At 44.5% G+C, this 61,170-nt stretch overlaps 1 protein-coding gene across 4 annotated transcripts; it reads right to left on the bottom strand.

The window, feature by feature from the left end:
• Positions 1-15,574: 15,574 nt before the first annotated feature.
• On the bottom strand, positions 15,575-60,654 carry TRAF3IP2 (TRAF3 interacting protein 2). Of its 4 annotated transcripts, none has more exons than XM_068985059.1 (9): positions 60,322-60,654; positions 46,837-47,667; positions 35,151-35,343; positions 30,745-30,923; positions 28,497-28,585; positions 24,056-24,124; positions 22,866-22,982; positions 18,602-18,676; positions 15,575-16,086 (listed from the first exon to the last, which is right to left on the bottom strand). In XM_068985059.1, the coding sequence occupies exons 2-9, from the start codon at positions 47,657-47,659 to the stop codon at positions 15,940-15,942; spliced, it is 1,692 nt and encodes a 563-aa protein (XP_068841160.1). In that variant the 5' UTR covers positions 47,660-47,667; positions 60,322-60,654; the 3' UTR covers positions 15,575-15,939. The 4 variants fall into 4 exon arrangements, with proteins under 4 accessions (XP_068841160.1, XP_068841162.1, XP_068841161.1 ...); XM_068985061.1 differs by having other exon boundaries at positions 22,866-22,979; XM_068985060.1 differs by having other exon boundaries at positions 35,157-35,343.
• Positions 60,655-61,170: the final 516 nt, after the last annotated feature.

Raw genomic sequence — 61,170 nt, 5'->3', positions numbered from 1 at the left:
CCAGGAACACTGGTGCACTGTATGCGGCAATAAGAAATGACAACTCAGAATCAGGCAGAGTTCTCTCTTCTGTGATCAGCTTGCTCTGCCCTCAATGAGTCCAGGAGATTTCGCATTTTATAGGTTGAGCTTCCCACTGGCAGCAACTGAAGCAGTTCATTATGCACATCTGTCACGTGACCCACTTCATCACCCAAATGGAACTGGGAGAATAAGTCACCCTAACAAGATCCTTCAGTACACTCTTAAAAACTACTTACAGATGTACTCTTCCTCTGAGGGGATACAATGGGTTTCCTTGTACGGTGCCACACGATACAGGAAATGCATTATCCCTATCCAAATTCAGGCGAACCAGGAGGAAGCCTGAAAAGAAAGCAGCTCACAAAAGCACACACAGCTTTTGCAAAAGTCCTGAGAGGGGCTCATACACCAGTTTATGATAACGGCAGATAAAACCTCAAGCCTGTGAAGCTCAGTTCATTACAAATGCTAATGTCCACACAGGGAAAGGAAACCACGTCAGCACTCAGCATCGACACAAACGCCGCTAATGCTTTTTATTTATGGTTGTCGCTGGGTCCCCTCAGCGGTGTGCCAGATCTCCATTTGTGTGGTAACTTTAACTACTTCATGTGCCTCCACGACTCGCTGTGAAATGTGCCCACAGGCGATTTGTGCTTTCAGACTGTGTCTGGTGAGGCGAGCAGCCACACTGCTAACCTTGAATCAGGAACCATCTTGTTCCCATTCAGATCACGTCAAACGAACACTTCTGTAGACACATCCAGGAATAGTTAACACCTGCCATTGTGAAATCTTCCTGTTTCAGTCGGGGTGATCAATTCATCATTCATTCGGTCAGGCAACAGATATTTATTGAATATCTACCACATGCCAGGCACTGTTTCGGGACCTGGAGATATAATAGTGAACAAAGCCCTACCATCAAAAAGATTACATTCTAGAGGGGGATAGGAAGAGACAGCAAATAAATATGGGATATGTCAGAGTGTTTCAGTCAGGATAGGCTAGTTGTTTTGTGGTTTTAAACAAGCCAAGTTCGATGGCTTAAAAAAAAAGTTTATATCCCTCACTTACACAGTGTGTTCATCACCGACTCAATGGACATGAGTTTGAATAAACTCTAGGAGATAGTGAAGGACAGGAAGCCTGGCATGCTGCAGTCCTGAGGCCACAAAGAGTCAGACACGACTTAGTGACTGAAGAACAACAGGCTTTGTTCACTGCAGGGCAGCTGGGGGCTCAGCTCCGTGCACCTTCACTCTGGGGCCCAGGCTGCCTGGAAAACCACCATGTGGAGCACGGCCGATGTCTGCGGGAGAGAGAGGGGATAGAGCTTTGAATGCCGCACTGGCTTCCTCCTGAAAGCCACACATGTCCCTTCCCCTCACACAGTGCAGGAGGGAGCAGGGAACGTGGCTACACCCAACTTCAACAGGTGAGGAAGAGCAACCACATGATGGGTTTAGGAAAATCAGACACACTCCGTGGTCAGAACTGTCTCAATGATCATGATTGCAAGGAGGGGAAAAAAAGCAAAGTAAAGGAGCAGGTGTCTGGAGAGGTGGTCTCTACTTGATAGAGATGGTCAGAAAAGGTCTGTCTGATGTGGTGACATCTGAAGAAAGACGGAGAGAGAGAGAGAAACAGAGAGAGAGAGGCTGTTCCTGCAGAGGATATAGCAAGGGCACATGGTGCCTGGCGTGTTGGAGGAGCAGCAAGGAAGTCTGGATGTTGAAGTGGAATGAGCAAGGGGCAAGCTGGAGAAAAGTAGGTCAGAGAAGTAAGAGCAAGTTAGTTGTGGGACACAAGCCAGCACCTTGCTGTAAGGGCTGTGGCTAATGTAGGGTGCTGTAAAGATGTGATCTGACTGAGGTTTTGAAAGGATCCTGTGGCCGCTGTGAGGGTTGAAGCAGGGAGGAGTTGAGAGGCTCTTGCAATAAGCCAAATAAGGCTAGAGAGGGGCCAGTGCTCAGGTTCTGCATGCAGTTTGAAGGTAGAACCAACCGAATTTGCCAGTGTATTGCTGGAAGAGAAAGAGAGGATTCGAGGTTGACAAGAAAGGTTTGTTTCTTCTGGTAATCCCTGGATACACATAAGGACTATTCATGTGACTTTTGAGAATCTTTGAATTAGGCAAAATCATGTAACATACATCTCCCTGCAAATGAGTTGAGAGTTGAACAGCCAACTGGAGCTATGGATGCTGGGCAATCAGCTTGATTCATAGACCAGCTGAGGGACTTCTCTCCCTCACTGGCCCAGTATCCAGTCTCTTTTAAGGTTTTGATCTACATTACTTTGTAAAACCAGAGATGTAAGCTTCCTAATTACAAGCAAAATAGGGGCTTATGACTGAGTCACCCCAACCTCATCCCAGCCCTCCATTCCTCTGTGAACCTCAGATATCACTACCAAGAAACTAAGCCATACAACACAAGTTCTATCCTCAATAAACACTGGTATAGTGATGTGTCACCAATTCTCCGAAACATAGGTTGAACAGAAATCTTAATAAATACAATAAACAACACATGGTTTCTGAATAGTGTTTCACCGCTTTCTGCTCACCCTGTCTTCCCGTCATGTGGCTCTCCTCCTCACCACTTAATGGTTAAATGTTAAATGGCCACTAGAGCCCCCTACTACAATCTCTTAGATCTTCTCCAGCTTAGAAGAGCACAAGTTGAATGCCAAGTTTGCCGACTATAATGGAATGAATAAGTAAAAGTGTTTTTTAAAGCAGCAATTTATAATCAGAAGTATTGGTTCATTCAAAAAAGATCTTCCTGAACTCCTGCTATGTGCCACCTCCTCTTCTAAGCACCGGAGGCACAGCTATGTACAGAAGAGGTAAGTAATTTATAGTTGAAAACGAGGAAAGCGTGGAAGAGTATTAAGAAAAGATAAACTTGCCACTAACTCACTGCTGAAACATCTTAGTATGTAACACTGCTAGTAACATCTTGGTGCCTAGTCTTTTTCTAAGCATACATATTATTCCTTCTTGCTTTTTGAATAAAATTTACAACTTTAGACTTATGCAGTACATTTCTTTCTTTAAAATTTTTTCTTCTTATAAAAATAAATCATAGCAGATGCTCAGTAAGTATTTGTGAATGAATGAAAGAATTAATTATAGAAACTTAGTAGAATACAGAAAAGCAAAATATCAAAAATGAATGTCACCAATAATACCACTAGTAGGAGATAATACCACGATTAGTAGTTTGGATTGTTCAGTATGGTTTCAAATAACCAACATTTTTATGACATCACTTCACAATAAATGAATATTTTGTAAATGACAGCTTTCTCTTTTTCACTAATTACAAAAGCAACCGTGCCACTGTAGATATTTTGTAAAATACTGAAAACCACAAAAGGAAAAACTAGTAGTCCCACTGCCCAGAGAATGCTGCTGTTAGCATTCTCCAATCTTTTTGGGAATTTTTTTCCAATCTTTTTTTTTTTTTTTTGAGCAGTACAGTAGATTAGTTAAGAGCCTGGTCAAGTTACTCAGTCTCTCTGAGCCTCAGATTCCTTATCTGTAAAATGACACTAGGAATATCCACTCTGTAAGACTGGTGTGAAATTTAAATGACATAAAATATACAAACTGCTTAGTCCAACATCTTACACATACTAAGTGCTCAATATGGAAACTCTTACCATTTTGCAAGATATTCCTACAGAGTTGGTCAGACTTCACACATGCATTTTTTATCTTTTTTTTTTTTTAAAGAAACAACATTCCTCAATCTCATTTAATTTTAAATTTTGAGACAGTCTCATATTTTCAGAAAAGTTGCAAGTACAAAGACCTTTTGTCCCCTGAAACATATGCAAGAAAGCTATTGATCTGATTCCTCCATCACTCTTGAATATCATAGTGCATGTTGACTCAGAGGCATTTCCCTACAATTCCAGTGCAAACAGCAAAATTAGGAAATTAGCATTGGTACGTTGGGACCTAGTCCTAAAACTCCAGTAGTCAAGTTTCTCCATGGCTGAATGACATACTTTGTAACAAAAGGATTCCAGTTCTGAACCACACCATGCAACTATTCCCCACGTCTCCCTAGTCTCCTTCAGTCTGGACTAGTTCGTTTCTCCATCTTTCCTTGACTTTAATATCTTTGACGCTTTGAAAGAATGTAGGCCAGTTGTTTCATGGAGTGTCCCTCAACTTGTATGTGATGTTTTCTCACAATTATGTCTTTATCAGCAATAACACAGAGAAGTGATGCTATGTTCTCTGCTTATTGTCTCTTACTAGGTAACATACCTGCTTTGTACAACAGCCTGTGCTGGACCACTGGGCCACCTTCCTACACAGATACTCATCTCACCCCACCTGGGCTCTGAAATATCCTCTTCAGCCTGCCTGGATGCCAACATCTTGCACTAGGCCATCCCTTTGCAAGAACACTCCCCTCGCCCCACGTGAGCTCTGAAACCTCCTGCTGGGCTGTCCCTCCCACCCTCATCAATCCTCAGCCCACCCGGGCTATCCCATGCTGGGCCACCCTCTCAGCCTGCTGTGGCTCAGATGCTGAGCTAAGCCGAGCCTCTGTAGGAGTGGCCCTCTGCTCCTGCGTGCTTTTCTGGTGCTCTCATTCTATAAAGATTTATATTATCTGTGAATAATCAAAGTGTTTCCTCAAACTAGAGGTCTGTGTATGTATTACTGATGATCAATCAGTAATAACTTATTTTTATTTCAATGATGATCTAAAAAAGTTACATTATAAACTATAATCGTATCTGGAATGTTCATTTTACAACCACATTTAGTGTCAGTGCTTTGTGTTTAAAATTGTGTTGGTACCACATGATTATTAATGCGGCAATATTTAACTTTTAAAGTGTCAGCAGTCTTCAGATTGGCATTTCTGGCATCAAAATACAAAAACCATCTTGATTTCTGTTTGATAAAAATTATATTGAGTTATCCTACCAATTAAAAAGCTAAAACTGCTCTTTTTCAGAGATGAGATTTGTGTCTTCTTTTATTTAATAAATTAATTTTGACTTTCCATCATAAAAATAACCATGCTACTTTAATTGTCACAGGCTAATGAGAAAAGAACCAGGCTGACTGACTTCATACACAAATGATACGTTATGCAAAGTGAAGGCCAAATGAATCATGGCACCACTTTAAAGGAAGCTTTACAGAAGTTCAAATAAAGGAAAGTGGAGAGAAAATTGGTATTTTGGTATCATAGGTCTTTTGGTATCATAGGTTGAACTCAAAAGAAGCTAGGCAAAATAGCCACTCTATTCAGATTATTGGCAGATGTGTTTGTGTGTGTTGTGTTTATTTATACGATATAACAGCTTGCAAATATTCTCTGTGAAGAACTTTTTTTGGAGCATTAAAAAAATAATTATCAATATTATATTTTGGAGGAAACCATTTTTAGATGGATTCGACCAAGTAAAATAATCAACTGACGGTAACCTGATAGAAGGAAAAATTATAGTAATGATATAGTAATGATAATGAATCAAAGGACCATCCATTCTGCTCAAAATCAAATATTTAAGTCAACAACTGAGACACAAAATGCATAAAAACATCTTATTATACTTTTATAATTATGTGTATAAACTATAATTAAATCCAACATTGACAACTTAGTTTCAGCAAAATTTTACTTTTATACTAAATTAATGTTTTTTAATTTATCTGATGATCTTGTTCATATCTAACTTGTTAAAAAATTTTTGCTTTTGGCAGCACCAAACTGCTTCTGGGATCTTAGTTGGGGGATGGGGGGGTGTTGAACCCATGGCCCCTACAGTGCAAGGGCAGAGTCCTGACCCCTGGACTTCCAGGGAATTCCCTCTAACTTGTTAAATTTGATTTTTTTCCTGGTAGTTTGTTTTAAGTGTGGTTGAAAAGACCCCACATAATACAAAACTTACCATCTTAACCATTTTTAAGTGTACAGCTTGGGAGTGTTGAATGTCCTCATACATTGGGTACTACAAATGTCTAGAACTTTTTCACTCTGTGTTCTTATAGTTTTTAAAGAGATATATGTAAAAAGCATTTATATCTATCTATTGGCACATATTTAAGGAACAATATGTTCCTTACATGAAAATCATTTAAATCAGCATGGGGAAGTTCTCAAGAGAACTTTTTCCTTTTGGAAATAAAAGGAGGAGGTCTAAGAAATGCTAATCAATGGACTGGGAGTCCTGGCGTGCTGCAGTCCATGGGGTCACAAAGAGTGCGACGCACGGCTGAGCTGAGCGACTGGATGAGTCAACACGGTAACTATCTTTCGATCTAAATGTTCGCTGCACGCCACGCCCACTTTGCTCCCTGGCTAGATAGTTCACGGCAGGCTCTGAAGAGAGAAGGTGGTGCTACCTCATTTCTTAGAAAAGCAGAGCCAGAGGAAAGCATAACAGTTGTCCCAATCCAAATTCAAAACTTCCTTTTTTAAGTAATAGGTATAATGTGAACACAAAGCTGTCTTTCAGATTACTTTTTAAAATAGTTTCAAATCCATTATCCTATTTTTGAGGCCCCATTATGAATCTCTAAAGTCAGTTTCCTTTCACGTCAAACCTCATTGCCAAGTCTGACATGTTATACCTCTCATCATCCAAGCCAGTGCTGCTGGCGCCCTGCTCCCTAGCAAGATGCTGGAGGAAAGAGATCTGTCTCCAGATGCCGTGGTTGTTCTGGGTCTGCTGTGACTTCTTGCAGGTCTTATTAAAACAAACTGTGCTGGTGAGCTTCTCTGAAAACCTAGATGGAAGGATATTGCCTGGCGGTCTAGTGGTCACTGAGGGTTGGGGGGGAGGCTGACTTTGATCCCTGCTCAAGGAACTAGATCCCGTGTGTGTGTGTGTGTGTGTGTGTGTGTTAGTTGCTCACTTGTGTCTGACTCTCTGAGACCCCATGGACTGTAACCCACCAGGCTCCTCTGTCCATGGAATTCCCCAGGCAAGAATACTGGAGTGGGTAGCCTTTCCCTTCTCCAGGGGATCTTCCCAACCCAGGTATTGAACCCAGGTTTCCTGTATTGCAGGCAGATTCTTTACTGTCTGAGCCACCAGGAAAGCCCAGATCCCACATGCCACAGCTAAAAGTCCCACATGCTGCAGCTAAAGATCCCGTGTACCACAGCTAAGACCTGGCCCAGTCAAATAAACAAATAAATCTAAATGGAAGTTTTCAGCTTAGAAGCTCATAAGCTGACTTCTCCTGAGGCTTCATTTTTAAACTGAAAGTTTGTTGTTAGGATTTGCCATTTGACTTTTTAAAAATAAGAAAAGATTCAAAGTTCCCATAAGTAATCATTCATTATGAGGTAGAAAGCAAGAAGGAAAGGGCAAGAAACAAAGGATTGTCATTTACTGCATGCCAGGCACTGTTCTACAATATTTGTATCATCCATCTTCCCTCATCCTGACAACCTCCCTGGAAGTTGTCCTCTTGTCCCCATTACAATGGCTGAGACTCTGAGAGGTAAAATAACTTGTGTCTAAGAACACACAACTTGTAAGCGAGCCGAGATTCAAACTCAGGTGTGTCTGATTACTACTCACTCAAGTACAAAACATGTCAAAACACATCACAGACCAAGCTGGTCAGTGTTTTCTGCCACAGATGTTGTTTGAGCATGTTAGACAATGGCAACCCACTCCAGTAGTCTTGCCTAGAGAATCCCGTGGACAGAGGAGCCTGGTGGGCTACAGTCCACGGGGTTCCAAAGAGTCGGACACGACTGAGCGATTTCACTTTCACTTTCTTTCTTTCAGACAATGCCTATACTCATTCATGGAGAGTCTCTCTGTCCATTCCAGCACGTTATCATTCTCTGCTCTCTGGCTCAGTTACTTGTATATTTAGCTGATAGGATTAGCTTCAAACATTCTCTACAACCTACCCAACAGAGTGCATGAATCCCTTTGCTATCTGTAAGGTGATCCCAGCACCAGCTAGGTCTCTCCCCCAACCCCAGATGTAAGTAGCACTTCCTCACCTTGCCGCTACCTACAGTGTTGCCTGGCCCTCCTTGAGGCATGTGTCTAGGCTGCTCTTTACAGAGGACTGATATATGCCCTGTGGGCTGCACTGTCATTTATTGGCTTAATGTGCACACTGTGATGCATTTTTATGCTTTCCCATTTCTTACATTCTGTCTCCTAACTCAGATCTCATTTACATGGTGATTTATAGGGACTCTGAATATTATAATCTAAAAGGTGTATGTGTTTAGGAGGAGTGAGCACATCTCCTATTAGGAAAAATCTCCAATCTCACACTTCTTTGAAGATCTGACCTTGAAACTGCATAAATGAGAGCTCAGTCCCCGGTCATATGAGGACCAGGGAAAAGGGACCAGCTGGCCCAACAACTTGCTCAGCTTCTACTGTACGCTGCCTTGGGTTTTCTCTTCTCACAGGATGGCCTAGCTCCTCAGTTAGATTTTACATAGTTGGAGGGCAACAGCATGTCTCACCGATCCTTGTGCCAAGCAGAGCCCCCTGCACATAGTAGACAGTTAATAAGTAATTGGAGGTTGGTTGCCGATCTGTGACTGCTGCTTAAACCTCCCCATCCCCCCACCACACCCCTGACCCTTCTGGTTTAGCTTTTGCAGGACAGTTTCTTTAGAAATTGTAACATGATGCATTGGAACTCTCATGCTACCCTGGGTTATCAGAAACTTCCGCTTTGTGTGTCTTTTCAAAGAATAAGTATATGCTAGTATCCAAAGACCTAGTTTAGAATCTTGAATTTCTAAAGTTTGAATGTGGGAAGGCCCTGCCCATCCACTTTGGAATGTCCCCCCCACCCTTAAGCCTACCTCACAGCATGGTTTAGTGCCTGGCCTTGGTGATGCCACTTTGCCTGAGACGGTTTGTGCATGAAATTGTTTCCACACTGACACCATAGCTTAAATCCATTCTTCAGGCCACTTTTTTCTTACCAAGCTTAAAGATCAGGCGATGCATGGAGGGGCAGCCAGGGCGTTGTCTGGGGGGATAGGTCTCTACAGAGGGGCAGGAGCTGATGTGGGTCATCTTATTGGAGGAAAGAAAGAAGCAGGGGGTGCAGTGTGGTGCTGTGGAGCAGTAACTGCTGCCTGAGAGTTTTAGACACAGCTGGTGGCACAATTCTTCTTGGGTTGGATGTGTTTTGCCCAAACCTAGTGTAAAACTGGACTTCCGTGGTGGCTCAGATGGTAAAGAATCTGCCTGCAATGCAGAAGACCCAGGTTCTATCCCTGGGTTGGGAAGATCTCCTGGAGAAGGGAATGACAACCCACTCCAGTATCCTTGCCTGGAGAATTCCATGGACAGAGGAACCTGGTGGGCTACAGTCCATGGGGTCACAAAGAATCAGACATGATTGAGCAACTACTTTACTTTCAGAATAGAATTGTCCCTGTCCTAAGAGCCTGTTATGAAACTCTTGAGCATCTTGTTTGAAACTCAAACAACAGCATCTTGTTTTGAAACTCAATTTGAAGCCAGAATGGAAGTTTTCCTTTAGTCACAAAGTGAGAGCAATGAAAATAGGACCATCCTGCTGTGTTGGTTTTGGCCTTGGAACAATAGAGTGTCAACTTTTCTTTCTGATTTAGGAGGGTTTTACAAAATCTCCATATTTTGTGTACATTTTGGACATGAGAATCTGTCACCTCAGACCCCATCTCAGATGGATTTAAAGCTCAGAGAAACAGCAGCTCTCTGCAAGTTTCTGAGTAACTGAACTTTGTTATAGCAACAGACTGGGAGATAGAATCAGTTAATCCCTGAACCCAAGGAACCCTTGGCCCATATCCCAGATAATGCAAGATACTTAAAACGGGTTGGGTCCCAGACCCACCTAAACACATTTCTCCTCTCCCTGGAAGATTGCAGCTTTTGACCACCACCAGCATGAGAGCCCCACCTCCCCATCACACCGTTGAACGCGTGAACAGGCGGATTTCTGGGCCAGGCATCACCTGGAAGGTGGCAAAGGCCAGACAGGTACCTGTAGCCCAGCTGCTGCTCAGCGATGAGGCTGGCAGCCAAGCCGAGTGCCAGCTTTTCAAAAACAGCCCTTTTGATAACACTGATTACATTTCCCTCACCAGAGCCTTGGGCTGATTGAGCAACAGCCAGCTTCTCCCGGTAACAAAGAGGAGGGGGAAAGTAATCCAAACACAGGTTTTATTATAAAAACCTGGGAGTGAGAGAAGTCTGTTTATTCTGTAAGATAACACACCTGCTCAGGGCCCCGGAGGCTCATTTCCATCAGTTGCCATGGCAAACTCGTTATACTTCAAGGCCATGTGGCTTTGTTTCCTTTTGCGATCTGGTCCTTGTCCTACCTTTCCTAACAACTCCAGCACAATGACCTGAGGCCTGCGACAGCATAATTGATTTCTCCTTCCCTCTATCAACGGTTCACATTTGCTGGGCACAGGACTGAGCCTGCCTCCTCCTTTGAACTCCTAGCTCACCATGAAGGCGTGCTTCAGAGAGCCGTCCTCATTAACATTCCAGCTCCCCCTTCCCTGTCAGCGATAAACAAGCCCCGCATCAATGGCCTCCTTCCTTCCAGCTTTACAAACGAGTGGCTCAGTTCCCTGTCTCGCTGCCGATCCAGGTGCCCAGGCTTACAATGCGGGGCTGAGAAGCACGCGGGAGGGACTAAAAATAGAACAGCAGTTTTGGCCGCATACCAGAGCAGCTACTTCATCTCAACTTGCTTTGCACACTAAGCCTAATGGGATCCATCAGGCATGAGTTCTCTCGCCCTCCCTCTCTCTCTCCCCCGCTGCCATCTACCATCAGCACCTTCCTGATGAAGGGAACCAAGGGAGGTCAGGCAAAGGGCAAGAAGCCCGCGCCCTCCTGGTCTTAGTTCACAGGTCCTGAGAGACACAGGGGCTGCAATTACGCCTTCCATACAAGTGTTTCTGGAAAAGAGCAGGAAGGTCCAGACCATGGTCAGCTTTGCCCAGGTACATGCCGATCCAAGACTTCCATTGTTTACCAAAGTCTCAAATATCACTTCCTAAACATCTGTGTAAGTGTGACTGAGCCCCAGACTCAGATAGTCCTTGGGAGATTCAATAGAGATCTGAACTACACTGAGCATCCCCCTTGCAGGTCCCACCTGCTTGGCTTGAGGCTAAAGATTTGTGAGGAAAAGCATGGCACAGATGGAGGGGCTGTGGCACACGTGGGTGGGTTGGCAGCACGTGACTGCCCAGGGTCTTTGAAAGCCTCCCACCAGCATCTCATGATTCAATCTGAAAGCCTTTTGCAATAGAAAATGAAACAAATCAGTATGACGTTAGGAACATGCTGTCCTGCCTGGGCACCAGGCCTTCCCAAATGCCAGCTGTATTGAATGAGCCGGGCTCCTTTATGTTGTTGACGTTCATCTCTTCCCAAAGCCTCCCCGCTACCCACAGGAGAGGTAGCCAGACCCATCCATTTCTCATTGCTTCATCTGAAAGGTAGTGCAGGTGTTCCAAACAGTTATATATCACTCCAACCACGGTCACTTTTATAGAATCAGAAGAGGGGAGAGGACAAAAGAAAAAAGGAGGGAGGGCAAGATGACCATCACAGTATTAAAAAGTAAAAACCTTTGCTTTGTTGTTTTGGAAATTGACAAATACAACAAAAAGAAACCAATCCCCTAGCAGGTTTTGTCTGTAGGCTTCTGGAAGGTGTCAAGGTCTTTTCAACTGTGCCTCAGTTTCCTGGACGAGCAGGATAAAATAAATATGTCAAACGACTTCAAGAAAAGTCACACTCCGTGTAATCACAACTATAATCAATTCCCCAAAGAATTTCCCACAGAACAAGTTGCAACGTGATCATTTAATCCTTTAGCCACCGAGGTGCAGCTTCCCTCAGGCCGCCTATGTTCATGAGGCTCAGTTTACCTCCAGGAGATACTGGGTCATTTGCTGAATAAATCTACCTTCAAACCCTAGAAAAGTTCTAGGTTCACAGAATAAATGTCTGCAGATGTACAGCCAGGGTTATCTGGCTTCTAGCCCGAGGATGAGGCTTTGGTGGAGCCACGGTTTCTCTGTACCCCATTTTTCTCATGCATAAAACAAAACTGCAGAGGTGCGTGAGTTTTAGGTCCTTTCCAGACCAATGACTCCAGGGCAGAAATAAATGATACAAGAATTAAATTTGTATTGGTGATTTCATTCATCCTTTTTGGTTTGGGTGGTTGTTTATTGGTTGGTGGGCCTGGACAGAACTATTTTTCTTGAAAACTACTGCATGATTCTTCAAGAGAAGAGGCATTTGTTCTTCGTGGGACATTTTCCCACAGTCTCACCTTCCTTCTCTTTCATTTGCCACTAGGAGGTGGGTCTCACTGATTCTTCTTGGTTAATTAAGAAGAAACAGAAAGATCCTGTGTTTTGAGAGACTTTCTGGATTATTTCCCAGTGATCACAGGGCTTTGCAATTCATTTGGCAAACATGATGGTGACAATGGGGCATTTGGCAAAGTGGATGAGGTGGTTGATGAAGTGACTGAGGTTGAGAAGAATGCTGTTGGCAAAACATCATGAACCAAGTTCTGGAATGTTCAAAATGGAGAGCTTGCCTCTTTTGCTGACATGACTCTGAGAAAAACCCAGTCTTTAAATAGGTGATTTATTTAATAGGAAGCAAAGAAAAAGGGTATCAACAATTTTTCTGAGCACTGAGCTGAGAAAGACTTTGACTATAGTCTAATACTTTGACTATAGCCATGAAGTGAGATGTCTTTGAATAATACAGAAGTTAAACAGATGCTTTGGAACTAGTCACTGACATTAAAAATTACATTTAAAATATTTAAAAGTTTGTTGTTTTTTTGGCCACCGTGCAGCTTGTGGGACCTTAGTTCCCCAACCAGGGATTGGACCTGGGTTCACAGCAGTGAAAGAGGCAAGTCCTAACCACTGGATCACCAGGGAACTCCCTAAACATTACATTTTAAATATTCAGGTCAGGTCTGAACAAAGCCTTGAGGCTAAGAGGTTTTTTTTATTGAGTCAGACCTACTCCACTTCCACCCCACAAATATCTGCAGATGAATGCAAGAGGACCAGGGTAGTGTCTAAATAAACCAAGTGTTAATCTCTGTGTCGGTGCTCTAAAATAGTTGCTGTAATTCCTCTGATGTTTCTATCAGATTTCATAGAAACTCCAGGGGTCAAATATCTATCACTTGGCTAGTTGTTGTGTGTGTGTGTGTGTGTTTTGTTTTCATTACCAGTGCTACCAGCTGTAACACTTTAATGACTATTCGTGGAACACAAGGGACTTTCCCTCATCATTCACCTAGGGGGAGGAATAGTGGCTGAGGGCTCAGGACAGGTCTCCAAGGAGAGGGAAAGGTAATAACATCACATTATTAAACCTCCGCAAACGAGAAACGTTTCAGAGTAATCCTTGCTGATGCTTTTTTTTTTTTACAACTGCATGTAGAATCCTTGATGATGCTGTCACCTTCAAAAAAAGATAATAAAAGGAGAGAGAGAAGATTTAATGTTTGTGTGTGGGGTGTTTTCCAGGCAATTTGAGTTAATTAAACAAGCACATCAGTTTTATCAGGTCTCAAATGCTATGATGCTAAAGGTACTCATCAGAGAGTCTTAGGAACAAGGACTTCCAGTATATGAGCTTTTCTTTTCCTAGTTTTAAAAACAAAGACATTCACTGTACACAGTAGACATCTAGGTTATAATGTAAAGAAAACTAGTGTTCTTTGCAATTCATCAGCAAAATTCCTTACTTCTAATTGATAAGTATTTTTCTTTCCTGTGTGACATATGGGCTTCACTGATAGCTCAGTTGTAAAGAATCTGCCTACAATGCAAGAGACTCTGGTTTTATTCCCGGGTCGGGAAGATCCGCTGGAGAAGGGCTAGGCTATCCACTCTGGTGTTCTAGGGCTTCCCTTGTGGCTCAACTAGTAAAGAATATATCTGTAATATGGGAGATTTGGGTTCGATCCCTGGGTTGAGAATATTCCCTGGAGAAGGGAAAGGCTACCCACTCCAGTATTCTGGCCTAGAGAATACCATGGACTGTATATAGTCCATGGGGTTGCAAAGAGTCAGACACGACTGAGTGACTTTCACTTTCATGGTGACATGTAAGGGTTGACCTATATTGTAATACGATTTAGCCTTGTTTGAGAGGTTAGGACTGCAAGGAGATCAAACCAGTCAGTCCTAAAGGAAATCAACCCTGAATATTCATTGGAAGGACTGATGCTGAAGCTAAAGCTCCAATACTTTGGCCACTGATACGAAGAGCCAACTCATTGGAAAAGACACTGATGCTGGGAAAGACTGAAGGCAAGAAGAGAAGGGAATGACAGAGGATGAAATGGTTGGCTGGCATCATCGATTCAAGGGACATGAGTTTGAGCAAACTCCAGAAGATGGTGAAGGACAGGGAAGCCTGGTGTGCTGCAGTCCATGGGTTGTGAAGAGTTGGACATGATTAAATGACTAAATAACAGCAACAAAGAGGTTAGATAGACAGAGAAGAGGAAGCAATGGCTCTCAGCCCTGCCAAAAGTCTTCATATCGGCTTATTCTCTTGGACCATGATTAATTTCACCTTGTTCTATGTAGTAGACTATGTATACTGTATATATTCATACACATACATATATGTACATATATATTTCATACGTGGGTGTGCTTCTGTGTGCTTTCTGTGGAGACCAGATGAGCAAGATATTATTCATGTGAAGGTACTGTTGAAGGTATTTTAAAAAGAAGAAGAAAATATCCCTGTTGAGAAAATGTAATTTCAGTCTGTTAGGAGATTATTATGAAAATGAAAACTCAGTTACTCCTCAAGAGTATTTATAACTTAGGTTCTAGGCTGTAAACCTTGTAGGATCATTAGGAATATTTTTGTCCACATAATTATAGAAATGAATCTCTGGTTTTTCAGAAAAGTGAAAGGACTTGCTTAAGGTCATGCAGCTCGTTAGTGTCAGGGGAGATCCCTGGTGGCCTAGTGGTTAGGATTTGGCACTTTTCATTGTGAGGGCACAGGTTTGATCCCTGAACAGGGAACCGTCCCTCAGGCCATGTGGCATGAAACCATAGCTAGTTAGTGGCAGACCCAAGACTATAACTCAGGTCTCCCAATCCACATTTCTAGCCTGCACTGTATGTCCCCCCGTCTCTTCATACAATTCACAGACATTTTGATATATGTAGCCCAGGCCCTAAGAGCTATGATTTTACTTAGGATCATGGTAGAATGTGGTACAAAGTTGTATTGTTATTAAGTTCTACTAAAGGAATAAAACTTTCATGATGAAGTTAAAAGGGGATGCTTAACTATCTGGCCTTCATCTTTTAATACAAAACAGTCTGTTACATCGGTCTAATGTTATACTGAAGTAGATTTATTGATGTCCCTGGAAGCAACTGCCCATAAAAATTAATATATCTATCTCCTTTGAGATAAGTGAAAACACAGTTTTACAAAAGAGTAAACCTTTTATTATTTGTACATGAATCAGTTTGGTCTGAGGACACACCACATCTGGCGAACTCAGAAATGTTGCCCTAAGCGGAGAGTGTTTGTGGTCGCTGGTGTTTACAGTACCGTCACTTGTATTGTCTATGCGCTAGGTGCTGAGGGCCCATTCTGGATACTCAGAGTGTTGGGGGAACGTGCATGGCAGTGGATTTAAGAAGCAGGGAATGCAGAACAGTCACGGCCTCCATCTCAAAGACAAGTTCCTTCAAGGTCTCAGAAGGAAGCGGCCCCTGCAGAACAGGTTTCCTGGGGGTTGGAAGGCCCCTCGAGGAGGGACGGAAAACAACAGCCCTGAGTGCTGCCAGCTGGCCTCAGCCACAAGAGCTGTAATCTGGGGGTGGGGGTGCGGGGTCACAAGGGGACCACCTGAAGGGTGGGCAGAGGCCCTCGGGGAGGGGCCACGTACTCCTCCTCTCTGAGCAGCCGCAGAAGGATGTTCTTTTTATTCTTGGGCCAGCTGTAGATGTGAGTGTTCTGCAGCCAGGTGGGCACATGCTCCTAGGGCAAGGAGAGAACGACAAGCGAAAGTCATCAGAGAAAAACCTGGATTCCAGACCCCGGGCTCAGTTCCCCAACACCCGCGGTTTTCCCTTCACAGGCATCTCCTGCTGAACTCTCCTGGGGGCTGTGCTGTTTTGCTTTCGGAAGGGGTTTGCGTGTGAAATGCTCTTGGCTCCGGGTGCCAGCTGTGTAGCACATTACAGTAAGCACATGTGCACGGCATGTCCCATCAGTCTCCCAGGCTACCTGCCCTTCGCCTTTCAGCATGCTTTTCAGCACCCTCCCCTGAAAGGGGTAGGACAGAGGTCACACAGAGCCACGTGAATTCCCCAGTGGCTCCGGCAGAAGTGTGCCAAGGCTGTGGGCATTCATCCAACTCATTATCCTTTCACTCCGGCCCCAGGTCTGACCCGCAGAAGAAGGAGGTTCCCCCACGGCAGATCCCAGCGATCCGGCAAAAGCCGAACCTGTCAGCCAAGGATCGAAGAGAGCACAGTTTCAGACTGCCCTCAGGGAGCGGGCATTCTGTTGGGGGCAGACAGAGGATGCAGAGGGGTAGTGTGTTTGATGGCAACGCAGGCCGTGGAGAAAAATAAAACAGAGATAAAGGGGTGGGGAGTGCTGGGCAGGGAGGAAACATCTGCGGCTTTAAGGAGGGCACTAGGGAAAGATCTCCACAAAGCCTCCTCACTCTGCTTTTCTACATCTTTACTTGTTTTCTCAGTGAGACCTTTCCTTGTATGTTTTCAGTCGCTCAGTCGTGTACAGTTCTTTGAGACTCACGGACTATAGCCCGCCAGGCTCCCCTAGTGTCCAAGGGTCGCAAAGAGTTGGATGCAACTGGGAGACTGAACACACACAGGGAAAGGTCTCACCGAGAAAACAAGTAAAGATGTTAAAAGTAGAGTGAGGAAGCTTTGTGGAGCCAGCTTTAACCCCTGGTCAGAGAACTAAGATCTCACATGCCGTAGGGCAACTACTGACTCCACAACTAAGACCCAGTGCAGCCAAACAAACAAATATATTAAAAAAAAAAAAAAAGACACAGTTACTGCCTTGAGGAATTCATAGTCTTATGATGGAGTCAAAATGTAACTATTCTCCAGGCAGCAGCATGCCAGGGGGACAGGTAGACGGGAGCAGTCTGCCCTGAGTGTGGGTAATAAGAGGATTGTTTGAAGAAGTTTAAAAAACATTAACAAAACCAACTAAAAGTGGGTCTGCTTTTTTTCTGTCACCATGCTCCAGTAATTCTAAACAATTATTCCCAACACTCCCACCCCCAGCCACATACCGTTGTTGACTCCAGGTACTCTCAAGAGAGGGACTATTCAATATTTGGGGCATGAAGGGGAAGCAGTCAAGAAAGGCTTAGAGATTGGGTGCTAGAGGGCTGAGAGCTCACCAGACAGCCAAGCGGGGGAAGGGCGCTGCAAGCAGCCGGGACACAAGTGCAAAGACAGAGGAAGAGGGTAGCATGCGGCAGGACACCTGAAACGGTCCACAGTGACCAGAGCACAGTGTCATTTGTGTGCACAGTGGCAAGGCAGGAAGCTGAGCAGGCAGGCAGAGCCCTCTTCTCAAGGGCCTCGTATGCCACACAAGGAAGATGAGTGCGATCTGTAGTCGGTAGGAAACCCACCACGACACTTCTAAGCTGGAGACAGATAGATCAGATCTACATTTCGGATGTTCCTCTTTGATGGCAGAGCAGAGGATGGCTGGTACAGAATCGAAGTGGACACAGCACAGCGAGCAAGGAGATCGTGCAATGAGAGCAGTCAGAGGCTGGGCAAGGGACAGAAGGCACGCTGCTGGGCAGGCTGTGAACTGGGCCAGCCCAGGGGTCCTGGTCCCATAAACTGGACCCTCCTTCATCCAGGGCAGAAGTCTCAATGCAGGGCTGACATCCAGGGATACTCCAGGGCAGGGCTGGGCCTGAGGTCAGGGTGCTGGGATTTGCTCCCAAGACCTTCACTGCACAGCTGCCATCACTTCTCCAAGCCTGGCACAGGCTCTCAGATGATTTTCGTCCCTGTCCTCCAAATTCGCTGGCCTGCCCTTCTAGTGAACACAATCCCTCCTATGAGCCACAGCAATGTTCCCTTTGGTAACTGTGTAGGTTTAATTCCTGTATTCTACAGCTTTGAGCACTGAGCTACGTTCAACAAAACATTTCCTTGCAACAGCCAGCCAAAAAGGCTCACATCTTGACTTTTATGTACAAGAGATAAGAAGTATCAGATGAACAGCCTCTCTTTGTCTCATGGGCTAAAAACACAAACTGTTTCTTTGTGTGTAATGGCTGTTTGAACAATTAGGACAGCGATGGTCTATCAGATAAAGCTTTAAAATCTTCCTGATTCAGGCTTCTGCACTGAGTGCTACAACTTGTTGATCTTTCTGGCAACACTGCTAAGGATTGATAAAGAGCTGACAAGGTTTCGCACTTACAATCCTGGAGATTTTAAACCAAAGCTGGACTTAAAGACTCGTTTGTTTGTTCGTTTACCTTCTTAGCATTCGGGAAGAGCACAGGGATGAATCTGAAGTTCATGCTTCCTTGTTTGATGAACTCAATCTGCATCTGGAACAGAACACACTTGAAGGTTTAATTTTGGGACTGAGGATGAGGAATTAATGGTTCTCACAATCATGCAAGCCCACGAAGGATTTTTGTTCTGCTTTCTGTCAGTGCCACACACTCCTAATTTTAAGCTGTCCATCACACATCCATGCCTTTTGCTCATTCGTCAATCATGTATTGAAAGCCTATTAAGAGTCAAGCTCTGTGTTAGACTTGGGGTTTCAAGGACTAGGATACTTTCCAAGGTGTGCTGAGCCGCCACACAGCAGTTCACAGAAGCCTTGTGTGCATGTCTTCCCAAGTTTGTGTTCAGTGACTTCACAGTGGTAGTTTGAAGTCAGTCCTGTGAGCGTATTTGTACCATGGAAATGGACAAATGCTACAAATCAGGATTCTCCCTCCTTTTTGTTTTTTGAGGACCAGTTTACCAGGTACCACAGCTATAAAGCCAGCAGCTTACTGAGCAGGCAGAAAGAAAATTACCGACCACAGGGCAGTGTGAAAAGAATGAACAAATTGCTGCGGTAGCCCAATGGGGGCCATCCTTTTCTACATCAATGGTCTGAAGGAGTTACAAGGGAGGTGTCATTTGGATACTAAAAGAAAAGAAGAATTTGCTCAGGTAGGGAAAATGGAGGGAGGTGGGGGAAGGACGGCCTCAGCAAAGGAAATAGCATATGAGCAAATGTCTGGAGGTGTGACGGAGTGTTTGGGGGCTGGGACTGGTTAGGAATGCAGGGGGGCCGGGGAGGCGAGGGAAGCGAAGCTGGAGGCCAATAAGATGAGCTCCATCTGCCAAGCCTTAGGTTCCCCACACCACTCGGACACAGCGGCAGCCCCCCAAAGATCTAGCTGCCAAGAACTCGATCAAAACCAGAAATTTCAGCATGAGAGGAGTTAGAGTCTTCCGAATCCTGTGACCAGCACAAAGCTTTCAGTCATCTGATGACAAAGGACATGAGGAATTATGTGTTCCCAACTATCTCATCTTCCAACTGAATTTTATAACTGAGAAATCTTCACCACGCATGGGAGTAAAAACAAAACCGAGAGGAAAGTGACAGTGGTAACGACTGAAATCACCATAGAAACCCCCTCATAAACACACACACACACAAATCTTCCAGGAGGTGTTTTCTCAGAATCACCTCCTGTTAAAAATCAGAAGATAACGCCAAAAGCCTATTTTCAAAGGGCGCTGGAGCGGTGTACTTAAAAGCACCAGCCACACAGGTACAAACAGGCGAGAGGAAGGGCACAGCACTTCTAAGATAAACGTGAAGAACTGGATCAGTCTCTGACTCCCAGGACACTGCATCCTGTAAAATTTTGCTTGTCTACTAGGCTACCCCAGCGACAGCGCTTTTTCATTCTCTCTCATGTTTCCAGAGATAGACCTTCTGGAAAGCTGTTGGCCCTAGAATGCAGTTATTCCAGGGTTTCTGTTTGACCCCTCTGCCCTGGAGTTTTCTTCTGCTTGGAGGGGACCAGGAGGTCAGCCAGCTGGGCAGAAAGGCACTTTCCTATCTGGCCTCTTCGATCCCTCCATTGATGAGGAAGGGCCTGAGACACTGTTGTTGCAAGAAACAGAGTTTGGAGACAGTCTGGTTCATGGCTGGGCGCTGTCAGACAAGCTCCGAGGTTCAGCTGCCTGTTACTGCCAGGCGACACCACACACCAGCAGAGCTTGACAGGTTTCCTGGGGAACTGGCAGCGACCTGGGGCCCCTCAACACACACACGAGCTGACGGCCTGGGGACTGGCAGTTCCTAGAGATGGAGTGCTTTGGGGCCATGAAGTGCTTTGGCAGACAGTGAAGGGGAACAGCACCTAGAGCCAGCTGTGACCTTTTAGGGCAGAAACAGTACCCCTTTCTGGGCTCCCCCCAGGGGCTGCCAGGCTGGGTAAGAATGAAATAAGAGGGATACTCATCTTACTCCTTGGCCTCACTCTTTGACCTCCCCACCTTGCCTTGGCTTTTACTTTGGGTTGATTGTGAGCTCAAGTAAGGGGTCAGCACTTGGTAGAAGAGGAACCGGAGACTCTGAAAAACCAGATGGGGATATCCACACATCCAGCCTGCCTTTTTCCTGTGCTCCTCCTGAGGCACAGGATTTCAGTCCACTTCCCTTGAGGTAAAGCTGTGTGTCCTTGCCCCTCCTGATCCCCTGGTGCCCTGGGCTGCTTACTTATTCCATCTGAGCCACTTCTGCTTCCTGCCCCATCTTCCTGTCTTCATCAGGGACCTTTTATGCCCATTCCAGGGGCCTTCCCCGCCTTATGGAATGTTCAAGCTGAAATGGAGCTTACAAGTTCTAGTCCAGTGAGTTTCGAGCCTTTTTAAGTCTCAGAATCCTTGGTAAACAAGCCTGAAAAAGGCAGACAGCTCTCGGGGAGGTGCCCAGCAGGTATGGGCACAAGGGCGGCTTCACAGGAGAATGTGACCGTCATAAGCCTAGTCTGGTATCCGAGTCAAGCAGGCGCCATCTCCTCAAAGGTCAGTATGATCACAGAAAGCAGGGAGGCTGCTTGCCCATAACACAGTCCATTTCAAAACTGGATGATATTTTCAGCCAGAATGTTCTGTCAGATGCTAAGTCTAACTTCCTGTAAGGTTTCTCTGCTGATTTTAGTTTGACCAGGCCCCCAGAGTTCAGGTGTTGCCTATCTATCATGACCTAGAACCATCCCTTCCCTTGACTGAGCATCTGATCTAGGCCTTATGCTCTACAGACTTTATTTCACCTAATCTTCACAACAACACTGTTCAGTTCAGTTCAGTTCAGTCGCTCAGTTGTGTCCAACTCTTTGCGACCCTATGAATCACAGCACGCCAGGCCTCCCTGTCCATCACCAACTCCCGGAGTTCACTCAAAGTCACGTCCATCAAGTCAGTGATGCCGTCCAGCCATCTCATCCTCTTCGTCCCCTTCTCCTCCTGCCCCCAATCTCTCCCAGCATCAGGGTCTTTTCCAGTGAGTCAACTCTTCGCATGAGGTGGCCAAAGTATTGGAGTCTCAGCTTCAGCATCAGTCCCTCCAATGAACACCCAGGACTGGTCTCCTTTAGGATGGACTGGTTGGATCTCCTTGCAGTCCAAGGGACTCTCAGGCGTCTTCTCCAACACCACAGTTCAAAAGCATCAATTCTTCGGTGCTCAGCTTTCCTCATAGTCCAACTCTCACATCCATACATGACCACTGAAAAACCATAGCCTTGACTAGATGGACCTTTGTTGGCAAAGTAATATCTCTGCTTTTCAATATGCTATCTAGGTTGGTCATAACTTTCCTTCCAAAGAGTAAGCATCTTTCAATTTCATGGCTGCAGTCACCATCTGCAGTGATTTTGGAGCCCACAAAAATAAAGTCTGACACTGTTTCCACTGTTTCCCCATCTATTTCCCATGAAGTGATAGGACCAGATGCCATGATTTTAGTTTTCTAAATGTTGAGCTTTAAGCCAACTTTTTCACTCTCCTCTTTAGTGACCCATTTTTTGAACAGTGACATGGAAGCACAAAGAGGTTTAATGGTAAAGAATCTTCCTGCAATTCAGGGGACCTGGGTTTGATCTCTGGGTCAGGAAGATCCCCTGGAGAGGAAAATGGCAACCCACTCCAGTATTCTTGCCTGGAGAATTCCATGGACAGAGGAGCCTGGCAGGCTACCGTCCGTTGGGTTACAAAGAGTTAGATACGATGGAGCGACTCACACTTCCACTTTCCATGGTCATACACCCTATACAGGAGGAAGCCAGATTTGAACACGGGCTATCTGACACTGTGTGTCTTCTCGGATGTGCTACTCTGGCTCTCTGAAAAGGCAGAGGACAGAACTGGACAGATGCAGGGAGCCTGCTCTCTTCACAGCCCTGTCTCCTGCCCTCCCAGGACTTCACATCTGTGGGTAAACAATTAAACCAGCAGAGTTCTGCTTTCCCGAATCTTGAAACTTAGAGATCACAGATTAATCTCCCTGTTACTGAGAAGGAACAGGAAGTCCCAGAGGCATAGGGACTTACCCCAGGTCCCCAAGGTAGATGGAGCCAGAACCAACACCCGCCTCTCCTGCCTCATTCTTCAACCATCAGCCCCCAACCTCAGTGGGTATCCAGTGAAGGACAGGCTTTCACAGAAGCAGAAGCCTGACTCCGAGGGCTGGCAAGGTACTGTGGTTTCATCACTCACCATTCGATGAATGTACTTAGTATGTAAGCCATGTTCATCCTCGTCCAGCTGCGACTCAGCGCCTTCCACATCCTGTTTGTATTTGGGGCTGATTGCTACGATTATCATCACTGTCTTCTGTTAATGAGAGGGAGAAAGCATGTTTATGGAAGTGTGGCGTGTGGTCCTTTTGGGGAAGGCAGGCTGGAAACCGGCCAGCAAGACTGTGAGCATCTTCTGATATACTGCAGGGTGGAGGGCCAGCCCCCATCCACGGAAAGTGAAAGGCGAGGCCCCAACTCAGGCAGACTCCTGGCTCCCCACCCCCTTCCCCACTCCCCACCGCCCTGTCTCCCTCCCCAGCTCCCTTCAAACACAAGAGCCTCTCCTAAATGGACGCGGTTCTGCCCACCATCTTCCACAACCATCGCTAATAAAGGTCTAATGAAACCCAGAATGACTAAGTAAATCTGCATTGTGGCAGAGAGGCTTTGCCTCCCTCCGGCAGGCAGCGGGATCTAAGCTGTCAGTTACTGCACCCTTGACTGCCCTGCTTGCCGCTGACGCTTAGCCCAGTCGGGAGGAGCAGACCCTTCAGCACAAAGCAAACATCAGGCTGCAGACAAAAGGAAAAGCCTCAAAACCCCAGCCAGCTCAGACTCCGTCCCCCACTGGCTGACGCGGACAGGCTGGCGGCAATCAATTTCTATCTTGTTAAAGCACAACCTGTCCCAGTGGCCGGTATAGATTCTGTCCGTGAAAAACAAATCACAAGGCTGTGAGGGGGCGTCTGGGGTGGGGGGTGGGCGGCGTGCTGCCCTGCCTGTGAGGCTGCCCAGGAAGCCTCTTCAGGCTGGCTGATCCTGCAGAACACTTGGTGCTGGCCTCAGATTAAATTGAATTCTGCTGCTCCCTCCCTACTCCCCGCCTTCATTTCCTCCTTTCCTATTCTGGTCAAAAAATTGTTTGCTCTGATTATTATCAACCACCTGTGTCTGGTTCGACAGTTATTTCCTGCCTGTGCATGTCCAGGAGGGTGACCCCATCCTTCCTTTCCAAGTCTTTGCACGGCTGCCAACAAGGGAAGCTTTGTTGGGACTTGGTCAGCTTTGGCCTTGGTGGGTATGCCAGTGCTTCTTTCATAAAATAACTCCACGAGCTAATTGTCTTTCTCACCAGCAAACAAGCTCAGAATTTTGGAATGTACTTACATCCCTAAGGTAGCGTTCCATCCACTTAATGATATCAATGCCTCGGATTCTATCTTCAAATATGTCAATCTACAAGAAAAAAAGATGTGGAAAGTGGCTCATAATGAGAAGCTTTGTCTAGATGCAAAGCAAGAGAAAGCACAAGAGGCTGTATACATTTAAGGCTGAAAAAGTCACTAATGCTTTTTTGCAAAGAAGGGTCTGAAAGTCTAAAAATCAAGATGTAATTTTCTTAAAATGTTTATGTCAAGATTAGTAGGCATTTGAGTATTTAATATTTGTAATTATGTTTTAAAAATTTGAGGGACATAGTAGACCACCAAGTTGGATGTAAGCCAGCAACATATGCATTATATATATATACACAAAACATATGCATATATATATATATGTATATCTGTAATTTGAAGGCAAACATGATTCTGGAGGATTCTAATGGATGTGTTGTATGCAAGTACTGAGATACAATATGGTACTTTGCTTGCATTAGCCAGGTCATTACTATGGTATTATATCCAGTTTTGACCTATATATTTAAAAAGGATTGTGTGAAACTTGAAGCAAATCCAAGAAACAGTCACAAAAACAATTACTGAGATAGTGGGGGAAAGGTTTATGATGAAAGTTGAGAAGTAGAACTCTTGGGCCTTGAAAAGACTGGTATTAAATATCAAATTTTTGAAGGGGAGAAAAACCAGTTATTTTCCATTTTACAGAAGCCCAAACAAGACCTTTCTTGGGCTCAGGCTTGTCCTGCAGCCAGAGAGGAGTGTGTGTCTGCACAAGGTGCTCTTGATTGGAAGATGGATTATGTACAGGGATGGGTGATGCAGGGAGAGGGTACATGAAGAGGGGTGATTTAATTCAGCCACACTGCTCCCACGTCCATTGTCCTCAGTGTCATGCTGCCGTTTAGGGCCAGTCAAGTTCCAGCCATTCAGCAAGCTTTCCGTGCCGTCCAGGATCCAGCGCCACGTCTTTTCCCCACACATGTCCTATCTACTCTACTCTCCACATTTGCGCTCCCTGCACCATAAAAGCACAGTGCAAGCCCCCCTACTGTGTGAATCCTCCCCACTCACTGCCTTTCTCCTCCTCCCCTTAATGAACTCTACCCCGCTGTGACTACTGATGGTACCGGACAACAAGCACATTATTATGGCATTCTTTCATGTACTGAATGTCTCATGGATGTCTGGCTTATCTCTTGAGCCGGGTTCTAAGCTTCCTATGGAACAAGATCCTGCTCTACACCAAACTCAGATATATACAGTATAGAATATGAATTTAGAATATGTATTTTTAGACTGACGGAACATAAAAGATGGAATGGCTTTCCTTTTGGTTTGGATGATTCCTGCTTTAAAATGTTCAATGGCCAATGACTACATTAGGTAACCTTGAGAGAGGCTTTGCAGTTCTCTGAGATTGCATCAGTTATCCATTTCTGTTTTATGAGAGAGAAGCAATGTATGTCAGGGCTGACAAGAAACCGGCAGCGTGGCTTTCCTCTTTCCACTTGGAAGACTTTGAAAATGTTCCCGAAGTTCTCTAAGTTTTACTATTTTCATCTTAGTATGTGGTTAATAAACCTACTTCCTAGAGTGCTTGTGAGGATTATAATGAGTTAGAGTGGAAAAGGCATATCATAATACCAGGCATAAAGTAAGTCCTCAATAAATGGTCATTCTTATTATTATCCCAGCACCTCAATTCTTCCTTGCTATGGAGGTAGGCATTCTGGAAGGAACAATGTGCTGGAGGTCTTCCACTGGTCTCTCCAGACATCTACTAAAATATACAGCTTCTGTCAGGCCAACTTTTCCACCCAGCTCCTGTTACGAGCTGAATTGTGTCCCTCCAAATTCATGTGTCAGTATATGTCTTAACCCCCTGTGTCCCAGACTATGACTGTGTTTGGATACAGGGCAAGGGGTCTCGTAGGTGGGCCCTGATGCAGTATGACCGCTGTCTTTATAAGAGGAGACTATAAAGAAAGACCAAAGGAAAGACCAGGGGAAGACAGAGGGAGAAGATGGTCCTCTGCAAGGCAAGGGAGAGATTTCAGAATGAAACCGACCCTGCTGAAACCTTGATCTTATACTATGAGCCTCCACAACTGAGGAAATAAAGGACCGTTTAAGCTCCCTAATGGCACCCCACTCCAGTACTCTTGCCTGGAAAATCCCATGGACGGAGGAGCCTGGCAGGCTGCAGTCCACCGGGTCCCTGAGGGTCGGATACGACTGAGCAACTTCACTTTCACTTTTCACTTTTATGCATTGGAGAAGGAAATGGCAACGCATTCCAGTGTTCTTGCCTGGAGAATCCCAGGGACAGGGGAACCTGGGGGATGCCGTCTATGGGGTCGCCCAGAGTCGGACACGACTGAAGCGACTTAGCAGCAGCAGCAGCAGCCTGTGGTACTCTGTGGCAGACCAAGTAAACCAATATAGCGCCCCCTTTAGGTTGTAGGAGTCACTGTTTCCTTGCCTCTTTAGGCCTCAGGGTGGTAGACTCTCCTTGCTTTTGCTAGTCCTGGGATATTGCACTCCTCATTCTCTATGGGTTTCCTGTGACTCACCTAGAACTTTGAAAATGATCCATTTATTAAATTACCCATTAAATTAATTTTTATCCACTAAGGGGATTTTGATGTATAGATACAATAACTTAGCTATCCAGGATGAGGCTCTGGGATTTTACCACAAGCTTTAAGAACTTCCCTGGTGGCTTGGATGGTAAAGAATCCACCTGTAATGCAGGAGACCTGGATTTGATCCCTGGGTTGGGAAGATCCCCTGGAGAAGGAAATGGCAACCCACTCCAGTATTCTTGCCTGGAAAATTCCATTCTCAGAGGAGCTTGGTAGGTTATAGTCCACAGGGTCACAAAGAGTCCGACATGACTGAACAACTCACACTTTCACTTTTCACTTCATAATGATGAGGATCAGGGTTTAGGGACAAATTTAAATTGGGCCTAAGCAGCCCCTAATTGTTAAGTTCACAAAAACCCGTCCTCTTCTCTGGGGGCAATCAGTATGCTTATGTGGAAAGGACTAAAAGTAAGATCTTTTCTACAATGTTGGCCTTATGTCCTGTAATTTGATTTTATATGACTTGCCCCAGTGTTTCTTATCCCAGAAATGAGAACTTGAAATGTTGATCTCTATATATTCATATATCTATATGGTCATGAAGTTGGGGTGTAGAGTGTATACTTGTAAAAATTTTCATATACTTCCATTTAAAAATAATTACAGACTCAAGAAATATTTGAATAAAACTCCTGTTAGAAATGCTAAATAATCCTTAAAATGGACATTTAGTTACTAAGTATTCTTTCTTTATTCTTCAACATTTGTATTCATAGATATTTCCCTTAATTTTTCACTACTCTTTAGAATCCACTGTTACTAAATAGCCAGAGGTGGCCTCGGGGAAGGAAGAGAAGTGATATCAGTGTTTGAGGAAAGCCAGGCCTCCGAGTAGCCTCCTGCAGTATTCTATTTATCTTAAGGAAGACTTACATGGGTGTAAGCTGTGCTTTTCCAAGGCACTGCAGGGCACTTGAAGAGTGTGTGCTTCCTGAAATTTCTTGGCCTAAGATCACAGTGGACTGCAGGGCTGGGGTGTCTACCTTCCTGAACTAGCCTAGACCAAACTGAGAACCCGGCCCTGGGTTGCAGAACCTGGCTCCCTGTTCAGAATTGTTGGTGCTGTGGCAGCAAAGTGTGGACTGCCAGCTGTGCACAGTGGGGTGGGGGGCCCCAGGCTGCCGGGCCTCCATTGCAAACCGTGCAACCCAATGCAGAATGAAAGGATCTTGTCAGATGAGCAGGTGACCACATGAAGCACAACCAAAGTGGGCATGATTGGTGAGGAAGGGCAAAGGTGCCAAGTGCAGTGAGAGCCGGCTTTCCTTTAGGCTGGGCACCAGCTGCATGCGTGCTGGGTGTTAACACCGTGCTAGCTGTTCAGAGGCACTTGTTTGTTGCTGCTGTTTAATTGCTTCTGTTGTGTCCAACTCCGTGTGACCCCATGGACTGTAGCCCACCAGGCTTCTCTGTCCATGGGATTCTCCAGGCAAGAATACTGGAGTGGGTTGCCATGCCCTCCTCCGGGGGATCCTCTCAACCCAGGGATTGAACCCTGGCCTCCTGCACTGCAGGCAGATTCTTTGCTGTCTGAGCCACCAGGGAAGTCCTCAGAGGCACTTGGGGTCACTCAAAAGGCATGCAGGAAAAACATGCTGGAGAGTTTGGATAGTTTGAATTCTAGAAAACAGTTACCTAAATCCATAAGCATTTAGGTTATGATCACATAAATCAAAGAATAGAGTTTAAGCCATCAACAACTTTTGACACGTTTCTCTCATTTTTTTGTTTTCATTATACTCACTTTAATTGTTTGTTCTTTTCTTTGGATAAAATACTTACCGCAGTTTGGAAGCCATTTACCAACAAAAAGTTCACGAATTTTACCACCTCCATGGCTGTGTCCATAGAATAAGTGATAAAGACTTTCCCTAAAGAGAGATTTTTGTCAATTATTAGAAACCAGTCAAATCATTCCACTCTAAACAACACTTGCAAATCGTATGCAGTGTCTTTCGGCCTTCTAGAAAAGTGAAGGGACTCCTCAGAATGAGGGGGCGGTCTAAGGGCTTATAGCTGCAGCAGGCTGAACTGTCCTCAAGACATAGATCTGGCCCAAAGGGGCAGGGGGTCCGTCCCAGGGTGCGCAGACTGCTCAGGGTGCATCAGAGAGAGTGCTGGCAAGCTGAGACAAGCAGAGGAGGTCTTCTGAAAAACCACATGATGCATTAACAAAAAAAAAACCCATCATCCAGAACCTGCGGGGCCTTAAGGTTAGGCCACCCCGGGTATATGAGACACACTTGGCACTGTGCCCAAGAAAATACTCTCACAGCAGGCCTGGAAGTTGAGCCCTGCTAAGAGGCCACCCAGCCGTGTCCTCTTTTGATCTCATGATGTGATGCTTTCTGCTACCCTGAACTTGATGAGAGCAAGTGAGGGGAGGGAGAAAGTGGTTCTCCACTGCCTCCTTCCCCTCACTACTTATTGGTCAGGGACTGGCCAGGAAGTTAAAGTAGACTAAAGGGCAGCTCAGAAATGTTATTAAGAACTTCAGTAGCTTGAAGCAGAGACCCTGCCTCTGGGCAGTCCAGCATCACTGACTCCCTTATCTGTGAGTCAGTCTAGAGCAGCAGATGGCATTGTGCCCACAAGCTTAACCCAGTCAGGATGAGAACCAGTGTTTTCCCAGGCTAACGTCTTGGGTAAATTATCTGGCTAGCGTGTTAATGTAGTAGATGAATAATCTCTCTCTGCTGGCATTTAGTCTGAAATCAGCTGGCTACATCTCAGGAAGCTCTGGGGCAGAGGGTGGAGAAGACAGTGGGGCTGGGTTGGAGAGAACCCACTTACTACGCTTGAAAGTGTTAGTTGCTCAGTCGTGTCCAACTCTTTGCGACCCCATGCACTGTAGCACACCAGGCTCCTGTACTCATGGAATTCTCCAGGTAAGAATACTGGAGTGAGTAGCCATTCCCTCCTCCAGGGGACCTAGGCTCTTGTTTTTGAAGCACCTCTCTCAAATGAGAGGATGTTCAGTGGTCATATTGACTCATTTAAGCAGCCAGGCATATTGATGGCACTCAATATATTTTCTTCTCGACACATACTATTCAACCAATTCCTCTGTATGAATTTTAGGACTTCCTTTACAGGTTATGGTAAAATTAATATGCTCTATACACTGATATCCAGACTATATCTCAACAGTATCCATTCTCCAGAAATGCTCAAAATTTAAATGTATAAGATTTTAAGATTAAAACAAAATTTTTTTAATAAAAAACAATTGTCATAGAAATCTTTCAGAGCCTTAAATGACTAAAGAACATTGATTCTCCAGTTGAAATTAACAAATGCAAAGGGCTTAATTTTAAGTCTAGTTCAAAGCAGTGCCTAGATTTGGAAAGGGCTTATTAGAATTATGGCAAGCACAACAGAATATAACAATTTCATAACGGGTGACTGTTTTCTTAAGATTTCTGGAACTTACTGTCCTGACTGACCTTCATATGAGAACATTTTGGTGATATTTCAACATTTCTGGTTCTGGCTGCAAAATGTGGAAAAAGCATCATCACCTGACACTTAGTCGAATGTTTCTTTAAATAAAAGGCTTAGTTTGCATTTGGTTGTACAGCAGTATGGAGAATGTGAGACTGGTTTTTCCAAACACGATTGCTCATTCCTACAGGAAATGACCTCGTTCTTGGAGGCTGCTGCTAATTTATGGTGAGACACTAGGTCCCTGGCCAATACCACATGGACATCCAATCAATTTATCCAGGGACAAGTCCACTCAAGAGAATCATTTAGAAGAGGGAGAAAGCATGGGGGTTATTTGTTGTTGGAGTACAGTTGCAGAAAATCTAGTGGTAAGCACTTTGGGAGTATTGCAGGTAGTGTCAGAATCACTACAAACACACACAAAATCCTGGTTAGTTTTTAAACGAAAAGCAAAAGAGGACATTTCATTTCACTCTGTAGTATGTGAGAAATATCCAAGATTATAGATGAAGAATCATCAAGTACTCTCAAAGTGTAAGACGTGACCAAGAAGAAGGAAAAAACAACATTGCAAACAACTTACGCAATTCTTCTGGCAAATTGCTTGTTTTCAGAGTTCCTCTGGCTAGAGGGTGACTCGGGGGTCTAGGGACAGCAGCTGGCGATGGAGCCTGGGGATCCTGTGGCCTCAACTCTGCAGGACAATCCAAGGACCCCTCAGGAGCACCACCTCTATTAGGTGCCTGGTTATACAGCTGATCCCTGGAAAGGAATACATTCACAGTAAATGTTCATGTTGCATAAAGGCAAACCCTAGAGGGACAGAAAGCCTTTAATGACTGTGGGTAATACCAGTGAGCTATCTTTCTGCCTCCATTTCTTTTCTGAGCCAGAAGGACAAAGGTTTGGTGTTTTTTTTTTTTTTTTTTCCGCAGAGTTTTTGTCAATAAGCAGTTCAGCCAGCTGGCATTTGTAAGGGCCTGTGCTTGGGGTCAAAGAGGGAAGCAGGATTTGATTTCTGAATTTAAGGACTGTATAATGGGGAAGATAATTCTTATGTTCAGATCAGACAAGACCACCAACAAAACAAAGTAATATAATGGGTGACATAGAAGGTTTGATGTTTAGGCATTCAGATAAAAAGACAGGACTTTAAGCTCATAATAGATAACATTTGGGCTTCCCTGGTTCCTCAGACAATAAAGAATTTGCTTGCAATGCAGGAGGTACGGGTTCACTCCCTGGGTCTGGAAGATCCCCTGGAGAAGGGAATGGCTACCCACTCCAATAATCTTGCCTGGAGAATTCCATGGATGGAATAGCCTGGTGGGCTATAGTCCATGGGGTCACAAAGAGTCACAACTAACACAACAACAACAGATAACATTTATTGAAGTATTAAAAGGTAGAAAAGACCATGTAGGTTTAAAAGTATCTGTGTTGTGGGGCCTCTTTGCTGGCCCAGTGGTTAAGACTCCTTGCTTCCACTCTAGGAGGTGCAGATTTGATCCCTGGTCCAGGAGCTAAAATTCCGCATGCTGCATGGCACAGCCAAAAAAAAAAACTATCAATGCTGCTAATAGTTCACAAATGAAAATCCAATTTTGAAGACCTACTAAAGACATTTCTACCATATTATCATATGGCGTCATTCTTATTATTTTGGTCACCAGTATTGCTATGAACAGTCTGCTGAGAAGAATGATCAGATGCACTTGTGTGAGATTTGGAAGGCAGAAGGACATGCAGGCCATGCTTCTGCCGCTTCTGTGGTTTCTGTTGCTAAGTGCTGCCATTGGGTGCTGAGGAGGCCTCCCAGTGTTCCAGTACAGCTTCACAGTGTCAAGAGAAGGGCATGGGCATTGGTATTTTGCCAGTGCAGATCTTGTAGGCACGGAATGTTTCCAATAGCTACGGAGGCAGCTTCCTGATTCTGGTTGGTGCTGGCAGCATGGCCTAGAATGGAGAGCCCTGTGGTGGCTTTCTGGCCCTCTGCCTCTCTGACCAGGTCAGAGGAAGCAGCCCCTCTGTTCCCCAGGTCTGTGATATTGCCCTGGGACCATTCCTGGAAGCCCAACCTAAAACCTCCAACCTCCAACGTCATAAGCACTCAGTTCCTTATATTAAATCCTTTTTGTTTACAACAGCTAGAGTTGTTTCTGTTTTCGGTAACTGAATTCTAATTGCTAGGGGGACTAAAACTGTATCTATAATATTTTATTTCTTCAAAAAAATATGAAGTAAATGTGGCATTGTAAATATTTTTAAAAATCTAGGTAGCGGGAACAGGAATGTTACTTGTTATGTGTTTGCAATTGTTTTATATTATAAATTTAAAAAAAAGTTTTGAATGTAATATCTATGTGTATAAGCCTAGTTTTAGTGGATTATTGCTTCTGCTTTCATATTTTTACCCAAAAGAGTAATCAAAAAATTCTGAAAGTCCTATGTAACCAGATTTAAAATTATACAAAATCTCAACTATGCTATTAATAATATATTTCTAATTGTGGTGTTTGAGGAAGTTATTTTTATTTTATGTTAATATAGTAAAACGTTTCTACACAATATGCCTTCATCTAATGGGGATCCAATTCCATATTCTTTTTGCATTAAGTGCCTTTGTACCCAAAGTTACTTCAGTTCAGTTCAGTTCGTCACTCACTCGTGTCCGACTCTTTGCGACCCCATGAATCGCAGCACACCAGGCCTCCCTGTCCATCACCATCTCTCGGAGTTCACTCAGACTCACGTCCATCGAGTCTGTGATGCCGTCCAGCCATCTCATCCTCTGTCATCCCCTTCTCCTCCTGCCCCCAATCCCTCCCAGCATCAGAGTCTTTTCTAATGAGTCAGCTCTTTGCATGAGGTGGCCAAAGTACTGGAGCTTCAGCTTCAGCATCATTCCTTCCAAAGAAATCCCAGGGCTGATCCCCTTCAGAATGGACTGGTTGGATCTCCTTTCAGTCCAAGGGACTCTCAAGAGTCTTCTCCAACACCACAGTTCAAAAACATCCATTCTTCAGCGCTCAGCCTTCTTCACAGTCCAACTCTCACATCCATACATGACCACAGGAAAAACCATAGCCTTGGCTAGACGGACCTTAGTCGGCAAAGTAATGTCTCTGCTTTTGAATATACTACCTAGGTTGGTCATAACTTTTCTTCCAAGGAGTAAGCGTCTTTTAATTTCATGGCTGCAGTCACCATCTGCAGTGATTTTGGAGCCCCAAAAAACAAAGTCTGACACTGTTTCCACTGTTTCCCCATCTATTTCCCATGAAGTGATGGGACTGGATGCCATGATCTTCGTTTTCTGAATGTTGAAAAAAAGTTACTTAGTTATATACAAAAGATGATTGCTCATTTGACAAAGCTTCCCAGGTGGCGCTAGTGGTAAAGAACGCGCCCGCCAAGGCGGGAGACCTAAGAGACACGGTTGATTCCTAGGTTGGGAAGAGCATGGTATGCTCTTCCTTGGAGAAGGGCATGGTAACCCACTCCAGTAGTCTTGCCTGGATAATCCCATGGACAGAGCAGCCTGGAGGGCTATAGTCCATAGGGTCACAAAGAGTCAGATATGACTGAAGCGACTTCATGCATGCATGCTCCTTTGACAAAGAAATCTTAGGGCCTTGATACTATTAAAAAAAACCTTTCATATATAAACAATATCATGGAGAGTAATGACTGAGTAATCTTTCTGTATTAAGGTTCTCCTTCCAAAGATCAGTAAGAAGAGAATTAATCTCATTACCTGAACTTACTTTTCATTATCTTAAAATGATAAATCCTTGGAGACCATAGCAAACTTTAATTGATGTTATGAAAGCAATTGCTCTGTACTATTTACAATAAATAAATCCAAAATTATTTCAAAATAAAAGTTCATTTTAAAAATTACTATTGCCTCTCCTATTCAACACTACACATAGAGATGCTCAAATTTTGTTTTCTTGAAATTTTAGATTGCTTTCTGCAAGAGTGCTGATCTGACTATAAAATCATTACTTAATTCCATTACTTAAATTCCATTCAATTTTGTTTGTAAAAAAAAAAAAATAAGGCATCTGTCTGCAAAGAAAATCTGAGGGTTGTTGGCTTTTGAGTGAAGAGGAAAGGCACCTTATTTGCCATTGTAAATAGAGTAGGCTTTTTTTTCCAATACACTTTTTGAGCTGATTACCTATTTCTCCATTTCTGAAAAAAATTGCTTCAATAAGAGGTTCATATCTCATTCCATTCTCAAAATGGAATATAGATTTACTTTGAGTGATAGATAAAAGTTGTGCTTGAGCAAGAGCAAATGTTTTATCTACTCTCTTTCCAATTTTGTCATAAATTAGGAAGCTCTATTTACATGAGGTTTCCCGGTATATTTTAGATCTATAAATGAAGAGGAAAAAAAAAAAACTTGAGGAGTCAAAAAAGAACAATGAAGAGAAATATGATTAAAAGATTAGACAATAAAAGTCAAGAAAAGCCAAAATTATTTTTCTAGAAGAAATATTGGAAAGACCTAATAATGGTGTTAAACATGAGTTCATGTTTTATTACAAAATAACAGTTGTCTTAAATTTCTATTGAGAACCAACTGAATTCAAAATTTCAAAGTAAGAAATGGACTTAAACAGATGTAGAGACTAGGGATATAAAAAAAGAATTTTGTAGCCTTGGAAGTCAGTCATAGTGAAAATGAAAACCTATTTCTTGATTCAAAAGGCCAAGAGATCTGGAAGTAAAAGCAGGTGTGACTTAGCATCTTAAGAGCCTTTCCTTCAAGGGTTTCATGTGTCTGGTGAACAGATTCTTATCACACAGCTTCTGTTTCCTCCTGACCTGAAAAGTCTATGTGGGGTGTTCAACTGTGAGACTTGGTCACCAGCCTGTGTGGCAAAGGAATAGAGTTCTGATACATATTGATTGCATTGGCGTCATTCTTTTTCACATTAAAACTGTCTGAAATTTGGCCCCATGAGTTGTACTTACTGATACCTGGGGAGACCTGGGGGAGAGTAGTTTCTCTGTGGAGGCCTCTCTTCTTGGTCCCAGGAGCTGGGAAAACTCAGGATGACCTTCTGCACAGGGTGCAGGCCTCTCATATGGGCTCCAGGTGGGGCCTGCCCAGGTAGAGCTGGCTGGATCACTTGCTGGTAGGCTGCTCGAGGGTAGTCATGGCCATCTGTAGGTGAAGACAGCAAAGAGAACAGGGAAGACTGACTGTGGCTCCTTTGCATGAAAGCAGAGGTAAGCTCAGTGCAAATTTTTGTCTTTATACCAACTGAGGGTTCTATATATCATTTACCACCTCCGAGATGTTTGCCATATTTCTGTACTATTATTTACTTCATAGTTTTCGTTAAACTGAGTCATTGTCTTTATTGTTTTCCTAAACAAAAACATCTGTGAAATGATGAGTTTAATGTTTAAGCATCATTTAAATAAGATGCTTAAAACAATCCAAACTGAGCTGATTCCAGCCCCACAGCTGATAAGGACCAGGATTTGGAGGGTATCTTTAAGAATGGGGAGGTAGGACCACAGAGAACCCTTTGGTCTAGGATGAGCTATACCACCAGGTTTTGCTGTCCAAGGGGTCCAGGTCACCACTATTCCTAACATAATTCCCCAAGTTTTAAAACCCAAGGCTAGGAGAAATTATCCTCATGATAGCTACAGAATCACTACTTGCTCATTTCCTTCCCTGGACATACCCCCCCCTCCACACACATACACCAGTCCCTCTTTGCTGCTGTTCAGTTGTTAAGTCATGTCTGACTCTTTGTGACCCCATGGACTGTAGCATGCCAGGCTCCTCTGTCCTCTACTATCTCCCAGAGTTTGCTCAGATTCATGCCCATTGAGTCAGTGATGTTATCTACCAACTCATCCTCTGCCGCTCCCTTCTCCTTTCTCCTTCAGTCTTTCCCAGCATCAGGGTCTTTTCCAATGAGTTGGCTCTTCACATCAGGTGGCCAAAGTATTGGAACTTCAGCCTCAGTATCAGTGCTTCCAATGAATATTCAGGATTGATTTCCTTTAGGATTGACTGGTTTGATCTCCTTGCAGTCCAGTTCAGTTCAGTTCAGTCGCTCAGTCGTGTCCGACTCTTTGCGAACCCATGAAACACAGCATGCCAGGCCTCGCTGCCAATCACCAACTCCCAGAGTTCACCCAAACTCATGTCCATTGAGTCAGTGATGCCATTTAACCATCTCATCCTCTGTTGTCCCCTTTTCCTCCTGCCTTCAGTCTTTCCCAACATCAGGGTCTTTTCAAATGAGTCAGCACGTCACATCAGGTGGCCAAATTACTGGAGTTTCAGCTTTAACATCAGTCCTTACAATGAACACCCAGGACCGATTTCCCTTAGGATGGACTGGTTGGATCTCCTTGCAGTCCAAGGGACTCTCAAGAGTCTTCTCCAACACCACAGTTCAAAAGCATCAAGTCTTCAGTGCTCAGCCCTCTTTATAGTCCAACTCTCACATCCATACATGAGCACTGGAAAAACCATAGCCTTGACTAGACGGACGTCTGTTGACAAAGTAATGTCTCTGCTTTTTAATATACTGTCCAGGTTGGTCATAACTTTCCTTCCAAGGAGTAAGTGTCTTTTAATTTCATGGCTGCAATCACCATCTGCAGTGATTTTGGAGCTCCAAATATAAAGTCAGCCACTGTTTCCTCTGTTTCCCCATCTATTTGCCATGAAGTGATGGGACTGGATGCCATGATCTTAGTTTTCTGAAAGTTGAGCTTTAAGCCAACTTTTTCACTCTCCTCTTTCACTTTTATCAAGAGGTTCTTTATTTCTTCTTCACTTTCTGTCATAAGGGTGGTGTCATTTGCATATCTGAGGTGATTGATATTTCTCCTGGCAATCTTGATTCCAGCTTGTGCTTCATCCAGCCCAGCATTTCTCATGATATAGTCTGCATATAAGGGACCCTCAAGAGTCTCCTCCAGCACCACTGATTGAAAGCATCAATTCTTCGGCACTCAGCCTTCTTTGTGGTCCAACTCTCACATCGGTATGGGACTTCTGGAAAAACCATAGCTTTGACTAGATGGACCTTGGTTGGCAAAGTGATGTCTCTGCTTTTCAATGTGCTGTCTATGTTTGTCATAGCTTTCCTTCCAAGGAGCAATGTCTTTTAATTTCATGACTATAATGACCAGTGCAGTGATTTTGGAGCCCAAAGGGGAAAAAAATATGTCACTCCTTCCACTTTTTCCCCTTCCATTTGCCACAAAGTTATGGGAATGGATGCCATGATCCTTGTTTTTTGAATGTTGAGTTTCAAGTCAGCTTTTTCAATCCCTCTTAGGAAGAAATAAATGAATGAAAACTTGGCTCATATCCCTGGGAAGTAGCCAAGCAGTTGGCAACACCTCACAACTGTGTCAGTCCTCTCTTGCTAAAGGCCATGTGGACTTGGGGCCAGGCAGTTAGAAGAGGGCAGGTCTTCGAGCAAAGCCAGTCCTCGCATCAACTTATATGAATTTCTAACCTGGGAGAAAGTTAGCCCCAGCCAGGCCCAGGAGTAACAGAATCCCAAAGGATTATAGGCAACCAGGCTGACCCAGGGCGAGAAGCGAAGTGAGGGCCAGAGGAGGCAAGAAAGGAACCCAGGAGGGGTGGGAGAGGAAGGCTCTGAGGGAACTGTCCAGGTCCAATGGGGCTCGAGTGTGGGAAGTCTGAGAGGCTGAATGCATGTTGGGGTGAGCTCAGCCTGTAGAAGGACTGGAGAGAGGCATGTATAACCCTGCAAAAAGAGCCATGTGGATCCCCCCACGAGCATGTCCTGGGGATCCAAGTATTGCCACCTCTGCCCAAGTAAGAACTTGGATGATCAAGCAGGCATAGCTAGTTAGGGCAAGAAGGAACCTTGATATTCAAAAGATTGTTACTGGTCTTTATTCTTCTTCTGATTACAAAAGTGATAACCAATTTGCCTGTCGTGTAGGTAGGATACTTGCAGGGAAATAGGGTAAAACAAAACTTGCAAGTGAGAAATAACAGAAGAAGCAGGTCAGCAGCACCAGGATGTGGAGGGTGAGAATGTGGTTAAGATTTTTATTGGTTTGCTCAGTAGCCAAGAACTGTCTAGAGGAATATGGCCTCAAGTACAGAAGGCTAATAATATGTGTGTTCATTAGTGTGGCCACTACCGGGTCCGCACTGTGTGGGCTCAGGAAACGTGACTGGTGACCCTGGAAATGTGCCCCAGCCAGTCTTTCAAGCTTGGTCAGATTCCCTGGACTTAGTCTATTGTCTGCTTTGACCCATGACCCCAGGTCATGCTTCCTCTGGCAAAACTGACCACATCCCTCTGAACACAGCTTGTCTTGTGGCCCTGACCATGACCCTTGCCCTGCTCTTGCTTAGGCCTGGTCATGATATTTGGGGCTTAAGGAAGGGGAAGAGGATAAAAGGATCTGCCTGGGCCTACCCGCTGGCTGACAAAGACCAGGACTTGGATGGCATCTCTAAGAATGGGGAGACAGGACCACAGAGACCCCTATGATCTAGAACAAGATAAAACAAGGTTTTGTTTTTATGGCCATCCTGGGTCAGGTCAGATAAGTTCCAAGGGGTCCACCTCACCAGCTGGAGTTTCAGGGCTATAGGCCTGGTCTCTCTTGCTGCTCTTTGCCCCAGTTGTTGTTCAGTCACTAAGTCTTGTCTGACTCTTTGAGACCTCATGGACTATAGCCCTCCAGGCTTCTCTGTCCACAGGCAAGAATACTGCAGTGGGTTGCCTTCCCTTCTCCAGGGGACTTCCTGACCTAGGGATTGAACCCATGTCTCCTGCATTGGCAGGCGGATTCTTCACCACTGAGCCACCAGGAAAGGCCCTTTCCCAGCTAGAACAGAGCAAAAAGTGCCAATGCCATCAGGTCATTAGGCAAGGGCTAGCCATGTTTTTGGAGAAGGCAATGGCAACTCACTCCAGTGCTCTTGCCTGGAGAATCCCATGGATGGAGGAGCCTGGTGGGCTGCAGTCCATGGGGTCACTAGGAGTCGGACTAGACTGAGCAACTTCACTTTCACTTTTCACTTTCGTGCATTGGAGAAGGAAATGGCAACCCACTCCGGTGTTCTTGCCTGGAGAATCCCAGGGATGGGGTAGCCTGGTGGGCTGCTGTCTATGGGGTCACACAGAGTTGGACACGACTGAAGCAACTTAGCAGCAGCAGCAGCAGCCATGTTTTTAGGTGAATCTTCTATGGATAGACCCTTTACAAAGCTAGCTATAGATACAGCCCTTCAGAGATTTCCTATTGCATTTAAAATCCACCTTGCATGAATGGGCTCCCTGCCCTTCTTGATTTTATCTCCTACTATACTCTCAAAAGTCCAGCAAGCCCTAGCTACCCTGGCTGTCTTTCTTCATCTTGAATGCCAAGCTGGTCCCCACCTCTGGGAGCCTGAGTCTGCCATCCCCTCTGCTCAGAGTGTTTTGCCCTGTATCTTTACAGATCAACTTCTTGACATTCAGGGCTCAGCTCAGATATCATCTGTTCACCAGTTACTTATCCCATCTCATCACTTTACCTTCTTCCTAGCACTTTTCATGTTTGTGTAAGTAAGCATGATTCCTACGTGTCAACTTCTTGCCTGCCTTGCCTACTAGACTCTAAGCTTTGTAAAAGCACACACTATGTCTGTTTGCCACCACATCTCAAAGCACAGTGCCAGTACCTGGGGGATGCTCAACCTATGAATGAAGACTGAAAGTGACAAAGTCAACTTCATACATACGCACAACAAGCAACGCCATGTGGGATGGCACAATCTGCCTGCTAGGTCTTGGGTCTTCTAGGGAGTCTATTTCTCATCTGCTATCCATCTGGGGTATTTTTCAGTGTCTCCTTTGGAGGTAGAAAGAAGAAAGAAAAGGCAAAAGAGGAGCAACTTTGCTAGTGGCCTTGAAAGTTTTTAATGCTTGGAGCCATTCTTGCTTCCCATATCCATTAATAAATGCCTAATAAGGTTTTATTTGCTTTAAAGGACTACCAAGCTCTAATCATAGGGTTTGTTTCTTTTCCAGAAAGTGTATGTTAGTGCTGTTAATCAAAAGCCTTTGAAGCAAGGTCATATGATTTCAAACAGATTATTTCTCACACAACATGTTTTTGTCTCATAGCAACAAATCATATCATTAAAATCACTAAGGCATGAGGACTAAGTGTTTGATTAGCTGTAACTCTTGTTTCTGAAATGGCCACCTGTGATAAAAACTTACAGTGGTTTATGTGAGCAGATGAAAATGATCCACCTCAATTTTAAAATTAGGGTACTGACAAAATAGTTCTCTATGCTGTCTTTTGATTGTTTAAAACAAAGAAATATTGAATATTAGAGGGTCAATCAAAAATAAAATTTCCTTAGTGGAACTTGACTGGTTCCACTGGAATTTGGCTGGTTGTGTGAAGAAGTTGAGAAAAAAAATCTACATTTTCAGATAAATGAACGTCTTTTCACTGCTCAAGTTTCGATAGTTTCTCTCTACTATTTTGACCAAGGCTTGCTAGTTTAGTTCGGTATGGTATATGTAATAATGGCTAATATTTCCTGAGTACTTGTTACATGCCAAGTACTGTTCTAAGTTCCTTATTCAGGATTATAGAGTTTAATTTTTGCTTTCCTGAAGATGAAGTTAAACTGAGTAAAAAATCCAAATTCCATATCACAGTCCTTGCCTCCTTCATTTTCTAGCATATCATTCTCTCACTGCTCACTCTGTTGAATCTCCATTCACTTGCTTTCAGTACATTAACAATACTAAAGTCCTTGCTTCCTGGACCTTCTCATCCTTTAGATTTCAGCTCAAATGTGTCCTCCTCAAAGAGGCTTCCTCTCACCATGCTGTTAATGCTTGCTCTAACACCTGGCTATTTTCTTTATAATGTGTACTCTTTGTTATTTTGTTTGCTGATTTCTACTTATCAGTAAACTTATCTCCAGTAGACTATGAACTCCGCAAAAACAGGGTGTTGTATTCACTACGGTACATCCAGTGCCTAGCATAGAACTGGGCAAATATTTGGATAAATTGATGAACAAATGAGCAGGTCTGTTTCTAAATCCTAGGGGCCTCCTTTCTTTTCCCTGCCCTTCCATAAGACAAGTAAAGAGATGGCCTCTCAAAGGCTTGAGATCACAAAGCCTCTACTCATAATTAGGGAATCACTTCTTTTTCTAGGAAGTAGGGAACAGATTTCTTTTTATTCATTCAACAGATATTACTGAACTTCTATGGCGAGGCATGCAATGACTAGAGATAAATAGGCTATAGTTCTCCTGAGCTGCTCAAAATCAATCAGGAGAGAAAGAGAAAATCTGTTTGTCTGTGGATGTCTGTTTTGAAACAGAAACCCACACTCGTCAGCGTATGAGTAGGAGACACGCAAGCCAGCAGCCACCTACACGGTAGACTTAGGAACCTCTCCCCAAGATATCTCCCCCAGAGACTTGTGCTCTGCGCCTAGAATTCCGTCAAGAAGATGGAGACTAGAAGGTGGTAGGGGATATGATAGACAAGTGATCTGTTAGCAGAGTAACTCCTAGATTCTGGCGCAGTGTTCATCTCCGAACAAAAATACAAATCTTGCACAATCATGCGTGGGTGCCCAGAACTGTATGTTACTCCTCTTGGCTTGAGTTACACATGGTCTTCGTGTTACTGGGCTTTGACCACTTGGAATTTGTAAACCAAATCCTAAACGAGGTTTTCCACTTATCAGTCAAAACATTCAACATTTTTCTTCCTTATTAAGAATGATATTAAAAGAATTTATGAGGGAGAAAGTAAAATGTGATTTTCAAGTTGTCAAAAAAAAAACCATGATGATATAACACAATCAGTTTAGCCAGGAAGACAAGATGGCCAACATAAACTGTTACAGGAACTCCCCCAGCTGTAAACAGCTGTAGTTCCTGAAAGGGACTGCCTTTCTTTATCATCTCTTCCATCTGCTTTGTTTTTTCCTTACTTTTAACTGCGCATGCATTCTAGCACGCAAATAATCATGTTTGGGGGTCTATATGAGGAATAGTGGGCATGTGTCCACGGGTTTATTTTATTCAGTCTCTTTGGTATAGAAAGCAAGAATTTTACAGTAAGATAAGAGCACTTTAGACTTAATACATTCTTTTTTTTTTTTTTTCCAATTTATTTGCGTCAAGGGTTTTATTTGATTGCAGAGCCATGACCTCCATTCCGGTGACCTTCAGAGGAAGGATTTTGAGGCAGTAAGAGGCTGACTTCTCTGTGGGATGATGGGGAAGGAAAGAAATAGACTTTTCCACTTTTTGTTTTCACCTACTTTGATAACTTTTTTTTTTACATGAAAGCAGTGACTAGTAACCAATGTGCTTTAACTTGCAGGGGCTAAGCTGTGCCATTTGCATGATGAGCATTTATCTATATTTTCACTAGCAGATGAGGAAGTAATGCTCTTCTAAAGCCAAGTAGAATCAGGTAGCCATGGTTTCCAACTGCAAGAGCATTGCTTAGGTGAACAGCTCTTTTAAAGCGGTTTTGTTGGCAATCAAGTGCAGTGATAGGCCTGACACGAAACGGATCATTTGTACACCTGCTTTGAATGCTTAGAATCTGTGCCAGTGAGAGGGATCTAGAAGCAGAGGGGCACTCTACAGGGCTGGGCTGCAGGATCTGTTTAAATAACAGCAATAATAACTAAGAGCTGCTAGTTCTCGATAGCTTACTACAAGCCAGCCACTTTCCTAGTGTCTTTAATACATTATCTCATTTAATCCTCATAGCAACTTTCTTGGGAGCCGCTGCTATTGGAGGCTTCAGAAATATTCTGGGTTTGCAGTGCCCTGAGGACAAAATATAAGCACTGGTTTTCCCAGGTAAAATCAGCCCAACCCTGACCCTCTTCCCTGTAATTAGGGGCCCCTGGAGGTTAGGGCCAAGGCACACGCGGGATGATTTAGGGTGAGCCCACATGTTCTCATTTCCATTTTCTCTTTTCTTTTTAACTTTTACTTACATTATAAAAGTAATCCCTAAAAAAAAAAAGCAATGCCTGTTTGCTATAACAAATTTAACAAAAGTATAAAGAGTTAGAAGAAAAATCTCCCTGTCTCTCCTAACTCTTTATTCCCCTCCCCGTCACGATCACTGTTAATGGTTGTGGCCATCTTCCAGTCTTTTTCATGCCGTTTTTAAACATATATAGTTAAAAAAAATAGCATGTATGGGATCCACATAGCATGCTTCTTTAGTCTTTTTTATGTCAGAGTGTAGTAACAGGGACCTAATAGTCTATTGTATAAATAAATCACAACTTATTTACAATAATTTATATCCTTTATAACATAATTTGATAATTATTTATAATAATTTCCCCCTTATTGATAGGCATTTTAGATTTCTTATTCTTACTCTAATGCAACAATGCTTTAATAAACGTCCTCATTCATGTATTTTTACATGCTAATTGAATGTGTCTATAGAATAGATTCTTACAAGTGAGATGCTGGACCAAATAGGACACGTTTAAAATTTTGATAGTGAAATTGCCTCCTGGAAGACTGTACCAATTTATACTCCTATCAAGAGTAGATGGGGGCTTCCCTGGTGGCTCAGTAAAGAATCTGCCTGCTAATGCAGGAGACACAGGTTCAATCCCAGATCTGGGAAGATCCCTCATGCCGCAGAGCAACGAAGCCTGTGTGCCATGACTATTGAGCCTGTACTCTAGAATCTGGGAGCTGCAACTACGAAGCCTGCGTGCACTAGAACCTGTGCTCCACAACAAGAGAAGCCACCGCAATGAGAAGCCTGTGCACGGCAACTAGAGAGCAGTCTCTGCTTACTGCAACTAGAGAAAAGCCCTAGCATAGCAACGAAGACCCAGCACAGCCAAACATAAACAGATAAAATCACAAAATATATAAAAAAACAAAACCCAGGAGTAGATGGGAATGTTCATTTCCCCCAAATCCCACTAACACTAGATATTGTCCCAGGTTTTTATTTTTGTGTATCTGATTAGGAAAAATATATATTTAAAATTTTTGCATTTCTTAAATTCAGTAACGTGAAGCTGCGTTTCATACACTTATTGGCTATGTATACACCTTCCGTGAATTAGTCCCTTCTCCTGTCCCAGTTTTCTCCTCTCTTCCTTTCATCGCTTGCCTTCACTCCCAGGATCCTAAGACCCCCCCTTTTCCTCTCCACGTCAATGGAAGGATATTATACAGAGAACAAGGGGAGGCAATCTGAATAAAGAAAGCAGGTGTTACAGACTATGAGTATTCCCAGCGGGCGTGTTTGCATTTTAACAGAGCCTGCCCTGGGAGGGTAGTGCTTACCTCCAAGGACTAGATTGCTGATGATGACATTTCAGGGTTCAACAGGAAAAATATCTTCAAGTGGGAAGATCTTTCTGGGACCCTCAAATGATAATAGTCCACGCTTTCTCTGTCTATCACAATGAGGCTTTCTCTTGCTAGTGGTTTAAGGCAACTGCTTGGGACTTAGTATCACAAAGCCCTTGATGAAGTATTCATACGTTCACACATTAATCTAAGGAATTAACTAGAAATGCAGATAAAATCATAGGTACATGATGTATCGTATAATTGCTTATTGGATTAGAAATGGGAAACTAAAATATTCAACAACAGAAAATAGCTTAAAAACAACTTGATAGATCCATCGGATGAAATACTATGCAACATTTTGAAACAATGCTAGAAAATTATACTGAAGTTATTTTAATATCATATTAAATATACACATGCAAAAAACCCCAGGAAATATGTCAAACCCCAATAAGGAATTGTATTTGGGTGATAGAAACATGAATTAGGCTTTTGGGTCTATTTGAGTTTTGAAAGTGAACAAATATTATGATCAGAAAAATTACCTTTAAATGCAGAGAGTAGAACCTTAAAAAAAAAAAAAAGTATTGTGGGATTCCTTTTTAACCTAAAAATCATTGAGAAAAAAAATGCAAATCCTGACCCTGCCAAGGTTCAGTGATTTATGCTTAAGGAACTTCACCAGCACACTCACCCTGTTCCTGAACTTGGAGCACCAGTGGTGTTCTTGCTTCACAGTCAGCTGACCGCCCAGCATCCAACACCAACACCAGAGTCCCAGTTGTAGATCTCAGGGGCTCTTTCTCCCAAAGCCCTGTAGCTGCCTCATCTCTTAGCCTCACTCTTAACTCGCATTCGTTCTTCCCTGTTTTCTTTCAGGCATCATCTAAGTTAAATTCCTTTACCTCACATTTTCTTTTTCTAAACTATGAGTTACCCTGTTGCTGAATTTGCTTTAGGAAGCTGTATATTAAATGTACATGTACAAATAAATAAATTGTGATTGATTATAGGATTCGTGATTATTTCCATAATTATTTTAAAGCTAGGCATCAGATTTGGTCAGACTCTTCAAACTGTTTTTGATATGGTATTTATGTGCTAAGATAAATATTGTATCTCCCAGCCTCTCAGCCAGTGTTTCATCTGTAAAGCCCTATTGCTATTTTCCAGCAGCCTCATGGAGACTTGACATCAAGAACTGTAATGGACCTTCTACCTCAGTCTAAGAGTTTATCACTTTCAGAGATGCTTACTGTACTGATGCATTTCATTCATTCATTGGACATAATTTGTTGAGAGTCTTGTATGATATTGGTCACTGTGCTAAATGCTGGGGAATTATGGATTGAAAATACACAATTTGCTGATGTGAAAAGCTTACAGTCTGACAAGAGAAGTAAAAAAGGCCCCAAAGAGATGCCACACTGGCATTAGGTGTGCCAGGCAGAGCATAAGGAAACAGAGAGCCTGAAGAAGGGAGTGATCTGGGGAGGCTGTCAGTGGGACACCTGAGCTAAGTCTTAAAAGATGTATGTAGCGATGGCTACATACACTAAATACATTACCCTTCAATGAATGAGGAAGGGCAAACTTTACAGTATACACATTAGAACTTGAGAAAACAGTTAAAAGGTATAGAACTGGTTCAAATGCATACAAGAAGGGGAAAAATCCTAGGTAGACAGAAGAATGTGGACAATGCAGGAGTCTATGAAATAGCTTGACATGTTAAGGGGCTGCCAGTCCTTGAGTGTGGCTGGATCGTAGGGTAGGTGTGGATGGTTCAACCTCCAAAGGGCTTTAAGCAACAGAAATACAGGAATGATGGGACCTTCATGTAATGCCATGAATCTGAAGTCTCAATGACATTCTGGGCACCTTCTGATTTTTTTGACTGAAGGCAAAAAAATTCAGAGATTTTTCTCTGGAAAATCTAAGGTGGAGAACAAGCATGTAAGGAATGCCCAAGAATTTGGACAACAAAAATTTCTAGAAGTCATTTGGGATGGCTCCCTGCCTCTAGGTAAGTTTCACTTCAGCTACCCTAGAGAGCAGTCTGTTTTCTTCTTAACGTTTCCTAGAGAGGCAGGTTCCAAGTGATACAGGCTCTGGGCCAAGATAAAGCATATTTCTAAAGCCCCTTGCAAATCCAAACACACATGGAGGGCCCCATAGGAAGCAGAATGCCCTCCCTGCCTTCTGACCTGCCTGTACTTGTCTAGCGATGCGAGACACTGACACGAGATTCCCGTTTACTCAGTTACCTGGGCCACGACATCCAGAAGAGAGCAACTCACTTACATGGCACCTGGTAGTCAGGGTCTCCAGGACAATAGTAGTGATAGTTCCACTGAGCTTGCCCGGAGGGCTCAGGGGGCAGCATCCGTGCACACGCTGGGTATCTCTGAGGTTCATACTGATGGAACTCCCTGGATCTGAGAGGTCTGGGGAGGTCCTGGAGGTAACACACGGAGGTGAGGGGTAGGGGCCTTTCCAGTTGCCTGATGCCCAGGATGTCCTGCGGCTGTGAATCATACCCCGTGTCTATTGTAGGCGGGTCTGGGGCTGCTCGGCTCCTGTGGGGCCGGGGCACCATCTCCTGGCTACCACTCTGGGGGGCTGCTGAGGCATTAGGTACACTTTGGTCGGATTTTTCAGAGTCATGGCCGGTGTCGGGGGAAGTTGCTGAAAGCCAAGATCCCAGCCATTGACTACGTTTTTCCGTAATGGAAAACTGGTGCTCCTGAGGGAAGGCTCCAGCCACAGACTGAGTCTCGGGCTCCCCGGCTGCACAGGAGCCTGAGGGGAAGTCTTTGCTGGGATCCAGGTGTCTCCTCCACAAGCTGTCTTCACTCTCTGCCAAGACTTTGGCGCGCAGGCAGGTGACCCTCGGGGACACAGGCTGCTGGAGATTTGATAGTTGCAGGGGCGGGTGAGCCCGAGGAAAGTCTATGGAGGAAGAGTGAGCAGTCGGGGATCCGGACAAGTTGTGAGGCGCCATGTGCCTTGCATCTGGAGCAGGCGGTTCTGACTCCTCTGCCAGGGAATATTCTGAGAGGGGTTTCAGCAACTGACTGGGGTATGGTTCCGATTCATCCACCTCCACAGGAATGCTTCGGTTCATTCTAGTGTCTGGAACAAGAGAAAACATGCCACAACCTCAGGAGTCAGGTCAGTTCTTGAAGTCCCCACTTCATGACCTTAAGGGACCCCATTCAAGATGTGGTTTAAACTAACAGTAGTGTGATACCAACGTGCTGGCAGAGCCCCCAGTCATGGTAAAATCATTTGCTTATCCTCCAGGGAAAGGCACTAAGACTTATTAAGATCATTTTTTCTGGAAGGCTATTCAAAGTATGTGACTGGACCATCGTGTGGTAGAAGTCATACACCAGCAAGGGGAAGACACAGATGAAAACCAATGGCCAGTTTCCGAGGAAAGAGAAATGATCAGAACGTGGATTGCTTCGTGTGTGTTTGGAATCCATGATGAAAGAAATATCAGTAACAGATGTGGAATGACCTCCAAAATATACTGTTAAGCGATTAAAAAAAAAAAAAAAAGCACGGTGCAGACCAATGTGTAAATGGTGCTGCTATTTTGTGGGAAAATATTAGAAGTAGGGAATGTGTGAGTATGTGTGTGTGTGTGTGTGTGTGTGTGTGTGCACATCCACTTGTACACGTATAAAATGTGTATGGAGGACACATTAGACATTGGTGCATTGGTTGCCTCTGAGAATGGGGCTAAGCTGAGGGAGAGGAGGATGAGGGAGAATTTTCACCTTCTGAGCTTTTAAACTATTGCTCCATGTGACCTATTGCCTAATTTAAAAAGAAAGAAAGAAAAAAAGAATTTTAAAGCCCGAGTTTAAAAAGCACTGGAAAAAAGGTCATAGTGACATTTTCCAGTTACAGCTATAGGTTATTTGGAGGACTTAAATCCCTCTTGCATGATGCCTGCACGACCATCTGGCCTGTGATGTAGCAGCTCCATGCACAAGGCTCAATAAACTAGCCTTTAGCCCACAGCAGTCAGCCCATAGTCCAGGGAATACTGTTTTACCCATAGAAATAGAACTCTTAACCAACATGACAGAATGGGAAGGAAAATTGGCCTCCCCTTATCATTAGATTGGTTGCAGTGATGCCCCAGAATACTTAGGCTCCAGGGGAAGGAAGGAGGCAGGTCAGGGGAAAAGATGTCTCTGAAGTGAGGATGGGGAGCCAGAGCAGGGAGTGGGAGTGAAGGAGTCCCAAGAAAAGACCCCGGGGATCTGTTCCGTGAGGGCCTCACACATAACATGCCTCAAATGCCATGCAGAGAAAAGGAGTGGTGCTGGTGGTTGGATCTTTAAATTCCTCTTTCATCCATGTAGAATTTCAACCACACTCACTCGCTGAGGGCTTACTGTGCCCCAAGGCACGATGCCCATCAGTTCCTGCTCTAAGACAAGTCGGAAGAATAGGAATTCCCCTTCTCTTGAGCCTAGTACCTAACCCAACGGCAACATGACTGCATGCCTTTTAAGCGACATGCTTTAGAAAATATTTTTATTTATTTGGCTGCCACTAGGTCTTAGCTGCAGCATGTGGGATCTAGTTCCCTGACAAGGACCAAGGTTGGAACCTGGGCCCCCTACACTGGGAGCCTGGAGTCTTAGCCCCTGGACCACTAGGGAAGTCACATGCATTTTAAAACGCTGCCCCGCAGAGCAGAAGTGGGATCAGTGGTTTCCCACATTTTTCCTCCTGGCCTATAAATAGAGATGTCAGTTTGCTTTGTGTGTTCAGTAGTGTCTGACTCTTTTGCGACCATATGGACTGTAGCCCTGGATTGTGCGTGTGTGTGTGTGTGTGTGTGTGCACATCTGCTTGTACACGTATAAACATGTATGGAGGACACATGGGATTTCTCAGGCAAAAATACTGGAGTGGGTTGCCATTTCCTTCTGCAGGGGATCTTTCTAGACCAGAGGTTGAACCTGAGTCCCCTGCATTGCAGGCGAATCTTTTACCGCTTGACCCATCAGGAAATCCCCAGTTTCCCTTGCACTCCCTGCCAAATGAATGTCCGCTAACACTTCTCTGACCCTCACTTGGTATCAGACTTACCCATCTGCTCCAAACAACCTTCGTACCACTTTCTCACAAGAGAAAATTCCCTCAGCTCCAAGTCCCTGCCAGCCTTCCCTCCTTCCTTGCCATGGGCTTTCTAGGTTGCTGTCTAGTCTGGGTGTGCTCCTGCCCCACGGCTCTGCAGAGAAGAGACCTCATCACCGAAACCGATTAGACCCTGGAAAAACACACACCTTTCCACTGATATCAGTTGATTAGACCTACCCAAAACACACATATTTCAACTACTGAGCATTTAAAAATGTTCACCATTGTTTTCCTTTCTTTCTCACAGTTTTTCTACAGCTCTGAAATTGGATATGCCATACAACATGCTCTTCAGCTGGTCAGGAAGCAAAAGTATTTTCCAAAGGACTGGCTGCATGTTACATAATCTTCAGCAAGCATCTGTGGACCCACAGCTGAATGATGGGGGTCGGGGAGGGGGACCGGGGGGAGGGTGGAGAAGCTGCCAGAGAACCAGCTAGCAAAAGAACTAAATGCTGTCGGCTATTTCTTGGTATGCGATTCATTTTCATTTTCTACACTTCAGGTACAATTGTTTATATTCTCCCTGGGTTTCAAATGTGAATGCCTTAGAAGTGCTTCCCTAAAACTTATAAAATTAAATTCAAAAAGTTGCAAATTCTCTTCCAGCTGAGGAGATTTCAAGGACTGGGAGGAAGCTAATAAAAAGGGTGACAAGTGTGGTCGTCTCCGGAGTGTGGTCACATAACTGGAATTCTGAGGTCGTGTCCTAGGGAGGGGAATTCTAGATTTGAAACTGGTCTGAAAAAGAACAAGTGGTTCCTTGGACGACAGTGAATAAACCTGACATGGCAATGAACAGCCTTTCAGGAAAACTATGGGATTAGTAATTTTTAACAAACACAGTGAACACTGATGTTTTAAATTTGTCACCACAAATATTCAAACAGCAAATGACTACTGATCCCTGTTGTGTGTCTGACACTGTGCTGTGAACCCCCTCTTCTGAAGCATAAGCTCAATTGAAATTATTTTACAGTTGATACCTACAAGTGACACATAACTCAAGAGGTCCAAAAGGGTATCTAGTAAAAGGTAAACAAAATTATTTCTGGAGACATAAAACATTATTCCTACCTTCAAGTGGTTTGTAATCTAGCCGAAGGTAAATGACTAGTACAGGAAATCACACTAATACAAACCGAGGGCCTTTGCACTTGTCATTTCTTCTTCTTCAAACACTCTTCCCATACATATCTGTATGGCTTTCTTTTTCTTTTTTAAGTCTTTACTCAGCTCTCACTTTCTCCGTGAGGGCTCCTTGGTCACCCTCTAAAATTTTCACATGCTCCTCTCACTCCGTCTCCCTTTCCTGCTTTATCCTTCTCTCAGCAGTTGTCACCATTGTATACACTATAAAAGAGACATTATCAATTCTAATACCTACTACAATAGTCCTTGTGTATTGTCTCTCATCTCCCCCCAGGATGTGTCTCTTCTGTTCACAGCTGTATTTCCAGCATCTAGAATTATACCTGGTACCTAGCAGGCACTCAATAACTATTTGTTGAATGAATGAAGGACCAATGCCTGTTTTAGAGAGGAGACAGATCCATGTAGCTGGAAGGATCCCTGACTGTGAGGAAGTCAGGTCCATGAAGGGTGACGGGAAGGATTTGGTGGGCCAAGTCCTTAGAGTTCTTGAAATTAGACCACATGGGTACCCTTCCCTCTTCCTCTCAAATACGTATTAAGCTCCACTAAGTGTCAGGCCCTGAGGCCAGGCCTGAAGAGGTCCCATCCACGACAGGGCTGACCTGAACCCTTGCTGGCAGCGTAACAGTGAGCCTACCCCTCAGCATGGTGGGGTATCTGCTCTCTCTGCTCAGACACGGGGTACCCGGCCTCCTCCTACATCCTCAGCGCGGGTGGGGCAGGCCTGCGGTCACCACAAGGGCCCCTCGGGCCCTAGACCTCAGCCAGAACTGACAGAACAACCCTGTCACCCTCCTGAGGGTGTTGCAGAGAATACAATGCCACATCAGAGGGCCATGAGCAGATCCGTGGGTTGGGTCGGAAGTGGCAGTTTTAGTTTTTGGTCTTTAATGTCAATATTGTAATAAAAAAGATGACTAGACATTAAAAAAAATTAACTCAGTATCCCACCTCTCCTAACCATTTCCATTTCCCCTGTTTTATTCCAGACCTCTTCTATATGCTATCCAGGTGGTTGTATCCCTGGCACAGCCTGTGTTCCCATCTTCCTCAGAGGGTGCAAATTGGCTTTAAGCAAAAAAGCCCTGTTTTGTAGCCATGATCTAGAGAAGTCTGTGACCTCAGGGGGACAGAAGACCTCCCAGTTAGAAGACCTCCCACCAATGAACCCGACTGGTGGTCGTGCTGTGGGCAGTCAGCTCATCAGCACAACACTGAGCTCACAAAGTCAGGAGTGGCTGAGGCTGTTGGGGATGCAGGCAACAGACAAGTCTAGCTCATGGCTTCAGATCTCTGGAGAAAGGGAGCGGCTGGCCAGCCACGGCCCTCAGAAGAGTTTCTGACTCAGAAGCGCTTTCTGAGGCTCACAATTCAGATGCCCCAGCCCTTGAGATTCTGAGGTAAGGCCAGGGAGCCCTTTTTGTTTCTAAGTCCCACAGGTTGGAGAAGGAAATGGCAACGCACTCCAATATTCTTGCCTAGCGAATCCCATGGACAGAGGAGCCTGGAGGGCTACAGTCCATGGGGTCAGACACGACTGAGCAACTAAACCACCACCACCAAGTCCCACAGGTAAATAGGTCCTCTCATGTTTTACTAAGGGAAGTGTCATCTGTATGATTTGGCCATGACTATTGGGATTTTTAAATCTAATGTCCTTGGACCTAGTAATTTCATTTCCAAGAATTTCCTCCATAGGGAGATGCACTTATTTTGTAAAAACAAAGAGGCTCTGAAGATAGGCAATGCAGCAAAGTTTGTAACAGCAAAGACTGCAACCGACTCACCCATCCAAAAAGCTTCTGCTTTTTAAAAACTGTGTTTTGGCCTTGCAATGAATACTCCGCAACTTTTTGAAAAGACTGAGGAAGTGCTGTGTGAACTGATTTGGAACTATCTCCAAAATTTATCGTGAAGTTAAAAAAGGGAGGAGCAGAACAGTGTGTAGAGTATATGTTACCCTTTGTCCAATCTAAGTCTGTCTGTGCCCACGCTGGGCGGTCAGAAAGCTGGAATGGAGGGTGCCTCCAGGAAGGGAATTGGGTGACTGGGAGTGGAGGCAGGCGGGAGACTTGTTTTTCAGAGCATTTTTTACCTTTTAGGTTTTGTACCAAGTGCCTGTATATCTACTTACAAGATAAAAAAGGGAAAGGAAACGCTCCACCAGTGATTCTGATGTCCACAAAGATTAAGAGTCAGTGAGAGGGAAGCACTGCTGACCACCCAGGGGAGAGTAAACTGTTCCTTAAAATACAGAAGACCATTCAGCAGAGGGTGAAGACATTTGTCCGCAGTGGGGATGGGTGGACGTGGAGTGGCACGAGCTAGGAACGGAAGACTAGCCCCAGGTCCACGTGTGTGCACGCTAAGTCGCTTCAGTCGTGTCCGAGTCTTTGTCACCCCATGGACTCTAGCCCGCCAGGCTCCTCTGTCCATGGGATTCTCCAGGCAAGAATACTGGAGTGGGCTGCCATGCCCTCCTCCAGGGGATCTTCCCATTCCAGGGATCGAACCCAGGTCTCTTATGTCTACCTGCATTGGCAGGTGGGTTCTTTACCACTCATGCCGCCTGGAAAGCCGCTCCCTGCCGCCAGGTGCATACAACCAGGTGAACCAGTGATGCACGTGGGTCTGGTTCTTAATCTGATTGACTCAAGAGACAGCAGTTTTCCTTCTCTGGAATCTCACTGCCCTTTGGGCTGTGAGCTGTGGTTCTAGCCCTTAGATTCTGACCAGCATCTTTCTTCAAATCTGTCAGTTTTTCTGTCCCAGTCTCTCTGGCTTCCTCTCTGCTTTCTCTCCTTCCTGAGTAGCCCGGTTTGCAGATAATTATCAAGACATCAGCAGCTTTGACATCCCCTGTGGCAATGCTCCCTGGTGTCCCATTCATAGAATTTCCCATTCATTCATTCTGTCTATCTCTCTCTCTCTCGTTGCCTCTAAGTCTTTGCTCACCTCTGTTCCCAGCAACCTTTCTTTCCTCCAGCACATTCTGCCTCCAATTATCAATCTGTCTGATCTCATAGTCCCACCTTTCTCCTCTCATAGTTCATCCAAAACTTCTCTTCCTCCCATCATGTCTGCCTGTCTTTCTGCAGGTCTGTTAGATTAGACCCTAACCCTGCTGTGCATAGAACACAAGTCTCTTTCAGCACACACTTTCAGATCTGATGTCCATGTTCACAGTTAACTATGGCTTCTGCCATCCAGACAGGCTTATCCTGAATCAATACATATTTCCATGATGTGGAAAATATGCAGGACTTAGATGTACAGGATCTAGAGTCAAGCTCCCTATGATTGGATTCTTTCTCTGCTAGTGGCATGATTGAAGCTGAAATTCCAATACTTTGGCCACCTGATGCGAAGAGCTGACTCATTTGAAAAGATCCTGATGCTGGGAAAGATTGAAGGCGGGAGGAGAAGGGGATGACAGAGGATGAGATGGTTGAATGGCATCATCGACTCAATGGACATGAGTTTGGGTAAACTCCAGGAATTAGTGATGGACAGGGAGGCCTGGCGTGCTGCGGTTCATGGGGTCGCAAGAGTCGGACACGACTGAGGGACTGAACTAAACTGAAGTGGCAGGATCAGATGTGTGATCTTGAGAAAATTATTGAACTTCTCTGGGCCTCATTTTTCTCATCTGTGAAGTGTGTGGAGGGGAGATAACAGCATTTGCCCCACAGGAGGGTATTGCGAGGATAAAAGGAGGTGTAAATAAAGTGCTGACTGTGGAGTCTGGACCATATCAAGCTCTCAAAAAACAAAGGTTATTTTGTTATTATTTTTACAACAAATAGTTGGCTTTGGAACTGTTTTTCTAGACCATGTTTGCTTGTTTTATACTTGGATGCTAAAACTATTACATAAACCTGGCGTGCTGTAGTCATGGGGTTGCAAAGAGATGCGACTTAGTGACCGAACAACAACAAAGTGTATGGAGTCTGTGTCTTTTTAACCAACATGTGTATTTTCGGCAGATTCGGTATACATCATCTCATCTGGTCCTGAAACAGCTGGGTCAGAGGAGGGATATGTGGTATCACTACCATTCCTACTATAGAGACCCTTAGGCACGGCTTTTTCAAAGTCACAGCCAATTCCAGCCTATAGATCTCCAAACTCTTTCTGTTAAACCACATCGATCAGACACTGGCAAACCTTTTCTGTAAAGAACCAGACAGTAAATAGTTCATACCCTGTGGACAACAAACTGTCTTTGTCTCATACTTTCTTTTTAGTTAGCTCATTTGTACACAACCTTTTAAAAATATAAATTCTTAGCAATAGGCAGGTATAGAAATAGACCATAGGCCACCTTCAGCTCAAGGGTTGTAGTTTATCAACCTCTGATACACATTTTACTGATAAATCAATATAAACTTAATGAAATGGATATACTTAAGAAAGCCGACCCTTTCTAACAATGATTGTTAATATCTGTCAAATGTTTCCTACAGGTCAAATATTGTTCCAGGTGTTTTGGATGTATTACCTTATCCTCACAGACACCCTATTCGTAGGCACTCTGTCAGCCCTATTTTAGGAATGGGGAAACCAAACACAAGGAGGTTAAGTAACTTTCTCAAGGCAACAGAGCTAGTAAAGAGCAGAGCCAGGGTTCATATCCAGGCAGTTCAGCACCAGAGCCTGTGCACTGAATCCTCTTGATTCTTGGTTGGAAGCATGGACTTGCACAGCTTTTGGGGGCAGCAGAGAAAGGGGGTGGCAGGAGCTGAGTAAACCTTAGAAGCTTCTGGAATAAATAGGTTTCAGAACCATTCACCTTGAAGCTAAGGAGGCGTGGATACCTGCCACCTGTGTTTTATGAAGAATGGCCAGGCTGGAAACCTGTGATGGCTTTCCTTCATGCCACTACAATAGAGGATATGGGTGAGACTGCCGAGGCATCTTGATTTGAGAAAAGCACTTGATTGGATCTCATTAAATTTTAATCATAAACTGAATTCAAAATAAATTGAAAACTTGTTGACAGAGCACAAACAAAGGGTGATGATAAATGGCGATGCATCTAGAGAAGGGATATTTTCCAGGGGACGCCTCTGAGGCAAGGACGGATGGGATTTAATGAAGGTGTTATGTCCCTGGAAGAAGACAAATAGCAGAGCAAGAAGCAGAGGAAGGGCAGGAGTGAGCAGCCTGAGTAATTAATAACCCACATTACTAGCTCCTAAATGATCAAGTCTTGCTGTTACCAACTGCTTGGATTTTTTTTTTTAAAGCATTCTTTGGGTCAACCATAGGGTTGAAAGGCCCTAGAGACACATAGCATGAATATTTTGGGGGGATATATTAATAAATATATAAATTTACAGCTAGGAAGAGCCTCAGATCCAATTTGGATCAGATCTTTGCAATCACAGATTCTCAAGGTCTTACTTCATTCTCCAGGGAGTAATTTTTTTTTTTTTATAAGTGTCTGAAAGTTCTGGATTAAAAAAAAAACAACAAAACTTTAAACTCATTAACATTCTTCATTTACTACCCAAATGCATGCAAACTTTCCCAACGTCAGTTGGCTTAGTGGAAGTTGGTTTTGAGTGAACTGTGTGGCTCAGGTTCAAATTCCAGTGAGTAAATATTTCCAAGTTTACTTGCAGAATTTCCCAGACAGAGAAGTTCTTCCACTTGGTTTGCCAGAGGACTGGAAGCAGTGGTGAGCCCTGGAGATGAGGGAACGTTTACTGGCCCTTGTTGGTGTCCTGCACAGTACAGCTCACAGCAGGCTGAAGGCAGTGCAGCGTGACCCGACCTGATTACAAGTTCGCTCTGGAACTCCTCTGAGCTGCTTAACTGGCTGACGGGGCTAGTGGAATGGACTGACTCCACCGTGCTGGAAGCTGGTAAAAACTGTTTAGAGAACAACCTCAAACCAGCCCATGGGTTCTTTTGTTTGTTTGTTTCAGATACGGTATCTCTAAACACACATTTGTGATTCTTAATTCAGTCCAGACCCCAGAGTGAAGGAGAAGAAAGTGCAGAAAGGAAAAAATCCGGAGAGGGAGAAGAAGGGATGGAAAGGAGGAAAGGAAAATGGAAGAGAAGCCAGAAGAGTGGGAAACTTTGAAGGAAAAGTTAAAAAAATTTGTCCTTTATTGGTGGAGGACAAAGGCTCACTTAAATTGTGATTTTGACGTGTTGCTGGGTAAGACAAGGGGCAGCTGGAAGGGGAGGGAGAGAATGAGTGCAGGTAAAAGGCAAGAGTGTTGGAGGGGAGCTGCTGAGCCTGGAAGAGTCGGGCCAACAGCACAGAGGAGGAAGGGTGATGGGAGGCAGACCTGGGAACCCCGCCTGGGAGAGGAAGAAGGAAAAACACTGGAACCGTTAGTGGAGGAAACAGGGAGGTGGGAAAAGCCAAGTTCCCATCATCACTGAAGGAGCTGCCCAGACCTCAGCCAGCCTGGGTCTTCAGGGTGAAGGAAGGGCGTCATGGGGGCTGGGGCTCCCTTCGGTCCCAAGCAACTTGATCTCAGCTGCCTTGTCAGGAAATCACTCCAGACTGGCGCAGCTTCGCAGGTCACGAGGGGGATGAAAGCTCACCTTCCTCCCACAGCCAGTTTATAGCTTCAAGTCTCCAGGAAGCTCTGTGTGTAGACACACATACACACACACATGCACACAAACACACTTGCATACACACATACACAGAGGCACAGAGCGAGCTTAACTCTCAGCCATCAACGCACATGTGAGTGAGTAGGAGGCCTGCTGGGCAAGAGACACAAAGAATGCCGAATGTCTGAGGGAGAGGGACAGCCTGGGCTTCATGAACTAAAAATACCTTGGTGACAATGCACTAGGAGAAACAGAAGGGGCCCGGGGGAGAGCTGCTTGACTCTGATCCTCCGATGCTTTCTCACGGAAGGACTGCAGGGTTGTTTTGATAAGGAAATATGATCAAACATTAGGGGTCATTTCATTGGATCTGAAAGGAATTTAAAGTTTAATATGCCTCATCTGTATGCTCTTTTTCCCATGCAGCAGTGGCCTGCAATTCATATGTGTTTTGAAAGGCTAATCGAAAATTGTCTGTCGTGGAAAAATGATTCGAATTCAGGATATTTCCAAGATTTCAACTCTTCAAAACATAGATTTAATTTAGGCAAACTACCCTCATAGCTGATCTTTCTGAGTGCCTGCAACTATGATTCTGAATTTCTGCGGTTATGACTGCCGTCTTATTTTCAGAGCATTTGAAAGTCACTAGCTCCTTAATTTTGAGAAGCAGGCTTAAATATTTTCCATCTTTGAACCCTCCCAAAGTGAGTATCCTGAGTTAACAGTTTTCTCCCCAACACGCCCAGACTTCACGCTTAGTCAGCTCACCCCAAGCACCGAGCGAAGCAGGGGCTGCTCCATCACAAATGACACAAGATGAAGAATGTCTGTGGGTGGTCTTTCTGGGTCAAAGCTTGGCTGGCAGCAAACTACAGTTGGCTTGATTTCAGATAATGGTGCATGTTATTTGAAAATAAAAATCAGTAACGCATCACAGTGAAACATCTTGAAATTCCTGTCCTCTCAACCCAGGATGAGAGAGATAGCTATCTGAAAGCACGATGAGGACCATAGCAGGGCCTTCATATTCCACAGAAACAGCTGAGCAAAACCAAAAGCCCTGAGTCAGCCCATCCCACTCAGCCAGGGCCTGTGTGAACTGTATGGAGGGAGAGAATTAGCTCAAAAGAAACAATGATTTTTTTTTTTTTTAAACAAAGTAGTGGTTTGGAAAAGGTTAAGAATTCAGGGTGTTTACCATCTAATAATGTGTCTGATCCTAGTCATCACCCTTACATGGTATCAGGATGTGCCTCACAGCTTCCTTTCACCTCCCATTAAAGGCCCCACACAAAGTGACTGGTCTAGCCAAGGAGTCATTTCCAGCTCCAGCTAAGTCAGTAACACAGCCTTCTGGAGCCAGGCCTGTGTGCCAGCTCTCTGGCGCTGCTTGGACTCTGTGGGCAAGTGCACAGGCCATTTCTTCCTGGGTAACCCAAATGGGACATAAACTAATTCAAGAAACCCCCTGTGTTCTCCTATTTAACTAGAGTCAAAAATAATACCTAAATTCCAGGCAGCTCTCCCACAGAGCCATGCGGCTGCCCAGTACCCTCCTCTACCCACCCCCCAGCCTTTCACCCAGGCTAAGGCTTCACCTTTTATAGACGAGTGAAACGAATCAGAGCAGTTTATGTGGAAGAAACCTGAGCGCCCCTGAGGTGTCTGATAGTATTCTGAGTGCTAGAGGGTAAAGAAGGATTAAGTCCTTTTCCTCCAGGGACTATCTAGTAGGCTAGGTAAGATTAATATATTTGAATCATCAGTAAAAAAAACACATATCTCCTGAGACCGCCCACTATGGCTGCCCCTCTGGGATTTTCATCACCGTCGCCTTATTTTCTTAGAAGTGAATTTCAACATAATCTTAGCTCACCACCCCCATCCACATTTTATTGATGAAGAAATCCAGGCCCGAGTCAAAAAAAAAAAAAAAGTAAATTGCCTAAGTCACAGAGTTGCAATGGCAACCCACTCCAGTACTCTTGCCTGGAGAATCCCAGGGAGCCTGGTGGGCTGCCGCCTATGGGGTTGCACAGAGTCGGACACGACTGAAATGACTTAGCAGCAGCAGCAGCATAGAGTCAGCAAGCAGAGAAGGGAGAATCTGAAACCAAGTTTCATGTCCTCTGTTTTTATTATTTCTTTTCCTGTTCATTTAAAAATATCCCCCCATACTAAGAGACCATCTTGAACTTGACAGTCACATGAAGCTTGATAAGCTTCTAAGATAAAATAATAGCACTTCTCTCCTTGTTTTTTCCTAAAGGCTCAGGCCGGCTGTCTGTGCCAGCAAATGCCTGGGTGGTGTGGGAGGGTGGAGGGCTGGGGCAGAGGGGCTGGCAGAGCTGTAGCCAGCACGGAACAGGGCTGGACTTCCTGGCTCAAGAACAGGGTGTTGGTTTTTTCCCCTGAGTGAAAGAGGGATCAAGAAAACTCGGGAGTTCTCCTTCCACCTCTGCCACTGATGCATCGTGGGGCTGGAAGCCAAACTTCATTTTTTATTTCCCCGGCTCCCTCCCTGGAGAAGGGGGGTGAGGGAGGGAGAGGGGGGGACGTCTTCTTCATCAAAACTTGTGGGGACACTAAGTCCTCAAACACAGGGGTGTGTGTGTGGGTGTGGATGTCTATTCCTCAAAGAGTTAATCTTCGCTCTCCCGTCTGAAATACTAAACCACTGGCCCTGTCTCACAGCCGACACGTAGCTGTCATGTTCTAAGCCGGAGCTGTCTCTCTGTACACGAACCAACAAATAAAAGGTGGGGAGAGGCAGGCGGAGGAAAGTGAGACGGCACTTTCGGTAAAGGAGAAAACATTGTTTTGGAAAATGATTCAGAAGTTAAGAAGTAAGGTTGGTCAGGTGACAACCGAACCACTTACCTTAGAGCCGCCAAGGACAGACCGGCCACGGGTGGTCGCGCTGTCTCCTTCTCGGGGCCTCTCTACCTTGGGTTGCTCCAGGCCTCCCTGCACCCTCTCCCGGCCCAGGTAAGCCGTGGAACAGGCTCCGAAGCAGGAAGTGTAAGCTGTATGCAAATTTCTACCGAGGCTAGGAAGCCTCTGCTCAAAAATCTCCCTGTGGGCAGTGAATCAACAGCCGCTGAGAAGTCACTTTACTTCTTAAAACAGAAACCTTCATTCACTAGAAAAGGCCACTAGCCAATTAGGCTGCTTTTTTTTTTTTCCCCATCACCCAGCTAAGTAACTGCTGAGGAATGTTCCCTGAACCTCAGGGTTGTCGAAGCACCCAGGCCTGAGATGGTGCCCGGGGAGGGTTGGTAAGATGGGTTACTCATTAGCAGCTCCCGAGCAGGAAACGGGTGGGGCAGATCGTGGGGAGGAGTATGGAGCAAGACTTCTTACTGTCTCTAACTGTATTTACTGCTCTTAATCACAAAGGGGGACTCACTGCCCATTCCCCGCCCCCACCCCAACCACCCCAACACACACATTCCTTACCCCATCCACAGGCATGAAAAAGTGACTATTTTTAAGAAAACACACACACACACACAGTCTTCCTCTGGCTGCATTTTTCATGTCCTCGAGTTCATTTCTTCATCTTTCCTTCTCCTTGTTTAATCGGTGCCTACAGAATTTGTTGCTGAGGGAGACCCTAGAAACAGGAAGACCAGGACAGCAGACCGTAATGAGAGCTGTGGTGGCCAGCGGTGGCCAGGGTGTGAGCTCAGTTGCCCTCTAGTCAGCTGGGTGTGGGCAGGTGGACTG

Source organism: Capricornis sumatraensis, chromosome 13 (assembly GCF_032405125.1).
Source record: "Capricornis sumatraensis isolate serow.1 chromosome 13, serow.2, whole genome shotgun sequence".
Classification (NCBI taxonomy): domain Eukaryota; kingdom Metazoa; phylum Chordata; class Mammalia; order Artiodactyla; family Bovidae; genus Capricornis; species Capricornis sumatraensis.
Note: the sequence above shows the minus strand (reverse complement) of the source record. Positions and strands in the feature narration are given on the sequence as shown.

Coding starts and splice junctions, on each gene's coding strand:
- TRAF3IP2 (XM_068985059.1), bottom strand. CDS start 47,659: ATGAACCGAAGCATTCCTGTGGAGGTGGATGAATCGGAACCATACCCC. Junction 35,344..46,836: donor CCCTGACTACCAGGTGCCAT/GTAAGTGAGTTG, acceptor CTTCACCTACAG/ATGGCCATGACTACCCTCGA. Junction 18,677..22,865: donor CTAAGTACATTCATCGAATG/GTGAGTGATGAA, acceptor GTTCTGTTCCAG/ATGCAGATTGAGTTCATCAA.